The 72089-nt window shown below is 35.1% G+C and overlaps 1 protein-coding gene and 1 non-coding gene across 2 annotated transcripts; both read left to right on the top strand.

Moving 5' to 3' along the window:
• The first annotated feature begins 39816 nt into the window (after window positions 1-39816).
• On the top strand, window positions 39817-39923 carry LOC141687727 (small nucleolar RNA R71). Its single transcript, XR_012561212.1, has one exon. It is a non-coding gene; the product is annotated as a small nucleolar RNA R71 (small nucleolar RNA).
• Window positions 39924-42548: 2625 nt separating this feature from the next.
• Window positions 42549-43667, top strand: LOC141685440 (uncharacterized). Its single transcript, XM_074490540.1, has one exon. It carries the CDS (start codon window positions 42549-42551, stop codon window positions 43665-43667), a length of 1119 nt encoding a protein of 372 aa, XP_074346641.1.
• Window positions 43668-72089: the final 28422 nt, after the last annotated feature.

Raw genomic sequence — 72089 nt, 5'->3', positions numbered from 1 at the left:
CTTTGAAGATCCATAATTTCCAGATTTTCTTTATCAACTGTTAAAAGCTCTCTATGGATTGAGGCAAGCACCTAGAGCTTGATATGACACACTGTTAGAGTTTCTGCTTAAACATGGATTCACTAGAGGAATAATTGACAAGACTCTATTCTACAAGCAACATGGTGGTGATATGATCCTAGTTCAAATCTATGTGGATGATATCATTTTTGGTTCTACAAATGAATAATTATGTCAAATATTTTCAAGTCTCATGCAGAGTGAATATGAGATGAGCATGATGGGAGAATTAAGTTACTTTCTTGGACTTTAATTCATCCAAAGAAGTGATGGAATCTTTATCAGCCAAACCAAGTATGTTAAAGATTTATTGAAGAAATGTATACTGGTTGATTGTTCACCTGCATCAACACCTATGTCTACAGCTACAAAGTTGGATGAAGATAAGAAAGGAAAAAATGTAGATATTTCAGGTTATAGAGGAATGATTGGATCTTTGCTGTACTTAACTGCTAGTACACTAGACATCATGTTTGCAACATGTCTGTGTGCTAGATTTCAAGCAAATCCTAAGGAATCACATTTGATGGTTGTGAAGAGGATTTTCAGATACTTAAAGGGAACACCAAACTTGGGACTATAGTATCCTAAGAAAACAGGATTTGAAGTTGTTGGGTACACGGATGCAGATTTTGCTGGATGCAGGGTTGACAGAAAGAGTACTAGTGCAAGCTGTCAATTTATTGGTCAAAGACTTGTATCTTAGTACAATAAGAAATAGCTATATGTGTCAACTTCCATAGCTGAGGCTGAATACATAGCTGCTGAAAGTTGTTGTGTTCAAGTAATTTGGATTATAAATCAATTAATGGATTATGGCCTAGTGTTACAGAATATTCCAATTATGTGTGACAATACTAATGATGTATCCATTGTTATTAATCCAGTTAATATTCTAGAACTAAGCACATTGATTTAAGGTACCATTTTAGTAGAGAACATGCTGCAAATGGAACTATTGAGCTAATTTTTCTTCCAACAGAAAAAGAATTAGCTGACTTTTTCACTAAACCTTTGGATGAAGCAACTTTCACTAGACTTGTTTGTGAAATTGGAATGTTAAATTCTTCATCCTTAAGGCAAGAACTCAGCTAGTATGTTACAGTGGATTAATTTCTAATAAATTAAAATTAATTTGATTTAATTGGAAATTAACTGGAATATGATTTATAAATATTTCAGGATTCTCTGTATATTTATTTTTCCAAACTCAAAATTTTAACTTGGAATTTTTCAAATTCTAAGAAAAACTGTCTAACTGTTAATTTACATCTTCAATATGTAAAATTAATATAAGACAGAATTGAAAAGAACAAAAATATATAGATAATTGAGTTCTCGACAAGTCTAAATGACTTCTCGAGAAGTCATTTTGAGACTTCTCGATAGAGTTCTCAATAAGTCTTTTTCCTGACTTCTCGAAGGACTTCTCGACAAGTCTCATTATGACTTATCGATAAGTCTTGTAGAGATCTCGACATATGTTTATTCATAAGAGTTCTCTACAAGTATATATTTTAGACTTCTCGATAAATTAAAACTGAAATAATTTAATTTAATAAATTATTTTAGTAAAATATTTTTGGCACAAAATCTTTCTAATTTTATTTTGAGTTATTCAAATAAAAATTGGAAAAATTCAGTCCATTCAGGACAAACTGGGTATTTATTTGACATCTCGATAAGTCACTATCTAGTTCTCGACAAGAGTCAAGACAATCATATCTCGATATGTATCTATTCATTCACGTGACTTCTCGATAAGCAAATCCCAACCGTTTATTCCTACTTCTCGACAAGTCACTCACATTTTTCTATAAATACTCAGACATCTCGACATAATCCCTCTTTACGCTTTCGAGATCTCAACTGACCTAGTTTTTGCAAACCTTAACCATTCTCTCTCATTTTGAATTCTTTCTCTTTCAAATTTCTTACCCAATCAAATTCAAACAATCACAATGGCTGTAAACAATGTTAGAGCTTTCATCCCAAAGGAGGGCACCAACTACATGGCTTGCACAGATGCTAACCAGGCTCCTGACAGCTTCAAATGTTTTGTGAAGTTTATTCCTGAGTCATATCTTGCAGGTACTCTTACTGCCAATCCAATGATATATTTGGATGTACTCAATGATTTCTGGAACTCTATTGTGGTCAATACTATGGTGCATGAGGACCAAGCTGTGTCCATGGTGGTGAACTACTCAATTCAAGGCAGACAAGTGGAATTTGATGCTATGGATATCAATAATGCACTGGGCATTCCTACAACTAGCATGGTGGAAGTACCAACTCCACAGGAGTTAGCTGAGTTTATGGATCTCATAAACTACAATAAGAAGATCAATTTTTCCATCCTGAACAAGAAGAATCTCAGGAGGAATGGTCTTTTCACTTTGATGCAATTGTGAGAGCTTTCACCTCCAGGAAGATTGTGTATGACAATATATCTAGTGTGGTCCAGAAACTGATGTTCACCATGGCTCATAATAGGCACATAAATGTGGCCTATTTATTCTAGAAGAACTCAGTATCAGGCTCACAATGCCCTTGAAGACTAGAGGTAAGGAAATTTTCTTTCCTAAATTTACTATGTCTACTTTAAGTCATTAAGTTACAGACATACATATGCTTGAAGGTATTGATAGAAACAAAATAGGCAATTGTAAGCAAGTGTCCAAAATTTTATTTGGGTCACTTACTACAAAGAATAAGGTGGAGGTAGCACAAAATCTCACTAGCTTCATGTTAGAGAGATTTAGGACCTACCCTTACCCTATGCCTGACATGAGGTCAAGTGCAGTCTCTAATACAGTTATGGCTTCTGCACCTGTGGAAGTACAAACACATAAAAACCAATGGGAGCTTTCCACAACTGAGACCTTTTCTTCATTACCACTAGAAGCTAGGAAACCAACTACTTCATCCTCTCAACATGCTGGAGTGAGTAAAAAGAAGATAAAGCGGGAACCCTCAAATGTCATAAATGAGAATGGTGAGTATCAAACACAACTAGAGTCTCACCTGGTCAAGAAGCCAAAGAAGACAAAAAAAATGAGTTAACCACTCATGAAGCTACCTCTGTATCCTCCTAAAAGGATGCATTTGTATAAGAGGGAAATAAACAGACTCTAGAGGCATCCTCTCAACAGGGTGTCTCTATTGAACAAAGAACTCTCCCTAGTACAATCTGTATAGATTCTGCACCCCAACTTGAGCACTCTCAAGTTGGTGAAAGAAGAAATATCGTTGGCACTGACACTGAGAGCACATCAATTGAAGCTCCCTCATTTATTCAGGGGGGCTGCCAACACTCAATGCTAACATCACAACTCTCATATCTCAAATTTCTTCTTCATACAATGAAGCACTTGAATCTACTTCTCAATTGTTGCCAAAATTAAGTGACACAGTTCAAAAAACTGTGATCACGACCCAGGAACCACATTTAGATGGTGTGAGACTACTAGCTGGGATAGACCTTGATGACCCCATCAAAATCACAGATGTTTCATCAGTTTTAACTGAAGACCCTGTGGATGTTACTCAAGCACCCTCATGTGCTAAACAATCTTCACAGATTGACAGGTTTGAGGGTAATACTCCTGAGGGGGAGTTATCTAAATCCTCTCCAATTCAATTGGAGGTTCCTCAAGTAGGGATGACTCCCCTCAAAACCCTCGCTGAAATTGCTCTGTCAATTGAAGCTAGGAGTAAATTTTCCAATGATTCAGCTATTGGGGAGGCAAGTATAGAACATTCAAGTGCCCATTATTTTCAAGAAGAACAAGGATTTGAGGTCATGGTACATGACGGTAACCTGGTCAAATCCCCTTCAATTCAAATGGAGGTTCACATTATTGGTGAACAACACACTGTCATAATCACAGTTCCAACTATGAGTTCAAATATGACTCCTGTCACAGGGTTACCTACCACCTTTAACCCCTCCACCTCAAACCAAATAGACATACCCTCCACCTCAAACACTAATCCGCAACCTTTTCATCTCATATCTCAATGGCTGCAAGATGCTCAAGCCCAACCCTCTACAGTTGATGATCTTTTGGTTGAGCAGCTTGCAGGCCTAGCCCATATTACCCAACAACTCCTCACTACAGATATGTCAAACCAAGACTATCAAGCCATACTAATTTCCTACAAGAAGGATATTGAAGAGTAGCAGGAGAAAATTGCAGATGAAGCAGATGGTAATGTGGATGCATGCCTCTCAAAGGATTTTACAACAACTATGGAGGAGGCCTTAGCAAAATTCAAAGAGGAATATGTCACCATTTTTTGTAGTAATGTTAAGGTTCTCACACCTCATGAAGTGTAGGATGTTGTGACAGAGGTGTACAAAGCACAACTGAAGGACTTTCATCATATTGGAAAAGTTATGGAAAGCACTCTGGTCAAGCATTAAATTAAAGTGAAGAAATTGATTAATGACATGATTGATGAGATGATTCCAACATTTCAAGACATCAAGACCAAATTCAACAGATTTTCCGATAGGCTTCAAGCCCTCTCTCTCACTCTTGTAGAAGAAAATGTGTCTAAGCTAAGGGAGTTTTTCATAGCTCTATATGAAGTAATCCAGAAGTAAATCACTCAACATAATGACTCAAAGGTCAACCTGGATCAACTTTACAAAGCTATGTTTGAACCTTCAGCCTTGGTCATAGAGGAGGTCAAGAATGTTGTGCAGTCTTCTGTTGGTCCTTTGGCAGCATCAAGCTCACAACAACCCTTGTCTACATCAACAACCCTACAAATCCAAAATCTGCAAGCTCAAATCTCATCTCTACAATCTTCCAATGCCTCTTTGACAACTCAAGTTTCCCAGTTGACAGCTTTGGTGCAGAGTCAACAGTAAGATATCAAATCCCTAGTAGACTCCCACAAACACCTACAAATGTAAAATTATGTCTCTCTAGGAGCTATTATGGGAGCTTTGAACATTCCTCTTCCTGTATTTCTAGAAGTAGTTAGGCCTGAAATTCCTACTCTAATCTTGCCTGCTACCAAGCCTAGGGGGAGATAGAAGCCTGACTGTTAAAATCATCTAGCCAAGCCACAGTTCAAACAAATCAAGATGATGTTTGGAAAGAAAGACTACAGAAAGCAGCTGAGTGACCCTACATAGACAAAGAGTTTGATGAATTGCTCAGGGCTCTCAGAGTTTCTATAACCAACAACTTCTTCACCTATAAAAAGGCTTTGGACAGAAATATCAACTTTCTAAGGGTGATAATGGTGATAGTAGACAACTTTCAAGAAAGGAGGATTGTTGCAAACATTAATGACTCTGGCATGGATAAATATATGCAGGTGTCTCTCAACTATCTCATATCTAAAAGAGCATATGAGCTGGATATCCCAATCAACAAAGTCAATAGGGTGATTCCAAAGGACACTCTCTTTCTAAATAAACTCAAAAAGGCTCAAATAGCTTCTTTTCCAGAAGCATATCTCCAACCTGGAAAGGGAGTGACCTACATCTGTTCATCAACTAAAAGGTGCAAATATTTCATGATTCCAAAGCACCGTGTCATGGGGAACCTGAGGCTGATAATGACCATAGAAACTGACTTGAAGCACAAGAAGATCAAGACGGTAGAAGATGAATAAATGATAAAGATATTGGGGAGATATTTGAGGAATGCTGATAACTTGTTTCTAAGAACTCAATTCAACACCAAAGATGATTTGGATGATGATGGGCGGAATAAGGATAAACACAAATTTGCTGGCTCAAATCCAAGTCAACCTTCTAAAGTAACAGGCAACAAGGTGTATGAGAAGATGAAGACTAAGTAAGATAAGAAGGATGATGGAAAAAGGAAGAAGGGAGATGGCAAAGGGGATACAAAGAAGAAAATTGTCCAGGATATAAAAGTTTCAAAAATCCAACCTACTTAAACCTCCAAGCCAAGCCAAACTACCTCTCAACCAATTCAACCTCAAAAGCCTAAATTCTTATTCAAGCAAACTGCAAACTCCCTACTTAAAATACCAATCACATCCAGCCATGTCACTTTAAAGAAAATCACAAATCTACCTTCATTCAAGCCTCCAACCAAAACTCACTTTAAGATTGTTGGGAGAAAACCAAATAAAATGCAAGATAATGCTGGTGTCATTTGGAACTGCTTCAATCAAGATGACTTTATACCTATAAACATGAGCATAACATATGATGTAATAACCCCAAAATTTTGAACTTTTTGTAACCCTTATGAATAGTGTTTTTGTTGATATTGCTGAATATGAAAACTGTTCATGCCACACTATGTAGGGGTTCTTTTATGGATATTCAGAGATTTTATTGGTAGTCTATATGATATATAAGTGTATGTAAAGATCGTCAGAATCCAAATTTGAACCTTTTGATTTTTCCCGAAAATCCACCAGATATCGAAAGAATTGAGTATAAGGTAACAGGATAAAAAGGATTTAAATTCAAGGATTTTAATAGAGGATCATAAAAGGAATATAATGTATTGAGAAAGGTTAAGGGAACCTAAGTAATAAGATCCCGGGTATGATCCCTCAAACGATAAACGAAAATGAAAGTTAAGCGAACCGTATAACAGATCAGCGGTCATTAGCCAAATAATTAAAAGCTAATCAAAGAGATTAGTGGGGATGATGTCATCAAACCAATGAGAAGAGGACAAAGGAGGGAGGGTGACATCACATGGTGACATAAGCATGACCAAGCAAGTGTGTTGTTGGTTGAATTAAAACCACACAAAAATTACCATGGTAAAAAGGTAACAAAACAAATCAAAATGTCAACCAACCAAGCCAACAATTCATTTTCACCAAAAACACAAAATTTTCTCCCCATTCTTCATCAAGCTCTCGGCTTTTCTTCTTTTCCAAAGAAAGAAAAATCAAAAACCTAGTTCCAAGCTTTGTTAAATTGCAAGGTAATTATCTAAGACTCCTTATGCATAGTTATGGATATCCTATAAGTTTGAGCTCCTAAATCATTCACAATCTCTTCCTAAAAATCATGGAAGAAGATGGTGAATAGTGTTTTTCAAGAACTAAATTTTTTGTTCTTGAAGTTTTGTTTAGATTAAGCTTGGATAAGGACTTTAAGGGTGATTCCAAGCTATTCACTTGATTCTCCACTCTCCAAGGAAGGTATAATCCCTCCAAACCGTAAATTTATTTGAGTAATTAGGTTTAGTTTTGTTGTTATAATTCATGAGAGGCTTGCTAGTTGTAAATGTAGAGATTAGTTGATTTTGTGAAGTTTTTGGAGTGGTAGTTCTTGGATTGTTGATTAATGAACTTAAGTGTAGTTTAAATTCAAGTTTAAGAATAGTATAAATTGATAATATGGAGTTTTTGGGGCTGTTATGGTGAGTTATGGATGGAATTTTTATTGGGTTGTGATTGTGGATTGATTGTGGGTTGATTTGGAGTGGTTTAAATTTGGGTAATCGCGCAAACATAGCCGTCGTAATGTCCGATTTACTTTAGGCTGTTTTTGTTCTTAACATTAGGACCCGTGAACTCACTGCTAGGTTTTTACCATTGCCATGATTAGATAGTTCATGTTATGAGCTTCATTTTGATATGTAGTTCGTTTGATTCCAATGTACGGTTTAGGAGAAACGGCCGTTTTAAGTAACGATATTTCGCGAACAAATCATTACCCCTCGCCTTACTTTGAAACATAGGTTAAAGACCAAAAAGGACTAATTGGAGTATGAAACAATTATTTAAAGTGTATTAGGCAGTTGGTAAGACACTCGCGAAAGAATCGCCTTAAAACTCATAATGGTTAATTTATTAAAAATGGTGGAGCTGAGGGTACTCGAGCGACTTAAGAGAATCAGTAAGCGCAAAGCAAGCGTTAGAGTCTAAATTGGTTAAAGTATAAATTGATAAGTGAATTTAGTTTAATTCCAACTTATATGTTGTTTATAGGTTACCAGACTCGTCCCAAGCCATTTATAACCCCCAGTCGCTCAGGCAAGTTTTCTACCCGTTATATTGTTGTTGTGATGTATACATTTGTACATGCATTATCTTGTGATAGATGCATAATGGTTATTTAGTAAATTCTTGCGATATATTGTAGCATGTGATATGGTATATATGCATGCCTGTTTCATATTCTTGATACATATATCTGTTGATTCAGTTGATAATACCTATGCTAGAGATAAGCGGTAATTTGCATATACCCTTAGTATAGGGGACCCAAAGGTGAACTTTTTCAAAAACCGGGAGTCGAGGCTCCGAGTATAATATATATATATATATATATATATATATATATATGAATAGTTTTCAAAACTATGAATCGAATAAGGTTTATTCGATAACTTTATTTTATTAATGAATATTATTTTGAATAATCATTTGAGGGCTTATGACCCCGTTTATTTTATTATTGAATATTATTTTGAATATTCATTCGAGGACTGATGACTCCGATTATTTACTAAATAATATTCTTTATTTTATTAAAGAATAATGTGTCGATAATCAAACTTACTTTTGATTATCCAAATAAAGATATTACTTTCGTATAAGTACATCTTTGGTTATTTAAGATTCATTTCAAGTATAAGTTTTACAACTTCTACTTCAATTACTTTTATAAAGATTATTCTTTATGGGAATATTATTTAAATAATAATATTCAGATATTTTCTAATATATTGGGACTGATTTATTTTATTAAATCAGTATTACTCCAAACATCCTTAAAAATGTTTGCGAGCCTTCAAAATGATTTTTAAAAGTTAGAGCGGATCCCAAAAACTCATTTTTATTTATTTAAGAGCTTCCTTTCAAAGGGGATTTAAATATTCGCTCAAAACCTGAGGGATCCGGCTCTGTGGTATGTTTTATATTCGCAACAAGGTTGCTATTTTGAAAAAAGAGTTTTGATTACTTACCCAATACTCGGGAAGTAGAATTCTTGGAACAAGTTAATCCATTAACAGGCATCGCCTGGGAAATATCGGTAAGTTTTCCTTTCCAACTAGATACGACTTCTTGGTGGAGCCGTATCAACAACTTTCTACTTGGGGAAAGTGGGGACGAGCTTGACGTTTCAGAGTCATGGATTTCATCTGAACTAGGAGTGGCGTAAGTGGTCGAGTGGCGCCGGCCCAGCCTAATTATATTGGCCTAAATGGCCTGGAAGTTCCGCTAAGACGGTCCATTCCTTAGGAGTCCAGTGTTCGGTTGACAAGTAAATCCGACAGGTTCTCCTCTACATGTAGAAAATGGTGGGGTTGTACTACTGCGACTGATCATCGTAAGTGGTCTTCCTGGCGCGACAAACTCCCGTAATGAGTTCATCATCCAGTTGGATAATTCTGCAACACTACCCGTAGCTTTTTGATCGAAAGGCTACGAATGGGTGGTTGCCGAAGCATTGACAGGGTCAAACAGTTATAATGGTGTTCCCATTGAATGAAGTATCTCGTAACTTCATTTCCTTTAAAAATATTTCAAAGATTGAATCTATTCAAGTTTTAACTTGTGGTCTCATCTATGGGATGACCTTTTGAAACTTATTATACTTTGAACAGTAGTAGTTCAAGTAGATTTCTAAAAATGATATAAGTATAGTGAAGTATTTGGTAACTTCATCCCTTGTTTTTGCTTATATCCAGTAAGTAATTACCTTACACTTGATAAAGGATTCTAGTAAGTTATCCATTGAGATATTTGCATTATTGTTTACACTATATATTATTTTGCGAGCTATAATGCTCACTCTTGCTTCATTTCTTCATCACACAACAACAGTTAGGAAAGATGGCCAGACTCAAGCAGACCCAGCGCAAGCGCGTGGGAAGCGTCCCGCGTCTTCCCGTTGATGTTGTAGCTGCTATAGCTGTAGAGGTAGATCTATTGGTAGATCAGGCATTCTACTTTTGGGAACCAAATATTATATAATTATAACTTGTGGCAAATAAGGGCAATTAACTGTAAATTTATCAAGTAATCATTTTGGGTTGTAATAACTTTTAAATTATGGATTCAAGGACTTGTACTTATTTCAATTTCATCTCTGAGACTATAACGGGTTGTGGTGTGTGTTAGTGTGGGGTCATAGCATAAGGTTATTTATTATTAATTAAGTGAAGTGATATTGTGGAAAGAAAGACCGTGACGACCCGGATTCCCGACCCCGGATCTGGGGGTGTTACATATGATGACTATTTACAACAACTATCTGAAGAAATTGTCAAAGTTTGGGTTATCTCTTTGGAAGAAGTCAGTATATACTATTTGGATGGCTCCTTCATTTTGCTTAGCAGGGAAGTAATGGAAACATTTTCAACCACAAAATTGAAGAAGGTGATTAACTTGATGAAGGATAAGGATACAAGTACAAGGATATGGAAGGCTGTGATGTCTGAGAGGCTGAGAAAAAAGGAATGAAAGACATGCAAGAATAAAGGCTGAGAAGGAGGAAAGGGAAAGGCAGTATGCCAAAGAGATAGAGATGTTTGAACAAAGGTCAAATGAACTCAGAGCAAGGGGGATGAGTAGAATCTCAAAAGATGGACATTTCCTAAATATTCAAGTTGGCAGATTCTCAAGGTTCAGAGTTGGTTACCTCAATAATTACTCATTGGATGAATGGCTCATACTGGTAGAAGCCTTAAGAGGGACAGAAATAATTGAAGAACTTCAAGTGCTAGTAAATCTCAAAGACCTCATTAGGAAAGAACCGGGCTATAAAAAATTCACCTAGTGTCTGTAATGTTAGAACTGATGTAACTACTTAATGTATAAAAGTTTGTATTTGTCAATCTGTCAATTTTTATGTATTTGATTTTAGCTTGGGGTTAGTCTTGTTATCAGACATGAATTTATAATAAGCAATCTTCTCACAAATTAGGGGAGATTGTTGTCCAGGACATGTTTGTACAATAAAAAGACTAGGTCACATTGACAACCCTAAGATTAAGTTGTTTGATAATCTATTTTGTATTCTGTATTATATTTTTTGAGTCTGTAAAAATGGTTAGAAGATTAGACTGGGCGATTTTTCTGTGAACAGATTCAAGCTAAGGAATAAATTCTGGAAGAAGATCAAGCCATGATCATGCCTCAGAGAATAGTGTAGAAATTTGGAGTTGAATAAAACTGTTTTATGAAAAATGTTTTAAGTCAAGATATCGACAAGTCACATATCAAGTTATATCGAGAAGTCATTCGAGAAGTCCAGAATGACTTATCGAGAAGTCCAAAATGGCTTATCGAAAAGTCTAAGAGATATTGACAAGTCAAATGAAGATGTAGAGAACTGGAGATATCGACAAGTCATTTTTGCATGTAAAGAACTCAAAGATATCAACAAGTCAAATGAAGATGTGAAGAATTGGAGATATCGACAAGTCAATTTCTCATATAGAGATCTCAGAGATATCGACAAGTCAAAATTTGTATATAGAGATCTCAGAGATATCGACAAGTCATTTTTACATGTAAAGATCTCAGACATATCGACAAGTCATTTCACATGCAAGGATCTAGAGACCTCGACAAGTCAAGTATACCTATAGAGAACTTAGAGATATCGATAAGTCATTATACTTATCGAGATGTCACTTCTCTATAGAACAAACTAAAGATCTCGACATACTTCTCAAATATAGAATGCACACAAGTTCAAGATTCAAGATTATCAGTCAATAAATGATCTATTCACTAGATTGAAAAGTCTCCAAAATAGCTGGAAGAATACAAGATCAAGTGCCAAGATTAACTGGACAAAAGGTGGTCACAGACCTGCAAGATTCTGCAAAGATTTGCTAATCTAGAAATGGAAATAGAAAAAGGTTGCTTTAGAAAGGAGTTTAGTACATTTTAGTGTAAGTCTTGTAAACCCGTGCTGCTAGTCTATAAAGCATGCACGGGTCCTTAGTTCACAAGTAACAAACTGATCTAAACTTTCTTGTATTCTCTCAAGATAGAAGTTGAGTTTTTATTTTCTTAAGAACACAGAATTTGTAGCAAGACCAACTTAATTAATACAAATAAAGTGAGTTTTGAAAATACTATGCTTGTTGATTATTTTTGTAAACACATTATCTCTACAATATCTTAACAGCTTTGTTCATCTATAATCCAAACAAATTTAAAAAGGCTAAAAATCCAAGAAACACATTCACCCCCCCCCCATCTGTGTCGCATTCAATATCTAACAATACCAAAGTATTATAAATGAGAAAAATGGAACCTTGAGAATATATTTAATCAGTAATATTATTTTTTTAACTAAAATAACTCATATTAAATAAAATCACGAACATATACGTGTGTGTGTGTATATATATATGTTGTGCAAGACATGCCTGTACATAACAAGACTAAGTCATATTGACAACCCTAAGGATAAGTTGTATGATAATCTATATTTGTATTTTGTAATTGTATTGCTTAAGTATGTAAAAATGTTAAGTAGATTAGACTGGAGGTTTTTTTTGTGAACAACCTTCAAGCTAAGGGATAAACTCTGAAAGAAGGTCAAATATTGATCATGCCTCAGAGAGAAGTGTAGCAGCTTGGATTTGAATAATATTGTTCTAGTAAAAATATTCTAAGTCAGATATTGACAAGTCATGGATCAAGGGATATCGAGAAGTCTATCGAGAAATCCAAAATGACTTGTAGAGAAGTCTCAAGAGATATCGACAAGTCAACATGCATGTAAAGATCTCAGATATCGACAAGTCAAAAATGTAAATGTAGAGAACTAAAGATATCGACAAGTCATTTTTTCATGTAGAAATCTAGAGATATCGACAAGTCAAAATTCTTCATGTAGAGAACTCAAGATATCGACAAGTCAAAAGCCCATGTAGAGAACTGGAGATGTCGACAAGTCATTCTACATATAGAGAACTGGAGACCTCGACAAGCCAAAGACACTTATAGAGAACTCAAGATATCGGTAAGTCATTATATTTATCGATATGTGACATCTCTACAGAACAAAAGAGATCTTGACATACTATCTTAAAATTCAGAATACAGACAAGTTCAAGATTCAAGATTATCAGTCAACAAACAATTCATTCACTGAATTGGAAAGACTACAAAAGTAGCTTGAAGAATACAAGATCAAGGGTCAAGATTCACTGGACAAAGGATGGTCACAGACCCACAAGATTCTGCACAGATTTGCTAATACCAGAAAAGGAAATAGACAAGATAGCTTTAGAAAATGTGTTAGAACATTTTAGTACAAGTTTTGTAAACCCTTGTTGTTCATCTATAAATCATGCACGAGTCCTTAGTTTAAAAAAAGAAATAGATCTAGAAAAATCGTGTATTCTCTCAAGATTTGTAGCTGAGTTCTTATTTCTAAGAACACATATTTATAGCAAAACAAATTTGATTAATACAATCAATTGAGTTTTTGATATCTTGTTTTGTGTGTTTACTGTCAAACAAATTATCTCTACAAGTTCATATTTGCTTTGTTCAATTAAAGCCAAATACTTTCAAAAGAGAATTAAAATCCAAAGAAATACATCCACCCCCCTCAGTGTTATATTTCATTGCATTCAATATTTAACATTATATTATCAAATCATATCATTAAAAATTATAAACAAATCTTAAATCTTAAAACTAGCATAAATAAAGTTTTAAAAAAATCCATTTAATGTTCAAAATTGTCATGGTCTCTAACCTAGTGTATACTATTATATTAAAGTCGAAACAATGAAAGTTTTGTTGGTAGTCGGTCTAGTCACTTGCGATTATAGTAATATTTAAAATAAAACACTCTCACAAATAAATCAATATTCACAAAATAATTATATAAATGTAAATATAATTATAAATTATCGGGTTTAAACAAAATAGTATATAGGGTTAGACAAAACTATACTATCTATATATTCTTAAAGTGTACTCCTTAATTTACCCATTTTCCAAATGGGTAAAAAAAATTACCCATAACCCATATTAAGTATAAAATCACTAGATCCATGGATATATCCACAAAATTTACCCAATGGGTAAATAAATTTACCCATGACCCATATTAAGTATAAAATCTATATATCCATGGATATATCCATATAAGTTTACCCATTTTTTTACCCATCACAACACTAAACATGGAATTTTTTTGAATTTTAAAATTTAAACATCTTATCTAAGGAAAGATTTGCATAATTTTCTCACATCTGTTACATCACTAATTCAATGATAATTATTGGTTTCCTTATTCTCTCTCATTCTTTGCAAGCATGACCTAATTTTCATAAAATTCTTGATAAAGATTTGATGTGTATCATGTTTGTCATACAAGTTTACAGAATATTTTGTTCATCTGTTAAAACCAGGTTCATGATTTACTTAATATATCCGGATGGATTCTCGAGGAACAAGTACATCAGGTATTCATCTCCTTTGTCAGTTTACTTATAATAACATCATTTTGCAGATATCTGATTTGATCATGATTTTCTTATAGGTTCAAAATGACGTGTTCGTGGACGCAATATTGATAATGTGTTTAAAAATCCATCAGAACCAAAGAATCAAGGTAGTGTACACTTTAATTCCATTTCTAATTCGTTTATTAAAAGTGATAATGATGTTCATGTATTAATTCAGTTGCCAAACGTCGTACGCGTGGGAAGAATGGGGACAAGAATCTCACAAATTCAGCGAACAGATATGATACACGTAAGCTTTCTCTATAGAATTTCAGATTGGTTGATGTGTATATACGTTTGACAAACCATATTATACATATATTTGATGTGCTTATATTAATAAAATAGGTCATTCTGTAAGAACTCCGTTATCAATTATTGATCAAAGCGTGACACCGGAATAGGGTATTGGTCTCATTGTTTATCCGCCTGATTATTTTTATACATGGATTGATAATTGTGTCCTTAAGCTTCTATTAACATTCAGGAATAAGACAGCTTTCGAAAGGTGTGTTTCATAGCGGAGTTGTGGCAAATCTGGAAAGAAATAGAATGACATCAGAGTACATCAATGGTATCATTCTTCATCCATTCTGATTATTATTATACAGTTTTTGTAATGATGTCTTCAGTTTGCATATATGTGTCGTGTTGCTGTTAATAATAAAATAGGTCATTCTGTAACAACTCCACAATCAATGATTGATCAAAGCGTGACACCAGAACAAGGTATTTATATCATTATTTATCCATATGACTCTTTTTATACGTGCATTTATAATTGTGACTTGAAGTTTCTATTAACTCAGGAATAAGACAGTTTTCGAAAGGTGTTTTGCATAGCGGAGTTGCAGCAAATCTGGAAAGCAATAGAATGACATCAGAGTACAATAATGGTATCATTCTTTATCCATTCTGATTGGTATTATACATTTTTTGCAATTTTGTCTTCGATCATTTATTATATATGTTGTGTTGCTGTTAATAATTTAGGCCTAATATATTGTTAATATCATCAATAGGTAAAATAAGGATGGATTTTACCCATTACTACTAATTATTAACTCTAATTCTCTGAATTTTATTAACAACTTCATGCAGGTACTGTTTCATCTCAGTTTACACGTTTAAAATAGCAGTCACAGAGTATTCTAAAGAGTCCTCTTTCAATATTTGATGAAAATATATCTCCTAATATTTTAGCAGCCTCAAAATCAGGTTAATTTTAAAATAGTTTGATCAACATCTTATTCCAGTCTATTAGGAGATGTTGGTCATGTTTCATGCTTCCATTTATTTTCCATCTTCTATGTAGTGCGAAAGTAAGAATTTGTTCAAAGAATTTGAACAAACAAAATCTCGGTGTTTTTCGTAACACCTTAGCAGATGGAGAAATCAATAGAATGACACCAGAGCACAATAATGGTATCATTCTTACTCCATTCTGAGATATATCATACCTTTTTATAATTGTGCCATCAATTTGCCTACATTTGTTGTGTTTCAGTTAATAATATAGGCCATCCAATGAGAACTCCTCTATCAAGAACTGATGAATGTGTGCCGCCTAATATATCGTTAAGATCGTCAAGAGGTAAAATTTAGTTAGATTTATTTCACGGTTACTATTTTTAACATCTAATTTCCAGAATTTATAGCGGAGACATGCTTCAGGTAGTATTTCATCTCAGAATTCACGGTTAACACAGCAGACGCAAAGTGTTCTGCAAACCTCTCTTGCAGAAAATCTTGAAAACCACATAATTTGTTCAGAAGAACCTAATGGTATAATTCTTGATATATCTCATTTTTCTGATACATCTGTTATAAAATTGCTTTTGAAATTGTGGATTTTGTGGGAATAGTTGCAGCAATGAACAATAGATCTATGATGCAGCCTGTTGCGGTAAAAAAATCACAATCGTGTCTACCGAGTCCTCTATCAAGATTTGATCAAATTATATCTCCTAATATTCCATTAAATTCAAAATCGGATTAATTTTCATTACTTTCATTAACTTCTTATTTCAGTCTATGTATGAGTGTTTATCAGGGCAGATGCTAAAATATGTTTCCCATCTTCTATGTAGTGCATAAAGTTAGGATTCGTCCAAAGAATTTCAACAAAGAAGATCTCGGTGTATTTCATAGCACCTTACCAGATTTGAGAAAAATATCCGGACAATGTACATCATCGCCTAATATTCAGTTTTCTTCTGCAACTAATACACAGTCATCAGGTAATTTTTTAAACAATAAAATGCAATTTCGGATATATCAGTTGATTATGAAATTATGTCAAATTCTAAAAATTTCAGTATTCTGAAAAAATATTTTTAGGAATGTATTCCTCTTCTCAGACAGTTGAACAAAGTAAAAATCAATTTCAATGCATAATATCGCCAAACGTTCCTGTCAAAGGTATCAAATTTTGCGGCTTATTCCTGAATTACAAAACTCTGAAGGATTATTTAAACAATGTGTCATGTTTAATACTCTGCATCTACTCATGTATATCATGCAGAATATAATAGTAAAAATGCAGAAATTCAGAATATTAACAGCAGTGGAAACAGTTCTCTCATATTCTCAATTCCTGAATCCTGTGTGACAACCGTTCACAAACAAAAAGGTGTCAAAAAGAAAATTGTTGCTGACAGTGAAGAAGAACAGAATCATTCAAAAAAGTTATGTGGAAAACTATCACCACGTCCTTCGTCGTTCAATACAGTAAATGTAGAGAGTATATTTGAAAAAGGTGAAAGTTCTAGGCAAAATAAATTAATGATTGAGTTCAACGATGTTGATGACAATGTTACCATCGACAGTGATACAACATGTGGAGGTATTAATTATTTGTTTTTGAATAATTTATTTAATTCTGCAGGACATTAATAATTGTTTTACTGTATGAAGCATCACATACTTTTGCTCAATGATGATTTTCAAAATTTGCATTTTTTGCGACAGACATGGAAAATGATATTGAGGATATTGATGAAGAATATTTGAGCAATAATCAATCTATGTGGGACGGATACTTGGATTTTGGAGCTCCTGATATAATCTGTTCGAAGTGTGATGCTGTCATGTGGAATCACGAAAAAAACAATAAGAGTTCTCCTAATAGGCCACCAACATTTTCTCTTTGTTGTAAAAATGGTCATGTCGTACTGGATAAGGAGAAACAGCCTCCTGAACCTCTGGCTACTCTCCTTACTGGTGGTGTTCACTTTAAGCATTTCAAACAAAACATAAGGTTTTACAATTGCATGTTTGCCATGAGTTCTATTGGAGGAAAGATTGACCATTCAATAAACAGAGGTGGTGCGCCATATTGCTTCAAGGTCCAAGGTGTTAATTACCACAATATAGGAATTCTGGTCCCAACTGACGATAACACTCCAAAGTTTTGTCAGCTTTATATCTATGACAGAGAGGACGAAATCAACAATAGGATTAATGCAGTTAATGGTGGTAGGGATGCTGTTAATGAAGAAATTGTACAATCTTTGTTGCATATGTTGGATGAGCATAATAGGTTGGTTAAAGGTTTTCGTATGGCTCGCGAAAGGGTTAGGCAAAATGCAGTAGATGAGTTTAAATTGGTTCTGATTTCATCGAGAGTGGCCGACCAAATCACATTGCTCCATCAAATGTGGTAGCAGGATTGATTGGTACTTCTCCTTATGCAAAAGGCTGTCGAAATACTGTCATTGATTCTAGAGTTGACAGATTACAGAGGATTTTTGAGACCGATCCACGTTTCATGCAACTTCAATATCCATTACTTTTCCCTCACGGAGATATTGGATATTACCGTGAGATCCCATTAAATAAACCTGTGAAGCATTCTAAGAGAGACGTTGAAGTTACCGAATCTGAAGATCCTGGCGAAAAAGGTGCTAGAGAGTATATTACAATAAGAGAGTTTTATAATTATAAACTAATGATACGTCTTTCAGAATCTACAAATTTGCTATTTAACAGAAGTATAATTTCTCATTCAGCTGTTCAACTTTGTGATAATTGTTGTGTATATGTTGTGTACTTGATGATTACTTGAACAAAACACCTTAGTAGATTTTACTTAGTGAAATAATGTAGCACTCGATGGATAAGATTTATAGTCCCGACGGATGACTCATTATAGTCCCGACGGATGATGTCTTATTATCCATCGAGTGAGTAGCTTATGTAACAATAATTCTGTAGCACAATTCTGCATTCACCATTATGTAGATTCTGTAAGTAGTATTCAAGTCATGTTGACTTTAACTAGATATGCAGAATAGGTTGATTAATTGTACATAGATGATGTCTTGTAATTCTGCATAAGTGAAATGAAGTCAAGTGCCAGTTTACTACCCGACGGATAACCTACAATGAAGTCGACGGATGATCAAATAGACAACCCGACGGATGATCAATATCTCGACGGATGATCAATCTCGACGGATGATCATGAACCCGACGGATGAAGAATTCAAACATCAGTTGACAGTGACAACACAGTCACATGCGTCGAGTGGATGCAAATAGAATGTGGTAGCCTATTCAACTGGGTTTTCGAGAATAAAGAAGCATTACCATTTCGATTCTATTATGAAGATATTCAAAGATGCTGGAATAGAGTAATGAAGTAGCATTGTAATAGAATAGATAGTTTTTGTTTTATTATCTTGTATTATTACTTTGTAATCTTGGTGATATATAAACCAAGAAGTAGCAAATAGAAACTAGTATCTGAGAAACAACAAGAGAAACATTTATAAGCAGAATTCTTAGCATTTCTCTGTATTCTCAGCAGTTCAATATTTGTAAGCAGCTGTGAGCATTCTTGCACATAGGGTTCTCTCGATATATAATATATATATCTATGGTGGAATCATTCAAATCCACCAGAAAGTTTTTAAAGACTCTTATTTTAATTACTTGTGTTTTGATTCACTTAAGTTTTATTTCGTATTGTGCTAATCAATACACTTATATTTATATTTAAGTTAGAACATTTTATTTCAAGAAAAAGTTTCAAGAATTCCATTCAACCCCCCTTCTGTAATTCTTGTCATATTGTTAAGGGACTAACAATTGGTATCAGAGCAAGCTCTTAACTTACAAAGAGTTTAAAGATCAAAACAATACAGCAAGATGAACAAGAAGGATGTTGGAGTCAAGATTCATTTTCTGGATAAAGATAATTACCATCATTGGAAGGTAAAGATGCATCTTCATATGCTTTCTCAAGATGAGGCCTATGTGGACTGCAGAGAAAGAGGCCCTCATGTTCCAATGAGAGCTGCAACAGGAAACGGGCCATCAGTCCCCAAGCCAAGGCATGAATGGTCTGATCCTGACATTGAACAAGTCAGGAAGGATAAAAAGGCCATGAATATCCTGTTTAATGGAGTTGATGGAGATATGGTTGACAAAATTATCAACTGCAAAACTGCCAAGGAAGTTTGGGATACAATACAGATCATCTGTGATGGCACTGAGCAAGTTAGAGAAAACAAGATACAGCTCTTGATTCGGCAATATGAGCATTTCCATAATGAAGAGAGTGAGTCTCTCACTGACATCTTTAGTAGGTTTCAGAAACTACTCAATGCTCTAAAGTTGCATGGAAGGGTCTATCAAACTAAAGATTCCAATCTGAAATTCCTTAGATCTCTTCCAAAGGATTGGAAACCAATGACAGTCTCATTAAGAAACTCACAAAATTATAAGGAGTTTACTTTGGAGAGACTGTATGGTATCCTGAAAACCTATGAGCTTGAAATAGAGCAGGATGAAAGGATAGAGAGAGGAAAGAAGAAAGGAGGATCCATTGCACTAGTTGTTGAGTTGGAAAAGGAGAAGGAAGTGAAGATGGAAGCTGTTGAATCAACTTCAAGGGTCTGTGAGAACAAGGGCAAGGGGCTTGCAATAGAAAGTGAAGATTCTTTGAGCCAGGATGACATGGAGGACATTGATGAACACCTAGCATTTCTTTTCAGGAGATTTTCCAAGCTCAAGTTCAAGAAAAACTTTGGAGCAGCCAAGCCAAATAGAAACATGGTGGATAAATCAAAATTCAAATCTTTCAAATGTGGCTTGGCAGGGCATTTTTCCCGTGAGTGTAGGAAGTCAGATTCCAGTAAGAAAAAGTTTAAGCCAGTGGATTATATGTAAAAATACTTTGAGCTGCTCAAACAAAAGGAAAGGGCTTTCATAACACAAGAAAATGACTGGGCAGTAGATGGACTGGATGAAGATGAAGATGTCAGCTATGTCAATCTGGCCCTAATGGCCAAGTCTGCTGAGACAGAAACAAGTTCCTCAAGCAATCGGGTAATTACTACAAACCTTGCACAATTATCTAAAGCTGAGTGTAATGATGCCATTAATGACATGTCTACAGAATTATATCATTTGCGTGTTACACTTAAGTCTCTTACTAAAGAAAATGCTAAAATCAAAGAAAACAATTTGTTTTAGAGTTAGAGGAATAATGTGCTTGAGTCTCAGTTTATTGATTTTGAGAAATTAAAAATTGAGTGTAAAATTGCCAAGGAGGAATTAACTGAGTCCTTGAAAAAGGAAGAAATTTTGAAGAAGCAGCTCGAGCGTGAATAAGAGGTGATTAGAGCATGGAAAACATCCAGGAATGTCCATGCTCAAATCACCAAAGTTTAAGGAATCGAGTCCTTTTGTGATGAAGCATGGAAAAAGAACAATGAGAAACTAAAACCTAATTTGGTAGATGGACTGCTAACAGATGTAGACTCGACGGATGATGAGGATCATCCGTCGGATAACAAAAAGTGTTATCCGTCGAATGATGAAAATCAACATCCGTCGGCTGTGAGCAAGCCCATCTGTAAAGCCAAACTAGTTAAGCTGAATGAGAAGTATGGGTCTGTTTCCAAGAACTTTGTTTCAGGAGAGTCGAGTCAAGTTAAGAAAGGGAAAAAGGCTAATGTTGGTCACATGACTGTCAAACAGTTAAGTGACACACTTGAAAAGATTGAGGTAAGAACAGAGACTAAAAAGAAAAACAATAGGAATGTTAAAGTAGGGATTAACAAACACAATAACTACACACCTGATAAATATGCTCCTAGAAAAATCTGTGTCAAGTGTGGTAGTGTAAATCATCTGTCTGTTAATTACAAATCTGCCATGCCTACTTCCATGTCTGTGCAACCTCAATTTCCCAACATGAATGTCATGCCTCCCATGCCTGTTAATGCTATGTCTACACAGAACATGAATGCACAGTTTGCTAATATGCCATTTGCACCTAATCCTTATTATGCTGCATATAGTATGCCACAAATGCCATTTAGCATGCCTTACTGGAATAACATGTTTACACACAGCATGCCATTTCCTGTTAGTCATAATATGCATAATAATTCTGTTGCAATGAATGGTTTCAAAGGCCCAACTCAAATGACTAAGAATGAATCTGAAATTCCCAAGCCAAGTGAGATAAAGCCTAAGAAACTAAAAAAGAAAGCTAACAAGGCAGGACTAAGGAAACTTGGGTACCAAAATCAACTTGATTTGATTTTGATGTGTGCGGGGAAACAGAAAGAATCTTTGGTACTTGGATAGTGGTTGTTCAAGACACGTGACTGGTGATTCTACCATGCTCACAGAGTTTAAGGAGAGAGCTGGCCCAAGTATTACTTTTGGATATGGCTTGATTTCAAAGGACAATGTCATCATTGAGGAGGTTGCTTTAGTGGATGATCTCAAACACAATTTGTTGAGTATCATCCAGCTTTGTGATAAAGGCAATTCAGTAACCTTTAACTCAGAAGCCTGTGTTGTGACTAATAAAAGAAGCAACAAAGTGGTTCTCACTGGTGTGAGAAAAGGAAATGTGTACCTAGCTGATTTCAACTCATCTAATGCAGAATCTGTAACTTGTCTTCTCAGTAAAGCAAGTCAGGATGAAAGTTGGCTATGGCACAAGAATCTATCCCATTTAAACTTCAAGACCGTGAATGAACTAGTAAAGAAAGAACTGGTCAGAGGCATTCCTCTAGTGGAGTTTTCTAAGGATGGACTATGTGATGCCTGCCAAAAGGGGAAGCAGATTAAAGCATCATTCAAGAAGAAACTTGATTTAACAATTGAAGAGCCTCTACAACTGCTTCATATGGATTTGTTTGGACCAGTCAATGTATTGTCCATCTCAAGGAAAAGATTTTTCCTAGTAATTGTAGATGATTTCTCAAAGTTCTCTTGGACATATTTCCTAAAGTCTAAAGATGAGGCTAGTGAAATCATCATCAATCATATAAGGCAAGTCAATAATCATCCTGATTTCAAGGTTAGAAGAATCAGGAGTGACAATGGAACTGAGTTCAAGAATTCTGTCATGAGAGCATTTTGTGAGGAAAATGGGATTCTGCATGAGTTTTCAGCAGCAAGGACTCCACAACAGAATGGAGTAGTGGAAAGGAAGAACAAATCACTTATTGAAGCTGCAAGGACAATGCTTGAAGAATCTAAGTTACCAACATATTTCTGGGCTGAAGCTGTAAATACTGCATGTTACACTCAGAATATTTCTCTAGTTAATCAAGCAAGATGCATGACTCCCTATCAATTGTTCAAGAATAAGAAGCCAACTCTAAACTTTCTTCATGTCTTTGGCTGCAAATGCTATATTCTGAGAAATCAAACTGATCAAAATGGGAAGTTTGATGCTAAAGCAGATGAAGGAATTTTTGTTGGATATGTTGTTGGTAAAGCATATAGAGTCTACAATCAAAGAACCAACATTGTTGTGGAATCAATACATGTTGTGTTTGATGATAAAAAGATTGAAGGACTACAAGATGGAGATTATCATGAGAGCCTCAAATTCGACAATGTGGAGATGGTTAGTGATGACATTGATGATGAAAGTGATCAAGAGAATGTATCTAAGGATAATGCAGATAAATCTACCACCAATGAAGCACACAACTCAACATCTGTCGAGTTGCATAATGCTTCATCCGTCGGAAGGCAATCTGCGTTATCCGTCGGGAGACAACCAGCTTCATCCGTCGGTACTCAAAATTCACCATTCGTCGGGTTATAAAAAGGAGCAGGAAGTGAAGATAGATCACCTATAGAAAGTTCCCCTTTCTCAAATCAAAGATCCACAAACTCAGGGGGAGTTTCTAACAATCAAAACTCAATCACACATCAAGACAACAATAAGGTTTCTTCATCTAGAGCTAATCTACCTCAACAAAGTAAATGGACAAAAGATCACCCCTTTGAGCTTATTATTGGTGATGTTTCTTCTAGAGTTCAAACAAGAAGAGCAACTCAGGAAGAATGTCTATACAGCAGCTTTCTTTCCAAGGAAGAACCAAAGAAGGTAGAAGAAGCTTTGTTGGATCCTGATTGGATTTTAGCTATGCAGGAGGAGCTAAACCAATTTGAAAGGAATAATGTATGGAAGTTGGTGCCCAAGCCTAAAGGAAATAATCCAATAGACACCAAGTGGGTTTTCAAAAACAAGATGGATAAAAATGGCATAGTTGTCAGGAACAAAGCTAGATTGGTTGCTAAGGGTTATTGTCAGCAAGAAGGAATAGATTTTGATGAAACATTTGCTCCTGTTGCAAGACTTGAAGCCATCAGAATCTTCTTAGCCTATGCAGCCCATGCCAATTTCAAAGTCTATCAAATGGATGTCAAAAGTGCCTTTCTGAATGGAGATTTGGAGGAAGAAGTTTATGTCAGTCAACCAAAGAGCTCACTCATGATCAATTATGCATTAAACCATTTTTTTTCTTCTCTTTTCTTTTTTCCTTTTTTTTATTTTTTTTCTATATATTTTTTTTAATTTCTGAGCAAGTGTGTTTCGCTCCATCTTGCTCAACCCTAGACTACACATAAAAATATGAGTCGGCTACTAGCTATTTGACGCTTAGCCACAACTAGCAATGAATTCCAATTTTTACTCCAATTTTTATCTTTTCATGCCTTTTATCATTATGAGCCTATCATACATTCTAAGCATAAGCAATAGATTAACCTAAAAAACCATCAAACCATGACAACAATCTAGTCCTTAAGCATACTCTAACACTTAGTGAAATTACAAGTGTTTCTAGCATGCATGCCAACCTAACAAGATTCAACATCACTCTAACGCTATCAATACGCTCGCATCAATATCATATATCAATCGGTAAAGCAACACAAAAGGGATCATGGTATATGCATGAGCTATATGACATGATAAATAAAGCTATAAAATAATAAAAAAAACTATATAAAAAAACTACATGGCAAAAATATGCAACTATATGAACTAAACTAACATGAAAATGCAACTACATGACACACACACAAATATGTTCCTTAACTACCACCCCCAAACTTAAAATCTTCACTGTCCCCAATGAAGGGAACATGTAATGAATGGTACTGTGGAACTACATTGTGTTCCCAGTGAGAAGCAGCTTGCAGATATCTTTACCAAGCCACTGGATGAATCCACCTTTTCAAGGTTGGTAAGTGAGCTAGGTATGCTTAATTATTCTTAAATATATCTGAGTTAATTTGCAAGTTGAAATGCAGCCAGAAATTTAATTGATTTTTCAGTCTTGGATGAAATTTCCGCTCGGTCAAAATTTACATCTCGACGGATGACCCTTATCCATCGAGTTTGGTCATCCGTCGAAATACAATTTGCTAATAAAAATCAATTACTTTTCTGGAATATTTTATGTCTCGACGGATAACAGTTTATCCTCATCCGTTGAATTGTCTTAATCTCAGCCGTTAATTCTATGTACATTATCCATCGAGTATACTTACAGTTTGTAAGCATAAAACGACGGATAATCAGTGGAATTTTTACAGTTTATTTTTAAACGGCTATTTTAGGCAATTTCTATTGGTTACTTTATTTTACTTTATTATTTTTATCAGTTATTTTTGAGATAGTATAAAAGCTTATTTCATTGCAATTGCTTTTCTTTTATCATTCTCAATTCAACTGCTCTAATTTCATTCTCTCTCAAAGCACTTACTCTCTTTCTCTTCAAGCTCTTATTCTCTAACAATGGCACCTGTTGTAAAGATTATGTCTCAAACTGGGTTCATTTATGAGAAGAACAATTTCACTGCATTAGTGAACAAGGGTATTCAGCAATCGGATGACTATCATAAGATGATGGACTTTGTGAAGAATTGCAAGCTTAATTATGCCATGCTGGAATCACCCACAATCTTTTGTGAAGTTGTTGAAGAGATGTGGACCACTGCTACCTATAACTCTACAGATAAGACCATCACTCTAACCATTAAAGGTAAAGAATTATGTATAAATAGTGATGTGATAAAAGCATGTTTCAAAATTCCTGATAACAATGTGACTTCACCATACACTGACACTGATATAGTCAATATGCTCAATTACATGCACTATGCACTTCCTACTTCTAAACTGAGTGATATTAAGAGAATGGGTCTTAGGAAAGAGTGGAGTTTCTTGTGTGATGTAGTTACAAAGGTTTTCTTAGGAAAGATCAGCAATTTTGATTCAGTGAATATTTCCATGCTTAACATGCTATACATGCTAGTTACAGATAAATTTTATAATTTCAGTGATCTTGTCTTGTTTGAGTTAGGTTTTAAATTAGGGGAGTTAAATAAAAGAGGTAAAAATATGTATTATGCTAGATTTCTTATGTTATTAGCTAACAACCTATGTGAAGAGATTGTGCTTGAGAACCCTAACAATAAACTGGATTATTGGGTTCAAGAGAGAAGGCTCATTGCAGATTTGAACAGGGTAATCATCGCAAGGATGTGCCAATGTTCTACTTTCCTGTAATGCAAGCACCTCAGGTAAGTGAGGTAAGTTCATCCATCCCTACAACTATTCCAACCTCCACAATTTCTTTGAGTTCAAGAGTAGCTATGGAAACTGTGCCAATGACCAAACAGTTGCCTGCCAAAGCTGTCAAACCTACTATTATTTCAAAATCCAAATTAAAGAAAGCCCCATCTGGTATCTCCCAAAAGATGCCAGTTGAAAAATCCACTAAAGCCAAAGAGGGGAGTGTGAAAGAGGGTAAGTTAGGTGAGGGAAGGGGTGAACATAAAAGAAACCCCAAGAATAAGGTTGGAGAGTTGAGTGAATCCCAGCCTGGTCACACTGCAGTTTCCCAACAAACTGCAGTGCTTAAAAGGACAAAAGCTCATTTCTAGCTGTATCCTCCCAAAAGGATGTAGCTTTTGAACAAAGCTCTCAACCAAGAGCACAGGCCAAGAGGGTTAGGGACACAAGCTCACCCCAAACTTATGCCAGAAAGAAGAAATCTAAAACCCTTGGGGATGCACAGGGTACACACACTGTGCAAACTGGTGCTAAAGACACAGTCACTGCACCTTCACAAATTCAGCTTGATGTGGCTCCAATAAATGTGGAGTCACAGCCAAAATCTCTAGTTATGGAAGCACCTTAAACACCATACTCACCAACAAATTCTCTGGATGTGGATATGATAAACACATCAATTCCTGATTCCCCTTCTTTAACTCTGTTGGGGAAGCCAAAATCTAGTACAAGTGAGCATCATCTTTTATATGATTTGTTGGCTCACTTGCCAATTCTTTCAGGAACTGTTGTGTCATCTGTGCCTAAAATATCTACAATCAGCACAGAGTCAATAATAGTTTCTATTCCCAGCTCATTCATTTCTACTCTCTCGACGGATATTGCTCATCCGTCGAGTAGTGATTGTATCCCGACGGATAAGCCTAACAGCAGTTATCCGTCGGATAGCAAAACCACTCACTCGATAAATATCCCTCATCCGTTGAGTATCTCTGCACAGCTTCAAACTTCAATTCTTTCAAGTGCAGAAGATTTAGTGGTTGTACAGTCACTCTTAGGATTGAGAGAGAAGAGTGTTTTGAGTGAGAGTCTGGGTTGCTCCCAGGAAAAAGGAGAGGCAATGAGTGAAAATCTGCAATCCATTTCTTCAGGATTGGCAAAAGGGAGTGAGAGGAGACCCACCTTAGTAGGTGAAGGTGAGGATGTGAGGGTGGGGAACCAGGGTGAGACCCTGATGCAACAAAAGAAAGAAAATGAGAGAAATGCAGGTACTGGAGCAATAAGGATAGATGTCATTGCTAGTGAGTCAATGAATGCCCAGGATGCAGAAAGGGAAGGACTATCTCAGCATTCTAAAGTTGTTATAGATTCTACTTCTCTTGATGCTGAGGCATTTACTCACCCTGTTCCAGCTTATCAAATTCTAGCTGAACAGGGCAATGACAATGCAGAAAGGATGCTCAATCTAGTGCATACCATCCAGTCTATGCAAAGGGCTAAGGATGCCATCACAGCTTTGCCTTCTACAGCTGGTGATGTGGACTATGAGACTGAGGGTTCAGCTGATTTCTTTGGAGATGGGAGTGGGGATAGTGAAGATGAAGCAATGGACATAGGGGGAGAAGTAGGTTCAAGCTCAAGGTCAAGTATGCCATCATGGGCATTCTCAAAGCACTGTGATGAGCATTACTTCAAGATAACCCTGATCCAGTTAATTAATCAAACTCACACTGCTCTTTAAACCACTATCAATTCTAGCACCAAGAAGCTCCTTCAGGCACATCTAGCCTCCCTGCAACTTCAGCAAATCCAGGGCTTCCAGCATGCTAGAGATGTGAACACCTTGAAGGGTGATATTGAGGAGATGAAGAAGGCCATTTTAGATAAAATAGACTCTAAACTTCCAGACACTGCAATGATTGACATCAAGAGGCAATTAAGGAAAAATTCTGATCTTGCAACCAAGATAGAATCCTTGGATACAAGAGTGTCAGCTATGGAAGCATCTTTGACTGCCATTCATCTCCATCAAGCCCAACAGACTGATCTACTTCAAAAACTTGTGACAGCTCAAACCCCCTCCACAACTCAACTTGATGATAACAGAAAGGGGAGAAAGGACCAAATGAGGAGGAGAAGCTTCAGATACAAATCAGTAAAGTAATTTTGCCTTCAATTACTATCTCAAAGCCACCAGTCACAGATGGTATAGATCTGATTGAAGCAGCAGCAGCCAACTTGAAAGTTGCTAAGAAGGAAAAGTTGAGTTTGGTCAACTGGGAGAAGATTGATGAGGATATACAGAAGAAGTTTGAACTTGTCAAGGAGCCAGTTAAGTCAGTCATCCATCACTCTCAAGTCAAGCAAATTAGTGTGAATGAGATGAGCATGAACTATCTGGAAAGAGGACAATCTTCCTGCATCAAGTCTCCAAAGGCTGAAATGATTCTTAAACCAAGGGCAAACTACTCAAAATCATCCTTGAAGAACACCTTGGACACTGTGTATGAAACACCCAAGCCTGATGAGAAGAATCTTCTATCAAGATCAATTACCTTCTATAAAGATCCAGCTGATTCAAGAAACATTTGTAAGCAGAATTCTTAGCATTTCTCTGTATTCTCAGCAGTTCAATATTTGTAAGCAGCTGTGAGCATTCTTGCACACAGGGTTCTCTCGATATATAATATATAAATCTCTGGTGGAATCATTCAAATCCACCAGAAAGTTTTTAAAGACTCTTGTTTTTAATTACTTGTATTTTTATTCACTTAAGTTTTATTCTGCATTGTGCTAATCAATACACTTATATTTTTATTTGAGTTAGAACATTTTATTTCAAGAAAAAGTTTCAAGAATTTTATTCAACCCCCCCTTTTTTAATTCTTGTCATATTATTAAGGGACTAACAATAATTAGTTTATATTCGATTCATTTATACCTTTTACTGTAACAGGTTTGACACCACATCTTGGAGGTCGTTTATGGCAGCAATATGTTGTGGATGCTTTCACCGCAATTGAGCAATATAGATTGGACTGGATTAGAGACCATCAAACTACTATAAGATCTGATCTCTACCATAATATCAGAGATGCAATGCAAAAGGGAGATAGAAATCCATCCAATATTGGTAAAGCAATCATTCTTCCTGCTTCATTCACCGGATGTAAGAGCTATATGACTCAGTATTTTAAAGACTCATTAGCAATATATTGAACTTTAGGACATCCTTCATTGTTCCTTACTATGACCACTAATACAAAATGGCCCGAAATTCAGCGATGTTAAAACATATGTCTGGTGTTGATGTTGTTGATGCACCTGATGTTGTAGCCAGAGTCTTCAAAATGAAGGTTGATCAACTTATAGATATGATTAAAAAGAAAAATTATTTTGGCAGATGTATAGGAGGTATAATTTTTGCTAAGTTTTTTTATACTCACATAATTATTCCTAAATTGTTATATCAAAATGCACTTTTAGTATATATTTTGCATGGTACTAACCATTTTTCTATAATATTTCCATAGTGATGCATGTAATTGAATTCCAGAAGCGTGGATTGCCTCACGCTCATATATTAATTTGGTTGCACCCCGACGATAGACCTAAAACAACTGAGCAAATTAATAAAATGGTACCAGCTGAAATTCCCGATCCAGAAATTGATCCAGTTGGATATAATGTCGTGAGCAATTATATGATCCACGGACCATGTGGTTCTGATTATACTAAATCTCCATGCATGGTCAAAGGAAACTGTATAAAGCATTTTCCTAAGCGGTATTTTCATTAAGATCCTTAAATTATAAATACTTTACTTTGTTAATACCTCCAGTTTTATTACTAGATTTTTTACAATTTTAAATATATTTTGTTACAGGTATAATTCTCATACATTTTTTGATGGATGTGGATTCCCCGTATATAAAAGAAGGAGGACTGGAATTACCATTAACAAGAAGAGGGTCAATCTTGATAATCGCTTTGTTGTCCCATTCAATCGCGATCTTTTGGTGTATTTTCAATGTCACATAAATCTGGAGATTTGCAATAATTCAAGATCATTAAAGTACCTTTTCAAATACTGTCTAAAGGGTCATGACACGGTAATAATGTGTTTGAGGAAAACACGTACAGGTACTTCTACAACAATCCCGAAAAAAGCACCAAAAGGTCCGATTGATGAGGTAAAACATTATTTGGATGGGAGATATGTTTGCGTGTCAGAAGCATCTTGGAGGATATTTGCTTTTGACATTTATTCCCGTTGGCCATCGGTAGAGAGGTTACCGATACATTTACTAGGCGAGAAGCATGTTTCGTTTAAGGCTGGAGATGTCTTGGAGGATGTTTGTGACAAGGCAATATCAAAAAAACCAAGTTAGAAGCATGGTTTGATGCAAATCAGACTTTCCCAAATGCGAGGAATTATAGTTATTCTGAATTTCCAAATAAATTTACTTGGCATCCTCGACCCGGTATCTGGAAAGAAAGGAAAAGAGGAGATGTTATTGGGAGACTCTCTGAAGTGCATTCTGTTAGGGCGAAAACACGCGCTAAATAAATCACGCAAGTATACGCGTTCGCAAGTAGTATAGAATAATTTCTAATTCATTCCCACAGAGACTCTGATTAATTATATTTAATTAAAACTTACTCACCAATGTATGATTATTCTTCAATGTCAAGATAATAACAATTAAGATTGATTAACTAATATTAACTATGAGAATTAAACACTTAAATTAACAATATTAAACACACATGAGATCATAACTTCATTACTACTTCATTCAATAGTTATTGTTATTACCCTTAGCATGTAATGGTGATGATATTAATTGAACAACACGAAATTGATAAACGCCAACTTTCATTATACGAATACCATTCTACCAAGCATCCACAATTAAGATAGAAGTTGAATAGGCATCAATTATGTTGAGACCCTATATGTTTATAGAATTTCACAACATAACGATTTAAGCGTAAGTTATTCATTATGATTACACAGGGCAAGTAAAACGGTTAGAGTTACCCATTAATCATGCATACAATACATGAACCTATGCTAGCATGGTAAGTTCTAAATCTCAAGATTCACTATCGCTTCACAAGAGATTAATAAACTATCTTATATGTTCGCGACGTACATAAGACGAATAAGCACAACCTATGCTAGATATCATACAATCACCACATACCAAGGTATTAAATAATTAACTAAAGAAATCTATAGCAAATCCACTATGATCCCATGATTACGATTAGCCCATGATAGAACTCATCATCACCATGGGTTCATATGAAAACATGATAATAACACAACGATATAAACTAATAAAAATACTTAATAAAAACAGAGTACGTCACAAGAGTATTAAAGTTCAAAGAGTAAAGAAAACCAGCATCCACTGTTACAACGAATTAAAAGAATCTCAAGATAAACGTATGCTTCCTCTTCTTCGTTGTTGCGTGCTAAAACGGTCTTCTTGATCTTCTCTCCTTGTTACTTCTTTTTGAAAACATCTCCCCAATAGGTTTATAAAAGAGTCCACAAGAACCAGCACCAATAGAAGCCCATTAGAACTTGAATTCTACAATCTAGAATTTAATTTCCCGCACCCAGGCGGCCACCTCCTCCTTCCAGGCGGGCGCCTGCAAGCCTTCTGGAAAAATCCAATTTTTGCTTCTGATTTTGCTGATTTCTTCGCACAACTCCCTGCAACTGATCCCAAGTACTTCCTAAGGCTTATTTTGATGAAATCCTCATATCTAAGCAAGTTATACCCTAAAATGCAAAAACACTCAAAAATGTATTAATTACACAAAATACTCGAGTTCAAGACATCAATTCAAGCCGTTATGAGACACTCTAAGTGGTATAAAATGCCACTTATCACACCCCCAAACTTAAATCGATGCTTGTCCTCAAGCAGCACAGACTCAAAAACAGAATAAAACATGCATAAAATGCAAACTATATGAATGCAGCGATCCCCATCGCGATGACTAAACCAACCAATACATGACATATCAACAATGCAATTAGGCGGCTAGAGATCAATCAAATCATGCAAGCTAACATACAACTAGAAACATGGTGTGTGTGAATGCTTAACAGATATGCTTCGAAACTAGATCAATCACCATAATTTAACTATCCTCAAGGCAATCACAAGATTATATGAAGAATATATTCTAGACACAAAATGACTTATAACACTTCATGATCATAGGAGTTTATTATGGAATCATGCTTTTATTCAACACATAAACAAATGCTTATTTGATTGTGTAATGAGTGACGTCCACAAAAGACTTATGCAATGGTATCCATTTAGCGAGCGTTAGGTTAGCAGATCCCAGACTATAAAAGCCTTAGGTCACTAGGCACAAAGTCCCCTAAGAACTTAATAACTCAAATACCAAAGAGCTCACTCGTGATCAATTATGCATTAAACCATTTTTTTTCTTCTCTTTTCTTTTTTCCTTTTTTTTATTTTTTTTCTATATATTTTTTTTTAATTTCTGAGCAATTATGTTTCGCTCCATCTTGCTCAACCCTAGACTACTCATAAAAATATGAGTCGGCTACTAGCCATTTGACGCCTAGCCACAACTAGCAATGAATTCCAATTTTTACTCTAATTTTTATCTTTTCATGCCTTTTATCATTAATAGCCTATCATACATTCTAAGCATAAGCAATAGATTAACCTAAAAAACCATCAAACCATGACAACAATCTAGTCCTTAAGCATACTCTAAGACTTAGTAAAATTACAAGTGTTTCTAGCATGCATGCCAACCTAACAAGATTCAACATCACTCTAACGCTAGCACTAAACTCGCATCAATATCATATATCAATCGGTAAAGCAACACAAAAGGGATCATGGTATATGCATGAGCTATATGATATGATAAATAAAGCTATAAAATAATAAAAAAAACTATATAAAAAAACTATATGGCAAAAATATACAACTATATGAACTAAACTAATATAAAAATGTAACTACATGACACACACACAAATATGTTCCTTAACTACCACCCCCAAACATAAAATCTTCACTGTCCCCAATGAAGGTAATAGAAAGGAACACAGGGTATACCTACTCAGAAGAATCATCATCATCACCCTTAGAGGGTGGAGTGTCAGGAGGTGGATAAGCAGAATCCTCACAAAAAACGGGCCACTGGATGTCGGCTCCAAGGCCTCTAAATGCAGTCCCAAGCGCTAGGGTGAGCTCCTGCGCAAACCTACTCTGCGACTCATGCATCGCATCCATCCTCCTGGAAAGCCTCTTGTACTAGACATCAACCAATCTCGAACCATCTCCTCCATGAGCTCTCGAAGAACCAGCCTCTCCCTGAGCCTGACTGGACCTAGCCATGGTAGCCCTAGCTGCTGGACGTCCTCCTGGGAGGTGATATCCCAAACCATGTGACTCGGGCTCTCCACCCGTCCACTCCTGCAACACATTCAGCGTCGATGAATCAATAGGAGCGGCTGGCATATGCAGCTGCTCATAAGAAGGCCACTGGACTCCAACTGCCTTGCATAGCTTGGTGACAATAGAGGTATACGGGATATTGTATTGTGACTTTCCCCTCAAAAACTTCAAAATCCCTTGGTAGATGAACTCACCAAGATCCACGTAATACTCCTCATTCAGAATCCCCCACAACAACCAGGCTCTCTCAACTGTAACCTCATGTGCATACGAAGAAGGAAGAATATTAGCATAAATAAATGCATTCCAAGCACGAGCATACTTATTCATCGCTACAGCAGGGAAAGAACAATAATCATTAGATCCCCTCCTAAACTTCCACACCATGCCCGGCTGATAGAGAGTAGCAATAATCAAGTCTGAGTCAAAATCCTCAGGGGCTTTTTATTCTAATTCTCCTCCTGTGGTTTCCTTTGTCGCTTCCCAATAACCCGGCGAATCGCCTCGGGCTGATAATCAACAGTAATCCCACGAATAACAAAAACCCCATTCTTATCGGCCTTGGCGTTCGCATAGAACTCGCGAACAACACTCATCGGTATAGCCTCAGGTGACTCGCAGAAGGTCATCAATCCCTTCTCTGCAATCATCGGTAACAACTCACGATCCCTCCCCGATGGCAAAAACCCCCTCTCCTTCATAATCGGCTTAGTAAGCAGCTTGGTATACTCCTCTTCAACAGCCCTATCCAATAATCGAGGCCTCGCAGCAGTGCTCCTCGACGAATCAGTAGCAGTCGGATTGGTGCTGCTGCTAGCCATAGTTCTGATCTCTTTGGTGCCATGAAAACAGAAAATAAGGGCTTGAGAGTTTATGTTTGGTGTGTAGGAGAGAGTTTGAGAGTTGGAAGTATATGAGATGTGTAATATGAGGTTGTATGTATATATATGGCAAATTAGGGTTATAATTTGATTAGGAGTGGGGATTGTGGTTAATTTGTAGGAGGAAATCGTGGGTAATGGGGATTGTGGGCTGTGGTTTTTTTGCTTTTCTGTTTTTTTGTGTTTTTTTATAGGCTGAAAACGAATTTTTTCAAAATTCAGGTCCGCGGGCGGTCTCATGGCACCAATCCTAGCATGCGGGCGCCTGCTAGGTCTCTGGAAAAAAAAATCTGCCATATTTTTTTATTTTTTTTTGGGTTTTTGGATAAAGTACTACATTATAAGGGTTCCTATGGTCTCATATCTTGGGTTGCCTTCCAAGAAGCACTTCTTTTACGTCATTAGCTTGACGTAGAGTAATACGATCAAGTTGACAATAAAACGGCACTAACCACTTCACGGTTTGCCGTATCCCCATAATAGTGCTTCAATCTCTGACCATTTACTTTGAATTCTTGGCCCGGATTGTTCTCAAAAATCTCCACCGCTCCATGTGGAAACACAGTTTTGACGATAAATGGTCCAGACCACCTTGATTTTAACTTTCCAGGAAAAAGTCGAAGACGAGAGTTGAATAGAAGAACTTGTTGCCCCGGCACAAATGACTTAGGAGATAGCTTTCTGTCGTGCCACCTTTTTACTTGTTCCTTGTACATTTTGTTATTTTCGTACACTTGAAGTTGAAATTCATCAAGTTCATTTAACTGAAGCATTCGCTTCTTCCCAGCTGCATCTAAATCAAAATTTAACTTCTTCAATGCCTAATAAGCCTTATGCTCAAGCTCCGCAGGTAAATGACATCCCTTACCATAGACAAGTTGAAATGGGGACATCCCAAGTGGAGTCTTGCATGCTGTTCTATAAGCCCAAACAGCTTCATCGAGCTTTAAAGACCAATCTTTCCTTGATGGACAAACAACTTTCTCTAGAATGCACTTGATCTCTCTATTAGACACTTCAGCTTGACCATTAGTTTGCGGATGATAGGCAGTAGCAATGCGATGATTCATATTATAGGGTTGCATCATGGAAGTGAACTTATGATTGCAGAAATGCGACCCTTCATCACTTATGATAACTCTTGGCGTTCCAAACCTTGTGAATATCTGCTTATGAAGAAAATTCAGCACTACCTTTGCATCATTAGCTGGTAGAGCCTTGACTTCTACCCATTTCGAGACATAATCGACTGCCAGCAAGATGTACTGATTATTGCAGGATGAGATAAATGGTCCCATGAAATCAATTCCCCAAACATCGAAGACCTCAACTTCAAGCATCACATTTAAAGGCATCTCATCCTTTCTAGTAAGATTCCCAACTCTTTGGCAACGATCACACCTTAAAATGAACTGATGTGCATCCTTAAACAACGTAGGCCAGAAAAAACATGCCTGAAGAATACGAGCTGCTGTCTTTTCACCACCATAATGTCCACCATAAACTGTGGAATGACAGTCTCGTAATATCCCCTCTGTTTCAAAGAATGGGATACATCTTCTGATGATCTAGTCGGCTCCTTGTCTAAACAAATATGGTTCATCCCACATATACCACTTCACCTCATGCAGAAACTTCTTCTTTTGAGCCGCATTCATGTTATGAGGCATTATATTGCTAACAAGATAGTTCACAATGTCTGCGAACCATGGTTCTTCCTCTTGAATTGTGAACAACTGCTCATCCGGAAAAGATTCATTGATCAATGTCTTATCATGTGAAGTAGAATCGGGATTCTCCAATCTAGAGAGATGGTCAGCTACTTGATTTTCAGTACCTTTTCGATCCTTGATCTCTAATTCAAATTCCTGTAGCAAAAGTACCCAACGAATAAGTCTAGGCTTCGAATCCTTCTTTGAAACAAGATAGCGGATGGCAGCGTGATCAGTAAACACTGTCACATTTGTCCCAAGTAGGTAAGATCGGAATTTTTTGAAACCAAAAACTATAGCCAAGAGCTCCTTCTCAGTAGTGGTATAGTTCAGTTGAGCTCCATTTAGCGTCTTACTAGCATAGTAGACCACATGAAAGATATTAGACTTCCGCTGCCCAAGAACTGCTCCCACTGCATAATCACTTACATCACACATCATCTCAAAAGGTTCTCTCCAATCAGGTGTCGTAATAATTGGTGTTGTGATCAAACTCTTCTTGAGAGTCTCGAATGCTTCCAAGCATTCATCATCAAATTTGAAAGGCACATCTTTCTCGAGCAAGTTGCATAACGGCTTAGATATCTTAAAGAAGTCCTTGATGAAACGCCGATAAAACCTAGCATGACCAAGAAAACTACGGATTCCTTTCACAGAAATAGGTGGCGGAATATTTTCAATGACTCCCACCTTGGATTTATCCACCTCAAGACCCTTACTAGAGACCTTATGCCCAAGAATGATGCCTTGCTGCACCATGAAATGACATTTTTCCCAATTGAGCACCAGATTGGTTTCCACACACCTTTTGAGCACCAAACGGAGATTGTTCAAGCATTCATCATTTGAATGTCCAAAGACGGAGAAGTCGTCCATGAACACTTCGATATTATTTCCAATCATATCAGAGAATATAGCCATCATGCATCTCTGAAAAGTGGCAGGTGCACCACATAAGCCAAAAAAAACTCTACGGAAAGCAAATGTGCCGAATGGACAAGTGAAAGTAGTCTTCTCTTGATCTTCTGGTGCAATGCAAATCTGATTGTAGCCCAAATAGCCATCCAGAAGACAATAATACTCATGACCAGCCAACCTATTAAGCATCTGATCAATAAATGGAAGAGGGAAGTGATCCTTCCTTTTGTCTTTATTCAACTTTCTATAGTCCATGCATACCCTCCATCCTGTGACTGTTCTAATGGGGATGAGCTCGTTCTTCTCATTTGCTACCCAGTAATACCTCTTTTCTTAGGTACACATTGCACGGGGCTCACCCAAGAACTGTCAGAAATAGGATATATGATTCCCGCATCCAGCCACTTTAGAATTTCTTTCTTCACCACTTCTTTTATAATAGGATTAAGCCTTCGCTGTTTCTCAACAGTCGGCTTGCTACCTTCCTCTAGCAGAATTTTATGCATGCAGTACGAAGGGATGATCCCTTTTATATATGCTATAATCCATCCGATGGCCGATTTGAATTCTCTCAAAATCCTCAAGAGCTTGTCCTCATCACTACCTGAAAGGTCAGATGTAATAATAACAGGCAAAGTAGATGCATCACCTAAAAAAGCATACCTCGAGTGTTCAGACAATGGTTTAAGCTCCAAAGTAGGTGCTTCCTCGATAGATGGTTTGAGCTTTCCCTCAGCATTCTTGAGATCAGTATTACCAAGAGATTCAAATGGCATATCTAGCTTTCATTTCCAAGGAGAAGCATTTAGATATTATAACTGCTCATTGCCTTCCTCATCATCACTGTCAAATTCCCCCAATAAGGCTTTTTCTAAGGCATCAGACCTTAGCACATGATCAAATAACTGCAGAATCGACCAAATCCATCTTGAAGCACTTCTCATCTTCCGTAGGGAATTTCATTGCATTGAACACATTGAATGTCACATCCTGATCTTGCACCCTCATAGTAAGTTCACCTTTTTGCACATCTATCAAGGTACGGTATATAGCCAGGAAAGGTCTTCCCAAGATTATGGGAATCTTCTTATCTTCCTCAAAATCCAGAATGACAAAGTCTGCAGGAAAGATGAGCTTGTCCACCTTTACTAGCACGTCCTCCACGATGCCTCGTGGGTATATAATACAAATGATCAGGCAATTGTAGAGACATGTAGGTGGGCTTTGGATCAAGAAAATTTAGCTTTTTGAAGATAGACAACGGCATCAGATTGATGCTTGCTCCCAAATCATAAAGGCACTTGTCGAATGATAACTTGCCAATGGTCAAGGAATGGTGAAGCTACCTGGATCCTTAAGCTTTGGAGGTAACTTTTGCTGCAGCACGGCACTGCACTCTTCCGTCAGAGCAACGGTATCAAGATCATCCAGTTTCACCTTCCTTGAAAGAATACCTTTCATGAATTTCGCATAACTAGGCATTTGCTCCAAAGCCTTTGTGAGAGGTATGTTGATGTGAAGTTTCTTGAATACCTCCAGAAACTTACCAAATTACTTGTCCAGCTTTTGTTTTTGCAATCGCTTAGGAAAGGTGGTGGAGGATAGAGCTTTTTATCCTCTGTATTACCCTCAGGAAGAGTGTGTTCAACAGTAGTCTTCCTTGGTTCCCCCTCTTTCTCCTTTTGCTTTTCTTCTTCATCTACAGCTTCAGCTTCTCCATCTTTTGCTTTTTCAGCATCAGCAACTTTTCCAGACCTTAAGGTGACAGCTTTGACTTGCTCCTTAGTTTCCTTCCTGCCTGGCACTTCAGTATCGCTGGAAAGTGTGCCAGGTTGACGATTGAGCAAGGCATTGTCTATTTGTCCAATTTTATTTTCCAAGGTCTTGATAGAAACAGCCTGACTTTTGCACAACAGCTTTAACTCCTCGAAATCAGCACTAGAAGGTGGAGCAGCACCTCCTTGTTGAGGATATGATTGCCTTTGAGCATATTGCTGAGGTTGCTGGAATCCAGGTGGATTAAACTGTTTACTTGCAGCTTGCTGATATGGTTACTGAACAGCATTCTGATTATTGCTCCAGTTGAAATTGGGACGATTTCTGTTATTAGGATGATAAGTAGCGGGCACAGGCTGTTGCGATCTCTGAAAATTGTTCACATACTGAACAGATTCATTAACAAGAGAACACTGATTCGTAGCATGAGAGCCTGCACAAAGCTCACAGACAATAGCTATTTAATTGACTCCATAGTTGGCTAAAGAATCGACCTTCATAGACAGCGCTTGGAGCTGCGCTGCAATAGCTATAGCTGTATCATTTTTATGCTCGTTTACAGCCATAGTTTCAATGAGATTATAGGCTTCAGTATAGCTTTTGGCCCACAAAGCGCCTCCAGAAGTTGCATCGAGCATGGGCCTAGATTGGGCCCCCAAACCATTGTAGAAACCAGTGATCACCATCCAATCAGGCATACCATGATGTGGACAATTTATCAACATCTCCTTGTAGCGCTCCCAAGCTTCGCACATAGATTCTCCTTGTTGCTGCGTAAACTAAGTAAGAGAACTCCTCATAGCTGCAATCTTGGCCATTGGAAAGAACTTCACCATAAACTTTTGCGCGAGATCTTCCCATGTAGTGATGGACCCAGCTGGTAAAGAATGTAACCAGTCCTTAGCTTTGTCCCTCAGAGAGAATGGTAAAAGCCTCAGCTTGTTAGCCTCATCAGTAACACCATTATATTTGAAAGTACTACAGATCTCGACAAAATTCCCGATATGCATGTTGGGATCTTCAGTCGCAGCACCTCCGAAAGAAACAGAATTCTGCACCATCTGAATAGTGTCCGGCTTGATTTCAAAAGTATTGGCCTGAATAGCCGGATGAATGATGTTTGACTGAATGTCATCAATTTTAGGCTGAGAAAAGTCCATAAGAGTTGGATCAGCTTGAAATATACGATCACCCATTGTTACAGGTTCTTTCTTTTCACTCTCTTTATCCGATTCTTCAAAAACTATCTTCTCCGGAAAGTCGAGAGTTGAATCTGTCTCCTCAGCTGTATCTAGATTTCTCTTGTGGGTGCGAGAACGTGTTTGCATAAACGCTCGCTAGAGTACCTGAAACACAACCAGAAGCACTAAGTAACAAGTCTTAATCAATAAAATCCTAATTACCACTGATGGCAAGTACATAAACTAAACAAATTAACAACGAGTCCCCGGCAGCGGCGCCAAAAACTTGTTAAGGAGAAAAAACGCGCTAAATAAATCATGCAAGTATACGCGTTTGCAAGTAGTATAGAATGATTTCTAGTTCGTTCCCACAGAGACTCTGATTAATTATATTTAATTAACACTTACTCACCAATTTATGATTATTCTTCAATGTCAAGACAATAACAATTAAGATTGATTAACTAATATTAACTACGAGAATTAAATACTTAAATTAACAATATTAAACACACATGAGATCATAACTTCATTACTACTTCATTCAATAGTTATTGTTATTACCCTTAGCATGTAATGGTGATGATATTAATCGAACAACATGAAACTGATAAATGCCAACTTTCGTTGTACGAATACCATTCTACCAAACATCCACAATTAAGATAGAAGTTGAATAGGCATCAATTATGTTGAGACCCTATATGTCTACAGAATTTGACAACATAACGATTTAAGCGCAAGTTATTCATTATGATTACACAGGGCAAGTAAAATGGTTAGAGTTACCCACTAATCATGCATACAATACATGAACCTATGCTAGTATGGTAAGTTCTAAATCTCAAGATTCACTGTCACTTCACAAGAGATTAACAAACTATCTTATATGTTCGCGACGCACATAAGACGAATAAGCACAACCTATGCTAGATATCATACAATCACCACGTACCAAGGTATTAAACAATTAACTAAAGAAATCTATAGCAAATCTATAGTAAATCCACTATGATCCCATGATCACGATTAGCCCATGATAGAACTCATCGTCACCATGGGTTCATATGAAAACATGATAATAACACAACGATATAAACTAATAAAAATACTTAATAAAAATAGAGTATGTCACAAGAGTATTAAGGTTCAAAGAGTAAAGAAAACTAGCATCCACTGTTACAACGAATTAAAAGAATCATAAGATAAATGTATGCTTCCTCTTCTTCGTTGTTGCATGCTAAAACGGTCTTCTTGATCTTCTCTTCTTGTTACTTCTTTTAGAAAATGTCTCCCCAATAGGTTTATATAAGAGTCCACAAGAACCAGCACCAACAGAAGCCCATTAGAACTTGAATTCTAAAATCCATAATTTAATTTCCCGCACCCAGGAGGCCGCCTCCTCCTTTCAGGTGGGCGCCTGCTACCAGGCGGTCGCCTGCTCCTTCCAGGCGGGTGCTTGCAAGCCTTTTGGAAAAATCTAATTTTTGCTTCTGATTTTGCTGATTTCTTCGCACAACTCCCCGCAACTGATCCCAAGTACTTCCTAAGGCTTATTTTGATGAAATCATCCTATCTAAGTAAGTTATATCCTGAAATGCAAAAACACTCGAAAACGCGTTAAATATACAAAATACTCGAGTTCAAGACATCAATTCAAGCCATTATGAGACGCTCTAAGTGGTATAAAATGCCACTTATCACATTCATCAAGTGGTGAACTATTATATCTCCGCATGTTGTTCCTTAGGAAGAAAGGTTCCAGGTCTTTTGAAGATCTTAAAACTGTTAATGGACACTTCCACGAAACATTCAAGGAAGCATGTGCGGCCCTTGGTCTTCTACAAAATGATAACCAATGGCATGAAGCAATTGCCGAGAACTCCCATACATCATTGCCTCCACAGTTACGTGCAATTTTTGTCAATATTTTGACATATAGTCCTATTTCAGATCCACTTAGACTTTGGGAAGCTAATTGGCAATGTATGTCAGATGATATTCTCATCATCAGGCGACATATGCTTAATGATCCTCATCTATACCTATCAGACAAAGATTTGAAGAATTATGCACTTGTTGGTTTATATCTCATTATCATACTACCTAAATAATTAACATAATTTTGTTTTAGATATTATATGTAGTATATTTTTAAACTAACATAACACTTCATATATATTTTTGCCCGTAAAAATTGAAAAATTGTTTAATGACATCGGGAAGAGTTTGAAGGACTACGCGACAATGCCATTTCCAAGTGAAGTTTATTTTAGCAATGCTGTTAACAGACTACTCCAAGAAGAAACTTCATATGATAAAGAAGAACTGAAAATTTTGCATGAAAAGAATCTTGGAATGCTCAACCCTGAACAGAAGAACGTTTATGATTCTATCATACAAAATGTTTATAATAAGGTAGGTGGTGTTTTCTTTGTATATAAAAGTGGAGAATGCGGCAAGACATTTATGTGGCATACATTATATTGTCGCCTTCGTTCAGAAGGAAAGATTGTGCTTCCTGTTGCCTCATATGGAATAGCAGCCGTATTGTTGTCTGGTGGTAGAACTGCACATTCAAGATTCCATATTCCTTTGAAACTTGATCAGGATAGTACAGCCGGAATCAGACATGGAACCGATATTGCAGAATTAATCCAACAAACTGATTTGATCATTTGGGATGAAGCCCCAATGCAACATCGTCATGCCTTTGAATCTGTTGACCGTTCTTTGAGGGATATAATGTCTGATGTTGATAAAAGGAGAGCAAAGAAACCATTTGGTAGTATCACAGTAGTTTTTGGCGGAGATTATAGGCAGATTTTACCCGTGATTCCAAAGACATCCAGAGCTGAAGTAGTAGGTTCCACCCTCAATAAATCAAAGATTTTGGAATTTTGCCAAGTATTTTTACTTAAGCAAAATATGCGGCTTCATGCAGGAAATACAGAAATGGAGAATAAGGTTATAGCGGATTTCAGTAAATGGCAGCTTTTAGTTGGTGATGGTAAAGTTGAGAACTTTAGTCCTGATGCAGACACTGGTGAAATGCTAATAAAGATTTCAGATCAATATGTTATTCATACCATGCAAAATCCCATAGAAAGTCTTTTTGAAATTACTTACCCGGATTTTCTAAGAAACATGTCTTCACATTCTTATCTAAGATCAAGAGCTATCCTAACACCAACTAATGTTGTGGTGGACGACATCAATAACAGCATTCTTGAGAAAATTCCTGGAACTCTACACACATATCTTAGTCAGGATTCAATTGACGATGTTGGTGATGAAGATAATGAATTCATATCAGCATTTCCAGTAGAGTACCTGAACTCATTAAATATGCCTTACGTTCCCTAAGCACGAGTTAAACATTAAGGTTGGCGTCGTTGTCATGCTTATGAGAAATTTAAACCAAATTATGGGATTGTGTAATGGCACGCGAATGATTGTGACATCATGCAAGAAGAATAGTATTGAGTGTGAAATATTATGCGGATCCCATGTTGGCTCAAAACATTTGATCCCGAGGATAGAGATGATTTCAACAGATACCGGCTGGCCTTTTGAGTTTAAAAGAATTCAGTTCCCACTCCAGATTTGTTATGCAATGATAATTAATAAGAGCCAAGGCCAATCACTTGACACGGTTGGTCTATACCTTCCCAGAGCAGTGTTTTCTCATGGCCATGTCTACGTTGCCATCTCAAGAGTTACAAGACCAGAAGGTCTCTACATTCTCATCGACAGTCATGATGGTACCACCACAAATATTACATCAAATATAGTCTATGAAGAAGTATTTTACAACCTACCGAGCATAAATGATGAGAATGTATCAGATTAGTTATTTGTATTGCACATTTACAATCCTGACTAAGTTACTCATCATTTTATTATAATTGGTAGTTTGAGAAATTATTTGTTATTAAATTAGAATTACATCAGGTCATATTGGTTATTGATGCTCATATACGAAGTAAAAGGCAGATTCTCGAATAGTTTTTTATGCATATCAAATTCTCAATATAATTAGATGTAATATGTTTTATATTGATAAGGAGACATTATGATAATCAGAGAAGATTATGGGATAACAACAATATCTATCAGATAACTAACTCATATTTAAATATTTGTTTAATATCACGTTTATTTTACTAATTGATCTTCTATTTTAACACAATCTTTTTTTTCCATGCTAATATTAGTGTAAGCTGTTAAGGATCATCATACAACTCTAATAGATATCTATTGATTGAGATTTTCATGGACTAATTATCAGCCTATCACCTTAACTATAAAGATAGTGTATATCTTTATTAAAAATACAGCCGATTGTCTTAAACGCTCCACACATTCGGATTTTTTTTGCTATATATCCAACTCACAAACTAATTTCAGAGTTCATATGGCAGAACATCCAAGTATAATTACAATTCATTACCTCTTTGTTGATATGAACATTTAACATACTCCTTTTTTATAACATCTATTAACTTTTTCATTACTCGGATATGCAGGACCATCATCATTTATCCAATCTGGATGGTAATCATACTGCTTGGACTTTGAAGGTCCGTGTGACAAGAATGTGGGTATCAACTAATCGACAAGGTGTTTTAGTCAGGCACAATCTTATTCTATTGGACTGTGAGGTTTGATTGAATAACTATATGACTTATACCACATCTATGATTGTGTTTTCCAGCCTCTATCCTAAGATTTTCTTTTTTGCAGAATAATCACATACTTGCAATTGTTCCACCAGCTCTTTGGAATTTGTTTGCCTTTATCATTAATCCTGGCACATTTTTAAGTATCAGATGTGTTCAGGTTCTTCCGGCTGCTAGGTTTTTGAGGTCTGTACGTTCTGCAAATTACATCATGTTTCTTCCCATCACTGTGGTGGTGTTGGAACCTGAGGAAATTTTGAGTATACCGTGCCATAAATTGATTTGGTTCCTGTGACGCTCCTATATAATTCTCTTCATTGTTCTGCTCTCGATGAGCTTCCTATTTATTCCACTGGTATTGCGTATTAAATTTTAAAACAAATCGCTTACAATTGTTGTTTTTAACTTTAAGTTTATTGTTGTAGATGTTATTGGAATTGTTGAACTCCTGCAACCAGTACAATCTATTATGACAAGATTTGGTGAAAAGGAAGTGTTACGCTTCAGAATTTCAGATGGCGTGTAAGACTCTTCAATAAACTTTTTGACAATTATAAAAATACTACACCATCCTCCAATTTTTATATTTTACGTATTAACATTATTGAACATCCATAAGTGTTTGACGTTTTATTATATTCATTTTAGGAGGGCCATCCAAGTGTGTTTTAGCGGTTCTTTGCCAACAAATTTTGAATCATTGTACCAAGTTACTGAAATTGAACCCAAAATTATGATTCTGGCATCTGTTAGAGTCTTTATGTATCGAGGTTAATGTCTTATTTTTTTATATTAAAAACCTTTAAAATTGTAAGCCTTCTCATAAGTTATAGAATTTCTTCTAGCTCTTAAATAATATATATATTTCGCTCTTAAAAACAGGAAGAGCGCAGATCAGCAATATTTTGTCAACAAAGCTTTTTGTCAATCTTGATTATCCTGATGTCTTTTATTTGAGGCAGAGGTAACTAAATATAAATTATATATTTTTTATTTTTATATCATTTTTTCATATATACGCTTATAATTTTTACATACTTTGCAATATAGGTTGATGGACATTTGAAAAATCCAAATTTGACACTGCAGAACCATTCCCGTCAACGAAGCTTGAAGACATTTTATTTTTACTACATTTCTATTAAATTGATGAGACATGTCATTTTTCAATTGTTGGAATATTGATAAACTTCCTGATTCAACCGCATTGTCGTATTACCACGCTATGGATTATTTTATAATTTCTGTGTAAAGCATAATTCTCTCAGTATTTATCTTTATTAAATGTTGGAACAATTTTCATCATATTATCTCAACCTAACAGTTTAAATAAATACATTAATTTAATATGTATATTCTAAAGTTCTGAAAAAAGATGTTATAATTCCATTTCGAAAGAATCAAACAGATTCTGTTATAAATATTCATATCATTTTCATATCCTATGCATATTTTTAAATGAATTAGAGAAACAGACAGAGTTATGAACAAAAATATACAAGTTGATAAAAATGGAATTAATAACACTTTGATTGTGATGATTGGATTAATTTATTTGATTAACCTTAATTAACTAATTAACTCAAAATTTAAAATATAATATTCCGTTACATCTAAATTGTACTTATATATTTAAGAATTATATTGAATAGATAGGAAGATAATTGATGATTAATGAGATAATCATTCAGGATTATATTGTTATCAGTCTTTATTGTACATATTTAAAACAAGTATCAATTAGCATCAACTTACCAGATTGAATAAGATAATTGATGAATAATTAGAGAATCAATCAGGACCATATTGTTGGCAGTCTTTATCATACAGTTAAAATAGAGTATCAATTAGCATCAATTTACCAGTTTGAATAGTAATCATAACCTATCAAGTTGCATATATCATTTGCAAATGCATTTAAATTTCATGCCTTGAGATAAACATCAAACATACTCTGCCACTAAAAATAAAACTTTAGGTTTCCTCTCAATTTGTTCTCTTTAAAAATATCATCGATTGGTAGGAACTGATCTAATATGTTAACATTATTTCTTCATCGTGCATGCTGTCAATTTTTGTTAATATTTTGTAGGCTTTAATTCCTCAATTGTTAATGCTAGACACTTTGTTTAATTGACTTGAACAAAAGTTTAATGGAGTATGCAGTATTCAATATTATTGAAGACCTTGATCAATCGACTACCAATTGGAAGATTAAGGCTAGAGTAACTAGGATGTGGACCAGCGTTAGCTCTGAGAGTGGATCAGTCAAAGGATATAATGTCATTCTGCTTGATGATGATGTAAGTCTTATGTTCTAAAATTTTATTATGGTATTACATAAAATCCTACCTTCTTTTATATACCAAATGTAACATCCTTTTTTTTTGTTTTAGAATAATCAAGTCCATACATTTGCTTATCCCAATATTTGGAATGGATTCAAAACTCCGGTGATTAAAGGAGGCGTTTATGTTTTTGACCAATTTTCTGTGAAATATGTTGTCGGTAATCTGAAGCATGTACAAGCTGATATCTGCATCAGATTTTCACAATATACTACGGCCACCACTGTTGAAGACGATGGCTTGATTCCTGCCTACAAATTAGAATTTCTGGATTTAGGTGATCTTTTTGCTGAGGCCAGCAAATATCAGCCACAACAACAGCCTGAATTTACTATAGGTGACCTTAATATAATACTCTTTTGGTTCAGATTATTAGTTTTTTAAAATACGTACCTTAATATTTCACTGCATTTTATCTTTCACTAAATTAAATATATTGATCTGTTTAATTTAGATGTAATTGGAGTTATTGAGGATTTTGAACCTCTAACGAAACTTGATACAAAATTTGGCATGCGAGACATTGTCAAATTCAGGATTTGTGATTCCAGGTTTGTCGAATGTTTTAATATTTATCCTGTAATTTTAATTATTTTCTGAGTCCGCCTCTAATGTGGAAGTTTTATATCCTAAAATATATGTTCATTTTTCAATATAGTAATCAGCATAAAGTCAGTGTTTGGGGAGATCTTGTTGTGTTGGCTAATAACATTTATACTAAGGAACTCCAGTCTCCAGTCATTGCAATAATAACGAGCACAAAAGTTACAACTTTCATGAGTAAGTTCTCTTTAACTACTTAGTATAAATGACCTTGACATTATACAACAATTTCCTGAACTATATTGCTTTGATTTAGATACTGTGCAGATTGGTACTTTGCCATCTTCAAAATTGTACTTCAACCTAGATGATGAATCTGTGACTGATATGAGGATGAGGTACTACGATTAAGAATTATAATAATTACATAATTACAGCACATTTGCATGTTTAATAACAGTTGATAGGAGGCTGAGTTAATAAACATCAATGTTTAACTTTGTAGGTTGAAGGAGGAGGGATATTTGTCAAAGAGAGAAAAATATCTTAAGGCGGAAAAATCTGAATTTGTTCAAACCTTTATGGAAGAATGACATTAAAGGATCTCATTTAAAAGCTGACATATGATGACTTGAAGGTTTTATAACCTTTATAAAATTTACATGACACAACCATATTGAATATAATTTATTTTTAAATCTGAACTTATTTTCACTTCAAACAGAAAAGGATATACACCACGTTCTCAGTTGTTAAGGTGGATGAGGATGTAGCATGGTGGTTTTACAGTTGTAACAAATGTCAACAAGAGGTTGAGCGGCTTGACAGGAGATTTTGATGTAATAATTGTCCTCGCATAATTCTGGTTGCCCCTAAAAGGTAGAACAAATTAGAGTTTTATCAAAAATTTATTATGCTTTACTCTATATTAAAGTTAACTTTCAATACTTATCACATAATTTCTTATAAATTCAGGTTTCGTATCATGGTCATTGCCGAAGATGATACATTTTTATGTAATGTTATGCTCATGGACCGAGCTGCTAGAAGGATTGTTGGTACAGGTGCAGCAAAAGCGTATAATGATTTTGAGAAGGTATAAATTCATTACAACAAAGTGTAATGTTCTAAATTATCAATTAAAGTGTTTAATAATTATTACATTGTCTCGGGCTCCTGAAGAAGGCCTTCCTCAGGTACTTAAAGATTTGGTTGGAAAGGAAGTCACTGTCATTATTCAATTGAACAAAGCAAATGTAACTGAGGATAGTACCATATTTGATGCAAATGACATATTTGACACGGCTATGCGGAGTCCAAGTCCATCTGAATCTGCACATATATCAGAATCTTCCTCCATCAACTTTTTCGTTAATGTAAGTTTAGTTTTTATATGTTATAATACTCAAACCATTATTATTTTATAACTTTTAGTCTTCCAACAAATCTTTATAAAGCGTAATTGTTTTTGTGTTAGTCTGTCGATCTTGATGCCATTGATCATACTCTAGGCTCTGCGAAATCAGTTACCAAAAAAATTAAAAAGGTAAGATACATTTATGCATTGTATTTTATTTTTTTGCATTAAATCACTTACATTCTGTTCATTAATTATCCTCATAAGTTGTAAGATAAGTTGTTTTTCTACGTTAAATTTAAAGGATTACATATTGGTTTTGGTTCTTGACGTAAGTCTGAGTTACATTACAATTTGATATGAATTGATCGGTATAAATATATTAATAAGTACCTATATTTTATAAGTTTATTCTGTTGTTTTGGTCATATTCTAAGAATTTTTAATTTGATAAAATTTGCAGGAGAAGTAATATAGCAGTTTATCACTCAATTATTTTGCTTGATGTTATGTACGAAAGCTGGATTGGATTGGTGTTTAGCATTTCAGAATTTCGTTTTAAATAATGACCATTATCAAGTTGTGATCATCATATTCTATTTTTCATAACTTTGTTTTCCGGAATTGATGCAAATAAATTTTACAGATTGGACAAGTTGTACGTACTATGATCCAGTTTCTTTCAATTTCCAGAATTTCTATAATAATTTCCTTCAATACTTTATATCATTATTAAGGATTGCTTCATATATTTATCTATGTAATGCGGTACTTAGATTCCTGTTTTTAGTTTTCTTTAATTCTATCCGTTGTACAAATTATTAAACTTAAGATATAAAAGATTGACCAATTATTTATACTCCACAAGTACTCAATCAAACTTTTCAATGATAACATTTTAACGCTATAGTTTCTCGAGAGTTATGAATAAATGTTATATTTACTACATGAACTCAATAGATATTTAATTTGAGCGGTACGGAAGATAAAAAAAATTTAGATGCATAATCCAAATTTAAACCAATAAAATCCATAAGATTAATACATCATCTTTCAGACACAAAGTACTCGATCACATTCATCTACTTTCTAATTTAATAGAGATTAAACACACTATTCGATAACTATATCGAATATTAAGTCTTCTTGATGAAAAGTAAAAACCAAGGTATCGTCTTTTTTCAGCTCATTATCTGTTGTAAATTGGTTCCATCCAGCAGAGAATCGAGGCAATCCAGTAGAACACGCTACCTTAACATTCCATGTTAGAAGCCCCCTCCTCAAGGTTACATTTTCACCATTTATCTATCTCCTACCATTTGGTTGTATAGCTGTTGGGATATACTGCAAAAAAAATATCATTTTTGAATTAATTAGCCACAACACAAGTGAACTTTATATTGTATTTGTGAAATATTGTAGGTGAATTGAAGGATTAGTGTAACAATACCGCACCATGACATGTGTTGTTCACATTTGAAGTTGTCAGCGTTGCGGTGAACTGCATCGCCATTACTTGATCATTTTCCTCATCAATTACACCCTCTTCTACAACATCTTCTGTTGCTCCTTCAATATCCATATCAAAGATTTCTTCTTCTTCCTGCATTCCTGCTTCGGGAAATTCTGCAGCATCATCAGCCTCTTCTTTAATATTCATGTCAACAATCTGTTCTATCTCCGCAATTCCACCTTCAAGCTCTTCATTAACATTTGCAGACAATTACGAAAATGTATTAAGATGAATATTTTCATAAATAACTTCTCCATTATTAGCGAATGAGTGCATTGCTTCAATAAGTCTTAACATTTTAACAAGAATATTATATGAATAATATTTGGTATCATAATTACCAGACAAATTAAATGATATGTAGTACTTAAAGTATTACCATTTCTTGATGAACATCTGACAGGTAATTTTTCAATTTTTGAACTATCAAAAATGACAGTGTCAAACTTCCTATATCCTCTGTAGCTAAGCAACATAAAATCCTTCATCTCGAACATTTTGTCATTGACTAGCTCCAGTAGATCAGAAATCTTCCCAGTAGATTCAGAGTACTGACAATTGTATATCATTACATTCTTTAATATCAACTGTACTTTGACAGGTTTTAACTGTCCAAAAGAGGTATGAAACTTTTTTGGTATGGTCTGTCACAAGCATCATAAGTATCGCTAGGTTTAAAAGTTAGTATTGCTACAAAAAAGAGATACTGATCATAGTGCGGGAAAATAATGATTACGCAGTTTAAAGCTTACTATTACTCCAGAGTCTACTGCATTGCCAATACCAAATACCATGAACTTGCAATCAATTCCACTTATTGTATCTATAAATTAAATATCATTATCCAATTTTAGTCATAATGAATAATGAAAATTAAAATTCTCTCTCAAAACAAATAAGTAAAAACTTTGTTTAAATGTGCATTTACCTCTAGAAGATAAATGTGACCGGGAAGCGAGTCTTGCAGAAGTATAATCTACTTTAATTGCATCAGGATTTAGTGCACAGACCACAAATTGTCCCAGGTCCTCATGCTTGAAAATCAGAATTGTAGCTGAATACCTGCTATCTTCTTTCAAGAACCATGTAAGCTTTACAAAACTGTGGTCTTCCTATGAATATTGACATCAAATTGACGACCATTTGGTAACCGAAACCAAACTTTTTTTGGCATCACGCTTGCAAATGTTGTAGCCAACCTCTCTGGTAATTTCTGTATAAATCAGTTAAAATTTAAAAAACTCATTAGTAAACCATACTTGCAGCAATCTATAGATTATAGCAAAATTAATTGTAATATCCGTATTTTTATTTTAATTATTATCTATTTAATATTTGTATTAGTTAGAAATAGATTAGAATTAGTAATAATAGTAATTTTTAATACAATTTGATTTGGAATAGAATTAGTAATTATATTATTAATTAGATTAGGGATAGGATTCTATTAATTGTGGGCTTGTGGGCCTATAAATATATATATATACAAGTTATGTCCTATTCTATGTTTTTTTAATTGGAGCCGCTCTTAGAGGCTAGGGTTTGAGAAGACAAGAAGATCTTAGAAGTTTATTCTTGTGTTATTCGATTGATCAAGGTACGAGAATCGATCTTTTCTTCTTCATAATCATATCATGTTCATCTTCTTATTTGTTTGTGCTGAAATTCGTATGTGATAAAATCAGCATCTCGTATCTGTTGTAAAATCCATAACTTATTCGTTTGTACACGGAATTCATTGATTCTTGATTTTCTGGAAAGCTTGTTTCGATACCTACAACTTCCATGTTTACATATTTTGTGGAATCAGCCTCTAACTATGTGCAAATATCCATTCTTTGTGACCCTTCAGATTTATGACGTGAACAGTTTTTCATACCTTCTAAAATTCGTTATAAATCGATCTTATGTCGGAAAATTACTCATGATATCAATCTGGAAAGCTTATGAAATTCTCTTTTATTATATGGTATACCCATTATATATTTAAATCTTTTAAATTGCCTAAATTGTCTTACAAATATTCTGGTCTGTTTATACTTATCAGCATAGTTGTTTCATGTTCAAAAATTCATATCTTCTTCATTATTCGTCATAAAATTATGATCTTTATAAATTATGAAACCTCTGAGAATTCTCTTTCATTGTCTAGTTATAGTCGAAGTGAGATCAGATTGTCTTTATTGTCTAAATTTGCCTTCTTTGTAATCTGTTCCTGAATAATTTCTGCTGTGATACCTGAACTTCAAAAATTCATAACTAATTCGTTATCAGTGCGTTTTTGATGAATCTTATCATTTTGGAATCCTTGTTAAATCTAATTTATTTCTCCAGTTGACCATTATTTCAAATCCTTAACTTATCTGCTGTTAAAATTCGAATTAGTATAAGTTGTTCACTTTCAATCGTATTTCAACAATCCGATTTAATGGTCCATCAGATGAGGTACGGATTTCGTCCCCTTTCTTTCAGTGCTACTCCTTTTATTATTAAATATATCTGATTCTTTCCCTTCATATTTTTATTCATTCCGTTCTTATTCGTTTGATCTCTGAAAATTATTTTAAATCTGTTCTGGAAGTTTTAAATATTTAATCTTGCGAGCTTTAAAATTATGTTTGTTAAATATCTGTTTAGAATATTTGAAATATCTGCTGCAAGTGATTCTTAAAATTGTGAAAATTATTTTATTTGAACCCTTAGAGTGAAATAGGGTATACCGAGTTAACCAGCTGTAGGGGTACTACAGCCATGTCATTGCGGCACCATTGGCATGACACTTCCATGGCAGTGTGATTGGTCATGGCGTATCCTTTTGATAGCTCAGGAGGAGAGCTTTGGCCATTGTGATATTTGTTTCAGGATACGTGGGTGCACCCAGAGTTTGATTTGTGATTTGATTCGACAGTGACGTTGTATATGCCGTACTCGTTAACTGGTTTGTTGCACACATTAGGTACCCTATGATGTGTGTATTTGTTATTTGTTTTGCTCTCGGTATGAAATATCTTAGCCCTCGTTGTTTCAGCCTGTTTTATTTAAACTTGCTGTTTTATATTAAACTGTCAAATGTTCATCTTGTTTTATGTTTTATAAATTTATTCCAATCCGTACTGGGCATTTGGCTCATGCCGTATTCTTCTTCTGGCAGGTACTTAGGGGGACTTTTGGGGCTGTGTGATGGAGAGCTACCCTTTATTTCGTTTTTAGGATTTCAGACTTCTATCATTATTTAGACTTAATTTCTTATTAGAGATTTCAGCATTTATATTTTTGGTTTAGATATTTTGAAGATTTAATATCTATTTAATATTTGTATTAGTTAGAAATAGATTAGAATTAGTAATAATAGTAATTTTTAATACAATTTGATTTGGAATAGAATTAGTAATTATATTATTAATTAGATTAGGGATAGGATTCTATTAATTGTGGGCTTGTGGGCCTATAAATATATATATATACAAGTTATGTCCTATTCTATGTCTTTTTAATTGGAGCCGCTCTTAGAGGCTAGGGTTTGAGAAGACAAGAAGATCTTAGAAGTTTATTCTTGTGTTATTCGATTGATCAAGGTACGAGAATCGATCTTTTCTTCTTCATAATCATATCATGTTCATCTTCTTATTTGTTTGTGCTGAAATTCGTATGTGATAAAATCAGCATCTCGTATCTGTTGTAAAATCCATAACTTATTCGTTTGTACACGGAATTCATTGATTCTTGATTTTCTGGAAAGCTTGTTTCGATACCTACAACTTCCATGTTTACATATTTTGTGGAATCAGCCTCTAACTATGTGCAAATATCCATTCTTTGTGACCCTTCAGATTTATGACGTGAACAGTTTTTCATACCTTCTAAAATTCGTTATAAATCGATCTTATGTCGGAAAATTACTCATGATATCAATCTGGAAAGCTTATGAAATTCTCTTTTATTATATGGTATACCCATTATATATTTAAATCTTTTAAATTGCCTAAATTGTCTTACAAATATTCTGGTCTGTTTATACTTATCAGCATAGTTGTTTCATGTTCAAAAATTCATATCTTCTTCATTATTCGTCATAAAATTATGATCTTTATAAATTATGAAACCTCTGAGAATTCTCTTTCATTGTCTAGTTATAGTCGAAGTGAGATCAGATTGTCTTTATTGTCTAAATTTGCCTTCTTTGTAATCTGTTCCTGAATAATTTCTGCTGTGATACCTGAACTTCAAAAATTCATAACTAATTCGTTATCAGTGCGTTTTTGATGAATCTTATCATTTTGGAATCCTTGTTAAATCTAATTTATTTCTCCAGTTGACCATTATTTCAAATCCTTAACTTATCTGCTGTTAAAATTCGAATTAGTATAAGTTGTTCACTTTCAATCGTATTTCAACAATCCGATTTAATGGTCCATCAGATGAGGTACGGATTTCGTCCCCTTTCTTTCAGTGCTACTCCTTTTATTATTAAATATATCTGATTCTTTCCCTTCATATTTTTATTCATTCCGTTCTTATTCGTTTGATCTCTGAAAATTATTTTAAATCTGTTCTGGAAGTTTTAAATATTTAATCTTGCGAGCTTTAAAATTATGTTTGTTAAATATCTGTTTAGAATATTTGAAATATCTGCTGCAAGTGATTCTTAAAATTGTGAAAATTATTTTATTTGAACCCTTAGAGTGAAATAGGGTATACCGAGTTAACCAGCTGTAGGGGTACTACAGCCATGTCATTGCGGCACCATTGGCATGACACTTCCATGGCAGTGTGATTGGTCATGGCGTATCCTTTTGATAGCTCAGGAGGAGAGCTTTGGCCATTGTGATATTTGTTTCAGGATACGTGGGTGCACCCAGAGTTTGATTTGTGATTTGATTCGACAGTGACGTTGTATATGCCGTACTCGTTAACTGGTTTGTTGCACACATTAGGTACCCTATGATGTGTGTATTTGTTATTTGTTTTGCTCTCGGTATGAAATATCTTAGCCCTCGTTGTTTCAGCCTGTTTTATTTAAACTTGCTGTTTTATATTAAACTGTCAAATGTTCATCTTGTTTTATGTTTTATAAATTTATTCCAATCCGTACTGGGCATTTGGCTCATGCCGTATTCTTCTTCTGGCAGGTACTTAGGGGGACTTTTGGGGCTGTGTGATGGAGAGCTACCCTTTATTTCGTTTTTAGGATTTCAGACTTCTATCATTATTTAGACTTAATTTCTTATTAGAGATTTCAGCATTTATATTTTTGGTTTAGATATTTTGAAGATTTAATATTATTTTTTTTTGAGATTTTAGACTGTTTAATTATTGTTAGAAATATATTAGTGCTCTGTTTGCAGGTTTTGGATTTTAAGTAATATTTCCCTTCTATTTTAAGAAGGGGGTGTTACATTAATATGTTAAATTTGTACAATATTAAATAAAAAACTTACCACTACATTTTGTACATAGTTACTGGATTTAAGAATCACAATAAACTCTGGAAGCTTGGATACAGAAATATCCACCTAATAATTACAGGATCAGAAGATAATTATTTTTAAATTTAAAAACCATTTAACTTGATTCTATTAATATGAATTGATATGATTACATACCATTTTCTCCTTCTGCTTCAATTTCAAATTTGATTTAGGAATATTTGTATCCTTTATTAGTGGTAACCAACTACAAAATTCCTGCAATGGATTGATCTCATCTGCTTCTTCTATTAAAAGACCTTTCCCTTTTTCTCTGTCATCAAATTTATGTTCAATCTCCATATCTATAAAATATGTAATTAAGAAACATATGTCCAATAAGTATAAATTTAAAATCATAAAGATTTTAAGACATTGATATGTGACATACCTTCACCTGAATCCAAATGAACCTGTAGAAACCAATCTTTTCCAATCATCTCTTTTCCTCTAATACGCCTTTTTAAATAATCAATCTCTAATCCATCATCCTGAAATTTCCTTGCTGAAATGATATCACTATCATCCATTGTAAATAAAAGTGTATCTCTTTCGCGCAAATGAAATATACTTAGCACATATCCAATGCAGTAAAAATATCCATTTACCGAGTTGTATGAAACGAAAGATTCATGCCCTTCAAGCGAGATTTTCATTATTTTCATGAGCTTTTCACTGTATTTGTACCGCACCAAACTTGGTACAACCTTGAAAAAAACAATAAACAATGCAATGTTTACAGATTACACATAAAAACACAAACACAAAACAAACACACAAACATATAGACTCTATTATATATACAGCCTTTCGATTAAATCATATAAAAAATTACTTACAAAACCTCCACATGCCAGAGTATCTTTAGAGACGATTTTCAAAAATGATTTTGGCGCAAATAAGTTTCCTTCCACAAAAAATAAAATAATTTATAAGTTTGTAATATTGTAAAATATCCGTAATTGAATCAATTTAAATATAGAATTTAAAGTAGTTAATTTATCACATTACCTTTATCAAGATCTTTCTCATAAACATCATGTTTATAGATGCAAACATTCATATTGTTCACATTTTCTATATCATTATGCATCATGTACATCACTATAGAATCATCAATTCCAAGTCCTGTATCTGATACAAAATCAGACCAGCCTTTCCCAAATCTGCAATGGCCTCCAACCCTCTCCACCTCACATTTCCATTCCTTAGTGGTGAACCTCAGACTGACAGAGTTTCCATGTTTGAAGTTTTTATAGAAATTCTTTGTTCCTGACTTCATTGTCTGTCATATATGCAAAAATTTGTTCAGGTATCCAGCATATACACACTGGTATAAAGTATGAATGTGACCTGATATGGAAAACAATTGCAAATAAATCTTACTAGATCAATCCCATCATCTTGCAAGTCTGCACTATTTACGCTAATACGGTAAGTTTCAGTTTTGTTCAGGAAACCATCATAAACTAACATAGCAACAGAATTCTGAAACTGAATGTTTCCATAGACAATCATGAATCCTTCGTCTTTCCATTCCGGTTTATTTAACATCCACTCATTTGGTTCTATCGTCGGGTAGTTTATCTCAATTGCCGCTTCCTTATATATCTTGACATTAAAGACCCCATCTCCATGATAATCAAATAAAACAAGATTATATATCGTAATTCCATAAAACTCCATAAAGCGAGCAAGACCACATATTTTTCCGAATTCTAAATCATATCGAGCACGCCATTTATGTGTTTTACATATATCTTCAAGCCAGTTGGAATTCTTCCACCACAAACACTTTTAAAATCCTCTGGCACTCTCTGATCAAGTACCATTAAATCAAATATATTTAAAAATAAACATAAATTTGACACTATATAAATTAACGCTGTAAAATATACACTTACAAAGTGCCTAAAATCAGAGACTTCTACATTTGCTGCCAGAAAGCTACATATACTCTCTTCATTATCTGTACAGTTGGTATTATGTTAGTGTACCTAAATAAATGCAGTATATACATTCTAGGTTAAATTTTTACCTAAATTGAATTTGACATTCTTCGCTCTAGAACTGGATCTTTTCTTCATCTGTAATTACATAATAAATTTGTTCCAATCAATATAAAGCACGTTATTTTACTTATATATTACATGCATGAGATACAAATCAAAGATTTTACAAGAACACTACATGTATAGGATACAAAACTTGAGAATTACATGAATTTGAACAAGTAATGTTCTTAAATTCGATATAACATTAATCGATTAAGTTAAGGTGTGTGTACTTTAAAACTCTATCAATTAAGCAATATAATCTCAAGTTCTAACACTGATTCATGATTCCACTGCATATATATACTGTATAAAAGCAAGATAAACTATAGACAAAGAATCGATTCATACCTCCATTGTAGAGAAAGAGTTTGATTCTACCGAGAGTGTTGTCTCCTTGGTGAAAAGAAGTTACTTTTTACTTGAAGAAGTTGAGAATCTCAAAGTCACGGTAGTTTTCTTATCTGTGCTTCTTTTAAGACAGGACTTTGATTTTATGTGGGCTTCTTTTAAGACAGGAGTTTAACATATCCCAAAGTCAACTTATTTGGGTTGTTTGGGTTTTTTAATTCTTTTGATATTTTCTCCTTTTTTATAATTTTTAAAAAACGATTTTTACAAAATAGTGTTATATATTATGTTTTAATATAAGTGGGTTTTTGTATTATTTTGATTTTAAAATAAAATATTACAATAAATTGTATGTTATGTAATATATACTGTATTTTTTAAAAAAGTATTTAATTAAAAAAAAATATTTACTCAGTTTTGTTGTATAAATTATTAAAATATTGACTACTAAAAATGTAAAAGAGAAATGTTAAAATATGAGTTAAGGGATTTTTAATTGGTTAAAATGTGAGAGAAAAAAAACTAAAATAAAATACTGAGATTTAACGTTAAACTATAATATCAATTTTATATTTCAAAATAAATGTAACCTAAATAACTGTAATAAATAAATTAAATAAAACTAGAAGATAATCATTTATGTTATAGAAATTACAAACTTGGAGAAAAAAATTCAAAATTGAAGAAATTTTGAGCGCCTAGCGCGGGCAAAAAGTCCCTAGTTGATCCAATGTATACTATACTATAATAACTGGAATAAGGTATAATTTGGTTCAACGGTTATTACCTAAGTTTGATTATTAAAATAATATAAATAAATAGTGTTATATATTCGTTAAACTACTAAATTGTTAAACTACTAAACATAATTTACTTATCCTACTAAACTACGACCACGAGTTATCCTATTATTAAAAAATAAATTAATAGTCTTATATATCCGCTAAACTACCAGATTGTTAAACTAACAGATATAGTCAACTTATCATACTAAATTACGGTCACGGGTTATCCTATAATTTTAATTATAATTTATAATTATTATATATTTATATAAACATTTTAAAATTATAATATGACGGGTTAAATAAAAAATTTAAATATTAACGAGAACTCGTGCATCGCACGGGATTTAACTAGTCTTAAATGAAAATAAAAATAATCTTAATATAGTTAGTTGGATTTGCTGACTCTCGTTAAAACAAAATAAGAATCTTGTTAAAAAAAATTAAAATATTGAATCAGGATTAAACAAAATTAAAATTTAAAAGATAATTTGTTGGTCGATAAAATATCCTTAGGCTAAACAAGATAATATGTATTATTAATTTGGTCTAAAACCAAAAAAATATCCCCCCTACGATAAAATAAATTAAAAATAAGCTAATTATAATTAGCCGGATGTGGTTGATATAACATGTTTGAGGCTAAAATAAAATAATTCATGGTATTGATATACTCTAAAACCAAAATTGAATTCAAACTAAAAATAATATTTAAACTATTGTTCTCAGTTAAAATAAAATTAAAGTTTACCTAATCCGTTGGTAGATATAAAAATTTGGTAGTTGGCATAATTGTACAATATTACGGTTTATATAATTACCGGTTTTTCCACTTTCTATAATATATATATATATATATATATATATTAAAACAAAAATAGAGATAATTCGTTAGCCAGTATAATAGCTTCTAGTTAAAAAAACAAATATATACTTTCATCTGGGTTAAAACAATTTTTAGAATTGATCCCAAATTTAGCAAAACAAAAATCAAAATTTGTAATGAAAAAAGAAATGAGTCAGAGTTTGCCGTTTAAATATGATTTATCAAATACGCACCCGAAAAATATCGGCTGCGGTTATCTCCAATTTAAGAAAAAAATCAAAATTCCTCGATAGGAATGAGTCAGGTCCTTATTCTATTGTAGATGGAGTTGGTACTCGGTAGTAGTAAATATTTTTGGCGTGAATATAACTACTCAGTCGAGTTAATAATGTGAGTAGATGATTCGATATTTGCTTGTTCCAAATGATATTCCTTCCCATTATTCGACTATTGTTAGCTCTCCGCTATGTTTTTAGTGACCTACAATTTTTATTATGTAGTTTATGAATAAAGCTTCTTTAAACATCTACAAAAATAACATTTAAAATTGTTGGCTAAAAGTTGGTTAGCTAAAATTTTATTCAACCTCTAAATATTTTCGCTCCAATATTATTAACTATAATTATTATTTATATTCATAATATTATTATTTTTATTAATTTTTGAAAGGGAATAAAAATAACCCAAATTGCGGAGTTAATATCGTATTAATTAGACCTGATTTGGTCCAAGAGGAATGCTCAATTAATGAGGTCCAAAACTCTAACTATTTATTAAATTTGTAATTAATAAAGAGGGTAATTAAACAGCCAAATGATTGTGTTCAAATAAATAACTACTTCTACAAGAAGTAGCCTCCAAACAACCCAAATTCAGTAGGAAACTAATTCCTGCTTTCTAGGACTCCAAAGTCCAGTTTGGGAAGGGACTTACCCATCAAGTCACCCAATTCTATCATAATTCCTAGACTCTCGACGTCTATATCAAGGGTCTTACCCCTTCAACTTCAGCAGAACGTTTTGGACAAGAGCTTCATACGTCACAAAGCCGTGAAGGCATCTTACAAGCCACGAGGCCATTACCTGGAATGATATTTTAGACTTAGTCCTTGAAGGACATGAAAGTCACTACGTCCTTGGTGAGCTCTCGCTGCCATAGCCCCGAGGGCAAGCATCACCAAGAACTACGTTTTGGCTTGATCCTAGGCATACGCCGAGGTAAGTAGGCATCTTTTGAGGGCAGATTTAAGCCACGAAACACAAGTGTAGTCATTAAAACTCGAAACTTATCAAACCCTAACATTAAATACACGCAATAAATAAATACATGTTTTTTATCCATAACATTTGGCGTTGTTTGTGGGAAAAGGACGACAACCATGAAAGCACGAAGAAGCACCGAGAAACCACCTGATGAGATGCGCAATATTGCATCCAACGTTGAGATTCCCCCACAGTCAAACCTCAATATTTGAGAGACTAATCTCTCGGGGACAGAGATCTCCACTACCCAACTGCTGGTACAACAGTCTCCAACCGCAAGGGGATGAAGAATCAAGGGAAGAGTCTCAAACTATAGATGGTACTCTCACTAATGAGCACCGGAATTTCAGATGTTAATAATTGTGCTTGCCTCAAGGGTGAATGATCACCCACCTTACGGGATGTAAAATTTTGAGGAAGAACACAAGACCGAGTACATGAGGAGTACGAACATCAGTATTTGTAAGGGCTAAACCTTATTGAAGGAAGAAGTTGCGATTTCTATGATCCCCATATCGAGGATAGTGATCGTTCATATGAAGAGGAGATCGCCCCAATAAGGGTACAGCTGATTGAGGAACCTGTTGTTAAAGGGCGTTTTTAGCTCCGGAGACGCGAAAGGATGAATTCCCAAATCATAAAGAAGAGGAACTATGCTCATGAAGCACACATCCGAAAATCCCAAAAAGATCTGAAATCATGAAGCAATCAATATCTACCAGCCACAACTCAAGTTGTCGCTTCCATCATTGGAGCACCACAACTTTCAATCACAAATTCAAGAAGCTGGTCCCACAATAATGGGATTCTTTGTGACCCGAAAGCTAATTCTAGGGACCGATCCCCAATCTCAAGGAATGTAAAACTAGGGGATGAAACCCTGGTCGGATTTCGGATGTTAACCCACGCTAACCCTGGTCGATTCCCCGGTATAGTTGGTTTAAACGACCTTCCATGAAAAAGGAAGACGGAGATTCCAAGAATTGATCCCAAAGATTTGATGCCCTTTGAAGGTCTGAATAATCCCACGTATCTCTCCATGAGAGAAACTACGAATACCTATATTTCAGGGAAGCTAAAGGCACCCCAATCTGGGCGTATGATGGATTCATTAATCCGGATAACCACGTAAGAAAGTTTTAAAACTCTCTAGTACAACAGCCGATGAACGATTTTGCAAAGTGCATGACGTTTTCTTAAAACCCATGGGGCATGACTCGATTATGGTGCAAAAGTGAATGAGCCATACTGCATCCCCAAGAACATGAAACGAGGATAAAAAGAATCCTTGTATGATCCAGACTGATTCAAAGAAAAACCATGATCAACATATACTTGAGTAATAGGATGTCAGTGATAGTCCGACAAGGAGCCTGAGATGATGAACTTAAGTTATTGTTGGCCCAAACCAATAAGAAAAACAGACATAGGTTGCAACAGCGGGGAGGTGAAAAAAAATAATATGAAGAAGAATTTGACCCCTGATAGGAGGCGATGAAGATAACAACTACAAGCAAAAGGAGGATCAAAAGTGTGATGCTAAGGATAAGTATCTCTGATGGAGACCTTCCCCCAAGAAAGAACAATAGAGAACCGAAATTAACCAAGTGTGCACATTTTAATACTCTAAGAAGCCGCATATTGATGAAAATTAAAAAAGATGAAGACTTTTGATGGCCGATGCCACTACGCACCAACCCTGAAAAGAGGAACAATAATTTATATCTGAGATTTCACATAGAGGACATCGACGATTGCCGTTAGCTAAGGAATACAATTAAGTTGTAAATCCGAGGAGGGATACTAAAGAGGTTCACCAAAATGGTGGAGAAATAATAAAAGATTATGAAGAATAAGAGGGGAGATCAAGATACTCCAGGAAAATAAGCAGCCCCGAGGGCCGATTGTCAATATGATCTTTAGAATACTAATAATCGTTGGGACTTCAAGAAAATCAATGAAATCTTGCGCCCGAAAGGTAGTACACCATAAGGAGCGACAATGGAAATTTCCAATAATTTTGATGATTCTGATTTGAAAGGGTTAAAATTCTCCCATGAAGACCCGATGATCATCACACTATGATATAAAACTGTGAAAGATGCTTGGAAATGGGAATTGTTAATTCCCAACTAACCTTTTATGATATATTGCCACGATTAAAGGCACGATTGAGTGGGGGGCAGGTCCTCCCAAAAGAAGACATGGAATTCTGAAAGTTCGAAGTGCAATGAGGAAATTCAACAACATATATGATTCTTATCCACTTATAACCGGAGTATATTGAGGAAAACGAAGAGGAATTCTTGCCCTTGGCAGGCGAGAAACCACAAAACAGTAAGCTGATTATAAGGACGGCATTTCTAAGGTACCACTCCTCATTAACTTTGTAATATTATGTATCTTTTTGTTGCTTTTATTTTGAGAAACCAGATGCCACCTACCAAAGGTTAGAAGTAAAATTTTTTGAGCATCTCTATTGAAAGACCATGAGAGTCTATGGTATAATGAAATTAAAAGCCTAGACAATGCAGAATACATGAAACACCTCCGAGAGGAATTTGAAGTGTTGATGCACCACAAGGTAATGTTAAATCATACAAGGTGTGCCTTCGAGGTAGGATCTGTAAATTTTTGGGCCATATCTCTGAATGGGGAATCAAGGCCATGTTGATAAGATTCCTGGTTATGGAGCCCACATCTTTCATTAAGAACATAGAGAAACTAAATAGTGCGATTTAGGAGAGGTTCATCTCTGAACCCAGTGACAAGTGTTTTCCCCTCTTCACGGTATTGAAGAAAATAAAGGACCCATTATGGATTGATGAAAGCCATGTAATCTTGAGAAATTGAAGAAGCAGAAAACCGGAACACTAGAAGAAGTACTAAATTTATATATGGAAAACTCAATTGTGTAATTGAGACTTGCCCATGTGAGAAAAGACATGGAGGTTCAGCAACCCATATGTTGGGACATTGAAAAATTATGTGAATAACTCTAATATTGAGAAGTTCACGTTAGCCATGACCACGGCATGAGGAAGTTAAACTGTATTTCCAAATGTGCAAAACTAGCCCTGGGGGGCACAATGCACAGCCCTGAGGCTGGTGGAAGGTGGTTTAAGTTGATAACCGCGCCTGACGAATTTAGTATAAATATGTACATTATTTAAGGTTCAAGATTTGGCCGACTTCATGGTTGAATATCCTATTGACAACCAAGTCAGGGGGCAGGATGAGATACCCTATAAGGGCAAGGAAACATGTAGGACAAGATAAAGATATCATACTGAAGTACTATTTGGTTCTCTATTTTAATGGAACATTCAAAACAAAAGTGAGTGTTGCAAATTCATGACGGATTAATGATATAGTTTACCTCGATGTCGGATTTCTCAATAACGAATGACGAAGTTGAAAATAAGGCCTCGATGGTCAGACTTGGTTTAGCTCGAACCTTGAGGGTTGAAAACCTCAAAGTCTATGGAGACTCGGTGTTGGTGATATCTCAAGTAAATGGGGAATTCGAAATAAAGTATGAAAGAGGCATGTGAATCCGTGAATAAATTCAATGGATGTTACGTAAAGTTACATCCTAGTGGAGGAAATCATAAAGGATAATGTCATATTTGAGTTTACATATTCAACAATAGAGATTTATAAATTTTAGAACCTGAAGCATGGATTCCAAGTTGATACCAACAGTAGGTGTGGAAAATTTTTGGGTTAATTTTATGAAGGTTTACCTAGAAACTAGTGATTGCCCAACGCATATGAGGCATGAAAGCCATTGGAAAAGCGTCTAGGTACGCTTTGGTTGAGAGGTGTTATGCAAGAAATTATTTGTGATTCCATACTCAGAATATATGGGACCCTAGAAGCGAAACTAACCTCGAAAGAAGTTCATCCATGAGCAGCACCTGGGGGGCAGGGCTGACACCAAAAAAAAAAGTAGTTGAGCAGAATTCAGCTCAAAAGGAGACTGAATCCTGACCGAAATACGGTTCAACCGGGCTGTCTGAATTAAAGATAAGTCGACCAGAAGGCTGGAGTTTTAGAATCAATAGATTCGCCAACAAGATATAAGAGACTTGTGAAGTCATGACTAAATTTGATGAATTCTACATCCTGAGGAAGGAAGGCATGAGGGTCATGACTCAAGAGATAAAAAATTATACGGGAAGTTTTTACTTCTAAGTCTCAAAGACCCAAAAACTAATACAAAGCTGATAGCACCGATATGTGCGAGGACTCATTACCTAGAAGTCTCGACTCAAACTAGTCGATGATCCGACGATGCCATGGAAGCATGAAAAATGCTGGAAAAAGCTTTGAAGCTTGATCCGATTGCAAGGATTTTATTCAAGAAGTAGTTTGTGACTCCTTACCTGAAATGCCCGAGAACACGAAAAATGGAGTTGGTCTTAAAGTAATACATGAGAAGAAACATGGGCTACGCTCGGGGGGCAAGGTTGTCACTTAAAACGTATCCTATTTAGATTATATTAGCCAAAGATGATGGTAGATGCCAAAGATTGTGAGAGGAAAGTATACTTGATTTCGGAAGCACACACATGTAGTTTGGAAATTTTATGAGATATTAATTTTAACCAATTCACATGTCTCATTTACAACATATAAGATTGACACTCTTGATACATTCCCATAGCCAGTGCCCGGAGGTAGATCCTGTCACAAAGAGGATTGAGGCTATAACCACTAGTTGTATAACCAACATCCAAGTGACACAATTCCCCTAGAAAAGTGCAATATAAAGGTATGAACTCCCATGAATCCTAGTGACGGGTGATAGAGGACAGTACAACATCAATGATGTGAGAAGAGTGATAGTAAATCCTGCTCCACATGAAGTCGAGTAATCCTTGATGGACTGAAAGAGGGACGAATACTCGAGAAATGAATAGGCAGACATGCCACTTGCAAAGAAATGATAGGACTTATTCCATTCTTACTGGATGATAAAGCTGAGGTTGTGATGCCATTATGAATCACTCAAAAAACTCCAAAGATTGAGGTCTTTGAGCCCGTGGAGAACGAGGAAGACATGACGACACATACTTTAGATTCACTGAAGCCAACACAGGGATTGTTGAGCATCTGCAACAAGTTTCGATGACTATAATGTAAGAGAAAAGGAAATATTTCATCGATAGAGGGACTTAGTCCTTAGAAAGATCAAGGTGTCCTAAATTGGGCAGAAAGGAAAGGCAATATCTATTTTCGAAGAGTCATCCCTAAACATAAACATATTTTGGACAAGGATCCCACAAACTTGGAAACATTTTGAGAAAATAAGGTACTCAGGCTCAACATACCTTAAACCTCAAGGTTTAGTCTAGTTGAGAATCTAAGTAGGACAACTCACCTGGTTGGACTAACTAGAAATAAAGCTCATAGACGCCACGTTGATTGAAGGCTCGTCTAGGCCACTTTCCGTTCAAATTGAGGGATCAAAGAACACAAAAACAAATATATGAAGATGCCATCATGAGTTAGAGCTGGTAATAAGCTTCGTTTCGGTATATTATATGCTCAACTCAGAACAAAGAGCGAAAAGTTATGGCCATTAAAAGGCTGGTAACCCGTAATTCAGAGTTCCTGGTCTAAAACACGAGGATTCCTGGTATACGAGGTCAGGAATCCTGGTCGAAAATCAGTTCGACCAGAGTGTTAAAATCACCCATAATCCGACGAGAGTCCTTCTTGGAAGGGGGTTGCATCTTGGTCGAAAATCAATCCGACCAGAGTGACAAAATCACCCATAATCCGACGAAAGTCCTGGTCGAAATTCGACCAAGAATTCACGTCAAAAGGGTACGAATTCCTGATCGGAAAAAAAGGAAAGAAAAGAAAAAAAGAGAGAAAAAAAAAAGAGAAAAAAGAGAAAAGAAGAAAAAAAAAAGAAAAAAAAAAGAAAAGGGAGAAAAAAAAGGAAAAAAAAGAAAAAAAAAGAAAAAAAAAAGAAAAAAAAAAGAAAGAAAAAGAAAAGAAAAAAGGAAAAAAAACAAAAAACAAAAAACAAAAAAAAAAGAATAAGAAGTGAATCCTCGAAAACACAGTCGACCAGACTGTCTAAATGAGGTATAAGTCGACGAGGAAGCTGGTCGACAGAGGTTGCATGGTCAAAGTGCAAGTAGGTACCTCAACTTTTACATAATTTACATAATGGTCCCTGCAGTTTAAATGTCGATATATTTATTCACGAAAAATACCCGGAGGTACGGAAAAATTCCTAAAATATTAGGAAAAATTATAAAAAATACCCGGAGGTATAGAAAAATTTCTAAAATATTAGGAAAAATTATGAAAAAACCCAGAAGTACGGAAAAATTCCTAAAATATTAGGAAAAATTATGAAAAATACCCGGAGGTAGAGAAAAATTCCTAAAATATTAGGAAAAATTATGAAAAATACCCGGAGGTATTGAAAAATTCCTAAAATATTAGGAAAATTTATGAAAAATACCCCGAGGTACGGAAAAATTCATAAAATATAAGGAAAAATCATGAAAAATACTCGGAGGTAAAGAAAATTTCCTAAAATATTAAGAAAAATTATGAAAAATACCCAGAGGTACAGAAAAAATTCCTAAAAATTTAGAGAAAATATCTACCAGTACGGAAAACTTTCTGAAAATTTAAATACATGTGAGTACGAGATAATCCCCGAAAATTAAGGGAAAATACCAGAAAATTCCTAAAAATAGGAATAAGGTAAGAAAATTAGTATGGAAAATTATATAAATTCCAGAAAATATCTTGAAGCCTCGGATAAGGCAGATCGTTATAAATGTGTAGGTCGCTCCACACTTTACGCTAAAAACGATAACTCGGATAAGGTAAGAGATAACCTAACTTCTACGAAACATCGAGTGTGTTTCCCAGAAGTTAGGGGGGCAAATGATAGGGAATAAAAATTGTTAGATATATTTGATAATGTCATGTCTAATATGATTTGTGTTTAGTTTTCAGATCTTACTTAAACAGGACAAATCAATACTTAACTGAAATCAGCACTTATACTGAAGTCAGAACTTAAATTATCAGTACTTAAGGTTCAGGAGATATTTATCAAGAGATAATATCAGGACTTAAAGGAAACTTTCAGATAAGGAAGGCGGCTGATTGAAAGGAAAGAAGATCAAGACAAACGTAAGAAGAGATATGCATGAAGAAGGAATTCTGTAAAGAATGGAATACTTGGAAGAAAAGATAACTGATTGATATATTTTAGGAAGCAGAATTATATTCCATATCAATTAGCGATTATCTTGTAACTGTGTAGTATATAAACACAGACATAAGGTTTACACTATAAGTGTTATCATTATCGAGAATATTATTTATTGTAACCCTAGCAGCTCTCGTGATATTTGTTCATCACTGAGAGAGGACAGTTTTACATTGTAACAGAGTTTAATAAAGTTTGTTTTCTGTTACTTGTGTTCTTTGAATTCGATTTGATTGTGCTATACACTATATTCAACCCCCTTCTACAGTGTGCGTGACCTAACAAGTGGTATCAGAGCCTATCTATTAACACACAAACAGTTTAAGATCCAAAAATAATCATGTCTGAAGCAGAAACTCCAACCAAACCCACCAAAACTGAAGAACCTCCAAAGACTCAAATATATAGTCGATATGAGGCTATTAGAGTTCCCATACTGAAACCATCTGAATATCCCATATGGAAGGTGAGGATGACTATGTTTCTAGAAGCTATAGATCCAGAATATCTTGATAGAATCAATGAAGGACCTCACAAGCCAACAAAACTCGTTGTTGTAGTTGTAGGTGAAGCAGCAAAGTCTGTACCAAAGGAGAAGAGTGATTACACTGCTGAAGATATAGCATCAATTGTTAAGGATGCTAAGGTACGACACTTGCTGCATAGTGCCATTGAAAATGTAATGTCAAACAGGGTAATTAACTGCAAGACTGCAAAGGAGATATGGGATGCCTTGGAGATAAGGTGCCAGGGAACTGATTCGATTAAGAAGAACAGGAAGACAATACTCACTCAAGAGTATGAACACTTTGACTCAAAGCCTAATGAGTCATTGATTGATTTATATGACAGATTTGTCAAACTCTTGAATGATTTGTCACTAGTTGATAAGGAGTATGATCTTGAAGATTCAAATCTTAAATTCCTGTTAGCTCTTCCTGAAAGTTGGGATTTAAAGACCACAATTATAAGAGACAACTATAATCTTGAAGAAACAACTCTTGATGAAATTTATGGGATGCTCAAGACTCATGAACTTGAGATGGAACAAAGAAGCAAGAGAAAAGGAGGAAAGTCAAGGATAGTTGCTCTTAAGGATGAGGAAGAATCCCCAAAGGCAGCTACCTCAAGGAAAGGCAAGGGAAAAGCGCTCATCACAAAGTCTGATACTGAGCATCAAGTTCTGATAGTGATGATGACTCAGAAACTAAAAGCTTGCCTGAGATGGATGCTGATAAAGAGATGATGAAACTGTGTGCTCTTATGGTGAAAGGAATCACAAAGATTGCATACAAAAAGTTCAGGAAGGGAAAGAAGTTTTCCAGGAAAGGTGCAAGTACTGATAAGAAGAATTTCAGAAAATCTGAAGGCAAAGGAGGGAAGTCTGACAGAGGAGATTACACAAATGTTAAATGCTACAACTGTGGTGAGAAAGGCCACATATCTCCTTATTGCAAGAAAATGAAGAGTGACAAAGGCAAGGCTCTTGTCATAAAGAAGAAAAGATGGACAGACACTTCAGATTCTGAAAGTGAGGTGAACTATGCCTTGATGGCAAATGTTGATAGCAGTTCTGAAGCTGCTGAGTTAAAGGTACCTCAAACTACTTATGTCTTTCATACTGATGACATTAATGAGTTGAGAAGATATCTTAAAACCATGTTCATTAGTTATAGAGATCAAACTTTAACATGTGAAAGATTAACTTCTGAAAATCTTGCTTGTAAAAAGAGGAATGATTATTTAAAAAAAGGGTTAGTCATGTTCCATCAAACTCAGAAAGATAGAGATGATGCTTTCTATGTTAGGGATGAAGTACTTAAAATGAATGAATCTCTAAAAACTGAGTTAGAAAAGGAAAGAGAGATTATCAGAACTTGGACTAACTCTGGTAGAACAACTCAGAATCTGTTAAGTAGTGGAAACTGGAAAGAGGGCTTAGGTTATGGAGATGATAAGAATGATAAAGGAACTGTAGAAATTAAGCTAATAGTTGTTAAACAAAAGCCAAAGTTAAAACCTGTTAAGTTTATAGCTGTAAAGTCTGATACTGAGAAATCAGAAGTTAAAGTGGAATTAACTTCTGACAAACTAAAACAGGAAAAGACAACTGTAACGTAGGCTTAATGACAAAGAAACAGCTTAAGCATAAGCTGAAAGATGTTAAGAATGTAAACAAGGTAAAGTCACCTAGGAAAAATAGGAATGGAAAGGAAGGTGTGAATAAAAGCAATGATTATAAGCCTGTTCCTAATGCTCCTAGAAAAACATGTCATAAATGTGGAAGTTCTAACCATCTGGCTTCCTTTTGCAGGAAGAATAAGAACATAAACTCCTTACCTTCAAAGTCAGGAGTTAAGAGTCAGTCTGTTAGATATAGGCCACAAAATCCTTGTTTTCATTGTGGTAGTTTATGGCATTCCATTTATACTTGTAAGGAATATCATAGTTTGTACTATGATTATTATCAAATAAAACCTTCTTTAAAGAAAGTTAGCATTGTTCCTTCTAGTGTAAGTTCTGATACAAAGTCTGATAGTGTAAATGCTGATAAGAAAAATGTTAACATAAACTCTGATGCTAAGTCCGCTGCAAATGTTAACAAACTTAATAAGGCCAAAGGATCCAAGCAAGTCTGGGTCCTTAAAACTAATCATTAATGGTCTTTGTGATTGCAGGGCAACAGGAAAAACATCCTAGTTCTGGACAGTGGATGTTCAGGACATATGACTGGAAATAAAGCCCTGCTATCAGACTTTGTGGAGAAAGCTGGCCCAAGTGTTTCTTATGGAGATGGCAACATTGGAAAAATACTGGGATATGGCAATATCAATCTTGGGAATATCATCATTAAAGAAGTAGCTCTGGTCTCAGGACTTAAACACAATTTGCTGAGTGTTAGTCAAATCTGTGACAGAGGTTATCATGTGGATTTCTTTAAAGAACACAGTAAAGTTGTAAGCAAATCTACAGGCAAAGTTGTTCTGAAAGGATACAGATATGGTAACATTTATGAAGCCAAGCTTTCAACAAGTACTGATGGTTCTGCAATCTGTCTGTTAAGTAGAGCATCAATTGAAGAAAGCTGGAATTGATAAAAGAAACTCTCTCATTTAAATTTAAACAATATAAATGAACTAGTCAAGAAAGATCTTGTGAGAGGACTACCAAAATCAGTATTTGCTCCTGATGGCCTTTGTGATTCATGTCAAAAGGCTAAACAAAGAAAATCTTCATTCAAGAGAAAGACTGAATCATCAATTCTTGAGCCTTATCACCTATTACATGTAGATCTATTTGGTCCAGTGAATGTCATGTCTATTGCAAAGAAGAAATATGCTATGGTCATA

The sequence above is a fragment of the Apium graveolens genome, chromosome 9 (genome assembly GCF_009905375.1).
Source record: "Apium graveolens cultivar Ventura chromosome 9, ASM990537v1, whole genome shotgun sequence".
NCBI lineage: Eukaryota > Viridiplantae > Streptophyta > Magnoliopsida > Apiales > Apiaceae > Apium > Apium graveolens.
Note: the sequence above shows the minus strand (reverse complement) of the source record. Positions and strands in the feature narration are given on the sequence as shown.

Excerpts from the sequence above, each read along its gene's own strand:
- LOC141685440 (XM_074490540.1), top strand. The coding sequence starts at position 42,549 with ATGCCATTTCCAAGTGAAGTTTATTTTAGCAATGCTGTTAACAGACTA.